Below are 71599 nucleotides of genomic sequence, written 5' to 3'. Positions count from 1 at the left end.
ACAGGCTCTTCCATGTTAAGTAAAAATAAAAGAGGAGGTAGCCCTGAATATTGCATTGTGGTGCTCTTTCTATCCCACCCACCCCAGTGCAAACTTCATTCCCACTTGGAGATCAGCAAGGTCAACCACCTGCTAGCACAGGCTGTGAAATGAAGGCAACCAAGCACCAACTGCACCTGCACTGCTATTCACATCCAGGCTGCTGGCCAGAGAAAACCACATCTGATGGCAGGTCTACAGCAGGAAAGAGTTTTCAGTGCAATGGGGGCCACAAACCTGGTTTTCCTGGCAGCACAGGGCTGCTGCATGGTGCTAAAAGGAAAACCTGTCCTCTCTTCTTGGTCCTGTAACAATATCACAGAGCACGTGCTGTGTGACATGGCCAATTATCCATTGTTTCCTCCTTTAAACATCACTCTTTATTCCTGCCAGGAAACATTTCAAGTTTGGAAAGCTAACAGGAGTTTTAAGATGGGTAAATAAATTAGAAACAGAAAAGTATTTTTCATTTTCCCATTTCTCTCTTTGTGCAACCAGCCCTAAATTTTTGTTTGCTGCACTGGGCTTTCTCTCCCCATAAGTAGCTTGCAAGATGTTCACCACGGGCTTTTGACTTTTCAGTGCCTTTTTTTTTCTTTTTCTCTGTTTTCTCATTCCTCCTTTTCAGGTATATAAACCCACATGTATAAGTCAAGGTGCCACGAAGCATTTACTCTCAACTCTTCTTCTGAATGTACAATATTGTCAGGTATGTTTTGTTTACACACACCCAAGTGTAGAAGCTCAGTGGGGCATCTCAAAACTGCAGAGAAATTTACCTACTGCTCAAGTTCTGCTTGGAAAAAATTTGCAGGAGGAAGAAGAGCTGTTCAAAGAGATGCAGACATGGTGTGAAAACCTTCAAGCCAGCTGCACTGTATAATGAGCTTAAAACAAGGAGATACTTCACCTGCAAAGTTTAACTTATACTGCTGAGAACCAGCCCTGAAAAAAATAACACCGTTCTTGTCAGCTTGATATTCCTTCTCCAGAACTGCTGATGTTACAGTGGCAGTGACGTGATCTGGGTGCTGCAGAAAGAACAAGGAAATGATAAGTGTTAGAAACCACCCTTTGGTTAAGGTATCTTGTTGGGGAAATACCAATGTTTCCCCAGGCCCCTATGGCAGGATGATGTTCTGAAACAAGTCTCTACAGCTTCAAGCATTTTGTTCTACAGTTGATGGAAGGGTACCCCACCGAGCACAGCTGCTTCTAACAACAGCAACAAAGCAGCCTGTGTGGTCAGCTCCAGCCAAATGATGTTTGTCAACTCTGGAAAATGCACCCCTTTCAAAGCCAGTCCCTTGAAAGCTTTCACAGAGTTCCAGCCCTGCTTTGAGGGACAATTAAGAAGACAATTCCACCCAGGAATTGGAGCAGCACCGCAAGGGCACCCAGCGGTGCGTGCAGAGCACAGCAGCTGCAGAACAACGCGCTCTAAATAACTCTGCAAAGATGGCTTAACAAAAGCTTTTGGCACGAACAGCAGATGAATTTCACCTCTTTCCCATACTCAATCCACTGCCCAGAATCATCGAGCCAATACCAGACAGACTCCATTTCAGAAGCAGACAGATGAGTCAGGAGACAACACAAGTGCAGGAGAGCTGATGGGCACCTGGCTGCTTGCTCTGCCCTGCGTTGGAAAAGAAATCCAGATCAAAGCAGTGCTCTTTTCCAAAGCTGTCAAATTGTGCAGTATCCCTGGTCTGATCAGAAATCTATTCATTTCTCAAAAAAGGAGACTCCCCTCTCCAGCTGGGAAGGGCAGGTTTGCCCCAGAACTGAGGTACTGGTGTTTGGATGTTTATGGGGCATAGTGAGCACCACAGAAACAACCCTGACCTTCTGGCTTGGACCTGTGCCACTGATTTTTCCCTAAAATGAATCTTCCTAAAAAACACATTTTAAGAAAATACACTTGACACAGAGATTCCCCTGCAGCCCATAGAGAAGGCCATGGTGAGGCAGCTGTGTCCCTGCAGCCTGTGGAGGTCCACGGAGCAGGGATCCACAGTGCAGCCCTTGGAGAAGCCCAAGCTGCAGCATGAGGACAGGCCCTGAGGGGAGCTGCAGTCCATGGAGAAGAACCTGTGCTAGAGCACCTTTATCCTGAAGGACTGCAGCCCATGGGAAATGGACCATGCTGAAGCATGGGAAATTTTTGAGAACCACGGAGGATTCTTACAGAGTGAGGACAATATCCATTTCCCTTCCTCTCTGCACTGCTTTGGTAGGAGGGAGTGGAAAAGCCAGGAATGAAGGAGTGAAGTTGAACCTGAGAATTCGTGGAGGAGGGCAATAGGTGATCTAATTTTCCTTTCCCACAATTTAAATCTATTTTAATTTGCAGTAAATTAACTTCCCCCACATCCAGTCTGTCTGGCCCAATGTACACCTTGCCTTTATCTCAGCTCATGAACTTTCCCATCTTATTTTCTCCCCACTGTCCTATTGAGGATAGGGAGTGAGAGAGCAAGTCTCACTTGGAGGAGGGAATATCATTACTTACCAGCAAAGTCTCTGCTCTGCACTCTATCCTAGACACAACACCTACAAAGAGAAGAAGATGAAATGGGTAGCCACCAATGATTACAACTCATGGGATTTTACTTTGCCTCCTGTTGTTCTTCACTCTCCATTTAATCTCTGAGTTTTGGACCCAGCAACACTTTTTAATCTCTCTCTCCACTTCACTGCCCCTACAACACTGCCTATCATGGATCACATATCCATAGCCAAAAGCTGCCAGCCTTTAAGCTTCCAAGGGTCTGTGACAGAGCTACTATGAGCTGCCTGAAGAATCTGAACACGATACTGAAACAGAAACTGGAAATGGTCACGTATCCAGCTCTGACGCTCTTTGTACTTTGGCAGGGACCAAGGGTATTCAGAGAAGGCCAGTGAGAGGAAATCATTACAGGAGCTGCTCCCTCACAGAGCTGTTTACAGTGCAAAGGTCCACAAAACAAAGTGTGGCAGCCCTGGACTGCCAGAACAAAGAATGAGGAAGAACTCAGGTCTCCTTGCAGCGCTGCCTGTGTGTGCACTAATACTGGCCAGCCTAGTAGAGAAATGCTCCCAATTATTCTCTCCCATTGCAGGGCATTCAATAGATCCAGCACTACCAGGAGATTTTTTGTCCCTTTTTCCCCTCTGCACAGAACTATGATGCTGCTGGTACTGGCATGGCTGAAGAATTTGAAGTTTGTGGATTTGAAGGGTGGGATTTGAGGGGGGAGGTGGGGAGAGGGGAAATGAAAGCAGGGACGTGGGGTGGGTTGATGTTTCCAGACAGCTTTTTTCCACTGCTGCCCCCTCTCTCTTCCCTCTATCCCCAGTCCAGATAAGCCCTGCTAAACCCTGCCAGCTCCCCTGCCGAGATTTGGGGCTCCCAGCCCTAATCACATGAGCTTGCAAAACTGTCCACTTGTGACCTACTTTCCTGTTCACTTCCCAGCATTTCTGCTCCATGCTTGGATTCTCCACTCACCAGCTAACCCCAACTAGAAATAAACAGAGGTGAAACTCTTAAAAAGCAGACAGAAACATTTCACCAGCAAGACAGGTAGTGTCCTTCACATTTTGCTGAAGATCTCGCTACATGGTCTTGTGCAACTGTACATTTGCTTTTTATATCTTAACAGGAATAACTTTATACAGAGAAAATTTTATACTTATATAGCACCCTTGTGCTACCTTTTCCCTTACACAAGAACTGAAGAACGATACGAACACAACTTACAGTATGACAAAGTGCAAGCAGGAAACCTTAAAGCCAAGCCCACAAGCTATGAAATCCTCCTGAATTTCCTGTGTGCCCAACCCTCCCCTCTCAGCTGCACCCTGGGAAAGCTGTCAGAGCCTGGCATGTGCCACTTCCCTGGCACAGTCACCATCCTCGGGAGCTGAGGGCATCAGCCTTGTGCTTGCCAGGCTGGGTGAGCCTGCCCAGCCCTTCCTCTGCATGGCAAAGGTGCCCTGAGTGCAGCAACTCCTCCCAAAGTGCAGCACAGCTGGCCTGAGAGAGCTCCCTGTGAGCTCCCCAGCGCACACCTGTACCTTGCTGTCTCCCTCGCAGCCTCTCCGTGGGACAGGGCGCCTCTCCTCCCGTGAGGAAGTGGGGCTGAGTGACATTTCCTCGTGGATATTGCGACAGAGGGACGCATGCGCGTCGGCCAGGCACGAGCAGGCCAGGCACAGCCCAGGGCTTTGGCAGACACAGCTGCAAAATCAACATCACTAAAACACCACAGGGTTTATCTGCTGGGTTTCTGTCACTGCTCTTACCTAAAGCCAATTCCTCCCAGCCTCCCAATGGCTGGGGGCGTTCAGGACCTTCTCCGTTCTGTAAGGAGCAGCTTCTGCTGAACATCCCTGGAAATGCAACAGCTGGCATTGCCTTGCAAAGTGATCCCCCCAAATCTCAGTGCAGAAAGGGGGCTGTGGATGGTTCATCCTGCCCTCCCCAGGGTTAGGGATGGCACTGGTGGGGGGATGGCAGCAAGTAGAGCCCCAGTGAGCCACACAAACCTGAGCACAGAGCCTGTGAGACGGGCTCACTCAGCCCTTGGAGCTCTGCACTATCCCAATTGTTTGTGTTCCTGTACCTTGGAGTCTGATCCTCCTCTCTGCACTTCCCCACACAGATCAGACAAGGCTTAGGAGCTTTCCAGTCTGACCTCCAGCCTTTCAGAAGCTGACAGCACTCCTCAGCAGAGCTCTGAGGCATAAAGCTTAACAACAGGTCAGGTGCTCTTAACTATGCAAACTTGTTAAGCCAAAAGCATTTCTTTGACTTTTTTTTTTTTTTTTTTTTTTTTTTTTTTCTCAGATTGTGTTCAGTTGAACTGCCCAGAACATTTTTCTTTCCTGGAGATCCAGTCACACCAGATCAGCCGTGGCTGAAACACATAAATCACTGAGTTTTTGGAAAGGGTGCACTCTGAGTGCATTCTACAGACATAGCATTAAAACAAACAAACAAACAAGCAAACAAACCCAACAACAACAAAACCCCTACCACACACACGAAAAAACAAACCAAAACAAAAAGTCAACACCAGGAATGTGATTATGATCTTTGTTTTGCTTCCTTCACATCTGAAGCCCTACTGAGGCCTAAGAGCTTCAGTAAACATGAGACAGCAGCTTTAGGAAAAGCATTCTGGCTTGGTAGAAAATGTTTACATATCCTTACTGGGAGCAGGACACCATCCTCTCTAAAAACAAACAACTGTCCACAAACTGGGAACTTGAGCTCACTGTAAACTGATACCTTCTGAGCATCGTATTTTTTATTTTTGTCCTTTTTAATTGCAATGTCATGCGTGGAGCTGTTGAACCTCTGATTTCTCAACCATGGTACTATATCTGTCTGCATTTCCAGTATCTGGGCATGGAACAGGTCTCAGAGCAGACATCCTATGTATAGCCCTGCAAGATCATATTCCTGCACAGTCAGCAGAGGCACCCAAGTGTGGTTTCCTTGCATATGCCAAATGATTTACCCTTTATCAAGAAACCATGGTCCAGCAGATAGTGTTATTTAGTTTCCTCCCAGGAATTTCTATTCTCTTTCTCTTCAGAGGAAACAGACAAAGAAGGGACATTTCACTCTTTGTGCCTCTGTGACACACAGCAGCTCTGTTGCAATTTCAGGCTGCTCCAAGGTTTGAGGTGGGAGTCCTGATGCTACAACACATGCACACTGTGCTCACATGGGTATTGCATCCTGGGCTGGCAGTACCTCCTGCTTTTACCTTAAGATGTGTAAAATCCCCCAAAATAGTATCTAAGTGGGTGGAGTCAGGAAATGTTGGGGTGATTGAGCTCTGGGTTCTGGAAGGTCTTCTGCAGGTTGGTTCCCCAGCCACCCACACTGGGGTGCTGTGGCAAGGTGTGCCAGGGGGTTCAGCTTCAGCAAAGCCTGGCACAGGGAGGGATTGGCTGTCTGGAAGCATTTCCAGATCTCACTTGAACCCATTCTATCATTTAAAGCCAATACCTTCTTCTGTGGGTTGTGATGGTTTTTGCTGTGAGGATTTTCCCAGTGAGATTGTATTTCCTGTTGGACAATGTCCAGCAGTTTGTAAATTAAATTCTGGGAGGGAAGTGGGGAAATAAACCCTGCAACCACACTGCTGCTGTCCCAGCTTAATTCAGCACAGGAACAGGAAGCAGTCATTACAAGAATAATAATTCTCAATTGCTTTGAAAAAACCCCAACTTTAGTTCCAAAATTTTACACATTTCAGTAGATTACATTGGATTTGCAAATAGTTTTTATTTTAAGTACATAAAAGTTTGATACAAAGGATTAAAAAATGCTCCACATTCTGCTGCTCCTCTTTCCAGCAGTCATTAGAGGAGTCTCAGCATGCTACTTTCCATTTTTTAGGAACCAATTAACAATTACATGATTGTAAATAGCTAATTGCTGTTTTATCTGGACATAACATTGCCACATTAATAATGTAAACCAAAGTAATCCAATAATGGAAACCTTTCTTGTGCCATTAGTTCAAATGAGCATTTATGGATTAAATCAGCAAGTCATGTGCAATTGCCAAGTTAAAGCTTGGATGTGAAGTCACTCATGTCTTCCTACAGCACCAAAAGAAGCACTTATTCAGAAATGTGCCCAACTCTCATCAGTGGTCCTGTCTAATTAATGGAGGAATTGTATTTCACTGGAGCTAGGCCAAATTCTGAATTTTCAACTTCACTGATGAGGAGTGGGTCTGGGAAGTTGGGGGAGGGACCAGGATCTATTCTGTCATATTCTAGTTGGTTTTTAACTCATTCTTTTTATAAAATGCGTTTGTACATTTTAAAATATACAAACAAATGTAATTTCAGAAAAGTAAAATTTAAAGTTGAAATATTATTTCAAAGCTAAAAAAACTCATTCTCCCCATAAAATAATCAAAGCAGAACATTCTGACTTTACTTTGTTCATACTTGAATTTCAAATATCTTCTCATTAGCTCAATCTGCACTTTCTGGTAAATAAAGTTTTATCCCCCTGCATTCCCCTTTCCAGTTCATCTGCCTTATCTCTAATTTGTTCTCCCCAACCCTTCCCCTTGTCCACAACAAGGCTGCTATAGTGGTTCTGTTTGAAACTTGCATTTGGCTTCCATGTATTGGATTCTAAGTTCTGCAACATGCCCACTTCTTCTACTTGCCAAGCTAGGAAAACAAAATATTGTCTCTGTACACACACACACACTCTCAATTTTACTCAGGACTGGGCTAGGCTGCAAAATTAGGATCTTGGTTTCAAAGACACTCCACAGTCAAAGAAAGCTCATTTCAGAGAACTGGTTTGCTCTTCTGGAAAAAAGAAAAGGGCAGGAACAGATCCCGATTGGCAAGCTCAGGAGCACTTGCAGCAAGGTTTTGGCTCAGAGTCATCCTCAGTTGCACTGACTAAAAAGAATAAAAGCATGGCCTGCTTTTGGTAGGATCAAAGGTGTCAAAAATGGTCTAACTGAATTTTTATTGTCTTCTGTGAGTCCTGATGGTTTTCTCAGTAAGTCTTGATTTCTTGTTGGACAACTTCCAGCAGTAACTGTAGTTTGTGTGTAAGATAATCTGAAAGGGTGGGAAAAAAGAAAGGAAGCTTAGTCCAGAGGAAATCCTGAGACATCGTGAAAAACAGAGCATCAGCACTGATAGCTGGAGCACTTTATGCTGGCAGATCACTGTATGTGTTTCCTTTCTTGCTGTATGTTTTCTTCTATTCAGTGGTTACCTCCATCCAACATCAAATCAAAAGAAAACAAGACTTGGAACGAAATGACAAAATAAACTCAAACCTGGGCTCTCATTTCTGAAAAACCCTTGTGCCACCATGCCTATATCCAAAGGAAATCTATACTAGACACTGCATGGAGTGGAGATGTTCCACAGCTACATTTGTGCCCAAACCATCCTGGCCTCTTCACCAAGCTGACAGACCCCTGGCAGAACTCCTCTCCTACCAGTCCTCTCCCCAGCCTTTCAGCAAGTAAATTTGTGCATGGGGCTACAGCATCTGCCTGTAGTCTCTCCATCCTAACTTTTCAGCTTTTTGCTCCATGTCAGACAAATTTGACCCAGAGCTGGTGATCCCAAAGATATGATAAAGTTTAGTAGGTGCCAGGGCTGGGGTGGGGAAGTGACCATCTCTGTTCCCCCTGTTTTTGTTAAAGCAAATTTGTCTGTGGAGGCTGTACCTTGGCAAAGGCATCAGATGGTGCCAGGGGTCATGATTTAGGTTTCATGAGGCCTGTTGGTCAAGGAGCAATTTGCATCAGAGACAAGCCCAGGGAACAAACAGCATCCCAACGCTTGAGTGTGTTTAGGTGCACAATCCTGAAAGTCAGGCTCATACTTACAGAAGAGGTTGCGGCAGCGGGCTGACATCTGCCTGTGAATTATGAGGTAGTAGACTGGAAAACCACTCAAAACCATGGTGCATCCAATGCTAATGCTCACAGGGTCTGAGTAGAAAGACATGGCCACTGTGAAGAGGCAGATGATGGTAAAAGAGATAGGAACAAACAGGGGAACCTGGGGAAAAAAAGCACAGAAGATATTAGGCAAAACTGGTGACAGTGGCCAGTCAGACTCTGTATGTGCCAGCACACACTGTATTCATTTCTCCATCTAAAGAAAATGAGAAGAATCATATCCTGTCCTGCAGAACGCTTCTGTACAATCAGACTGCAAACAATTGCATCAGCTTCAGTGTCCTGTGAGGTGCATGCCTCCTGTATTCATGTGCACCAAAATCTAAACCTCACTTGCAAGTGGAAGCCAAGCAGGAGGAGAAGCCACCTACACCCACAGCTCTGTGAACGTCCTGCATGCACACATACCTGCCTGCCACCTAAGGCAACTGCTGAGGGAAAATCTGAAGCCAAGAAGTGACACTTTGAATCAAACGGTTCTTTGCTTATAAAACTCGGGTTGGCCTGCCTCCAGCTCACCTGAGATTTATAGTGACTAAACCAAGACAAACCAGACTCCCTATCTGTGTAGCACCTGCAGCTTCAGCAACACCATGCTGAAAATCAAAGCAGCACTCAGCACTTCAGCCATGGCCTATTAGGTGAGCCAATTCATCTGGGTTGTTTGGAGAGCAAATAGGGAGACTGCAATAAATAATAAAACTGTGAAACACTTGCTCTGTCTCTGGATCCAAACTCAGCCAAGTGACTCCTTGCCACGGCTGATGGAATGAAGGAGCAGCTCTGACACAGGGTGACAATCTTCACCAGTAATAAAGATTGTGTTTTGAATGCTCAACATGCCAAGTTGGAAGAGATCAGCTGCTCTAGGTATGGCAGCCATCCAGCCATCAAACTTAGGTGCTCTTGTTGCCTTTCCAGCCAGAGCATCCCTGTCAGCCACTCCTACACGCACACACGCTGCACATCTGCTGCGAGGTGTGCGAGCAGACTGCTCCCTCCTCCTCTTCCCGGTGTTTTCTCACCATTTTTAACTCAAAATACTAGAGAGGGGAAGTGCCAGGGCTGTCACACGTGTGCCAGGCTTTGTTCTGCACGGGCAGCGGCCCGGGTGTGGCCACTAGAGCGCAGCACGCACCCGCGCATCCCTTCCTCCCTCACAGAGCTGATAAAAAACATGGAAAACGCAGGGAAAACCCCTCAGCTGACCAAAAGGATACTATTTCCCTCCCTCGTTTAATCAGCATTTAGGAGCCTCTAGAAGTCTGGATCTTTGTCTGAAGAAAACCAGAATCTCAGCATCTGAATCCATCAGCAGTGCCACCCACTAATAAATGTCCCCTGAGAAGCTTGGTTTGAAAGAAACATTAAAAACTTCTTCAGTTTGGTTCTGGGGGAATACACGAGTGCAGCCAACCAACAAACTGGGAAGCCTCAAGGGCTCTGCTAAATGCAAAGACTGAGAAGAAAAATTACCCCAAACTTTGCAGGAGGATGTGCCCAGCTCATGGAGAGCCCCTGCGAGCTGCAGGAGGTGTTTCTGTCCCTCCAGCTCCTCGCTGCCCAGCGGCCCTGGAGCTCCTGTCTCTTCCCCAGGAGCTGCTGGCTGGAGGCACCACGCAGGGTGACCAGATCAGGAACAATCTGTGCCTGCCTCAAGCATGGCCCCAACCTAATTATTGCCTTCTGCACATGATCCGGCAGTGGGAACGGTGCCCAAGCACAGGAAAGCTGCTCCAGCATCCCCTGCTGACACGAGGGGATCCCAGCACCCAGCAGAGTGAGAAAGACCACAAGAGGGGCCCACTGCTTTACACCAGACAATATTTCTATAGCAGCAGATGATTCCTCCCAAGTCAGGTTTGCTCCTTTTCCCCCAAGCCTGACACCTTGCTGCTCCTCAGCTAGAGCTGAGACTTACCTACCACTGAAATAACCTCCAGGCAAGAGTCCCTTCTTGTAGCCCACAAGAGATGAGCGAGAGAGCTGCTCTCTGCACATCTCCCAGTTCCAAGCCTGAAACTTTGTCCCCTGTAGCAAGCAGTCTTCTAACAGATGCATCTGGTGACTCCATGCAGAGCTGGCTTTACCACATCTGGCTGTTTGGGCACATCAATCAATTTCAGGAGCTCCCCATGGGGCTTACCAAGCATCAGGGACTGAAACCCCTTAGAGCCTAAAGGCAACCATGGCCATGTGATGGTGTGATTATTAGCAAACCAAAGAGAGGAATGAGGGCCCTGCACACTGCCAGGGGTGTGTTGTGTGTTTACCTTGAAGGGGCTGCGCAGCTCGGGGTGACGGTGCCGATGCACGATGAGCCCCAGGGTGGCCAATCCTATGAAGAGCCATCGGGAAAAGCTGAAGAAGTTCAGGAGATGGTAAATGTCTCCAATGCACACCATGGCAGTGACCAAAGGGAACTGAGCATTGTGAACATGAAATACAGTCATTAAAGCCAAGGACAACCTCCTCCAATCCCCCTGCAACTGCTTCACAGCCCCAACATTTTGGAGGTCAGAGAGCTTTACAAAACAGTGTCACAGACTGAAGACAAAATTCCTAAAGGCAATGTTCTGTAGTGCTACAGAAAAGAGTGATCATTTCAAGATCAGCAGCATCTTAGATGTTTTGTGTCCAAGCCAGGGCAATTAAAACATGCATGATCCAAAGGCCTGCACTGCTGGTACACAGGCTATCTACAATGACATCTGCTAAGTTTTTAGCAGGTCAGCCAAGCTGCAACAGGCACAACAGCACTGTTGGGATGGAGCTGGACCATTGCCATAAAAAAACCCCTGAACAAACGAAAACATGAGACCAGACCATCTCTACAAATGCTTATTCCCTGCATTTCCACCACACCTGGGAGTTTTCAATTTCTAAATAGCCAAAGCCTAGCAGAGGTGTTTTTGTAAAACAATATCAAGCAGCACCTGTGGTAGATGGTAGGAACTGTACTTTTATAAAAGGTGTCTAATGTTATAAGGCAGGGAGCTCAAGGTTTTACATTTGGATACCACTGCTGGCTCAAGGGGACTTAATACTTTGCAGCCATTTCCTGTATCCTGCCTTCTTTATTTTTCAGGGGGTAATTTAAAAAGTCTCAGCACCCTTTAAAACTCCCCAGTTTATCCAGTCCTTGCAGGAAAGCCAAGACAGCAAAAGAACAGAGCATGTCACACACAGTCAGGTCTCCTTACCATTAGCATGACAGCAGGAAGAGGGGTGTGCCTTCGAATGTGGATCATGGAGAAGAGAGGAGGCCACTGCCCTTCCCTGGAAGCCACAAACAGAGTCCTAGGAAAAGACAGGAAGCCCTGTACATTAATATCCTACATCCACATTAGAAATGAGATCAGTGTCACTGGGCTGACCTGAGGCATCAAGGCACCTGCTCCCTTCCCCACCACAAGTCTGCTGTGCAAGGCCATAGCTCTGCCTTTAGCTGCACTTTCATACAAAGTTTGGGTTGGGTTGGAACCCACCCCACTGCCATGGGCAGGGACAGCTTACACTAGACTGAGTTGCTCAGAGCTCCACTTTGGGGGCATTTGGAAGAAAACCCCAAGGCTGAGTTCCCACAGCTCTCCCAGGACCAGTTCAGTGCAGAGCCCATCATCAGAACCACTGGCAGTGTCTCCTTGGGTGCCTTAGCAGAGACCTTTGGGCAAGTCCAAAGTGACCATGAATGAGCTCAGACTGGAAAAAGGAGTAAGAAAGTCTCTTGCCATCAAAAAAGGAATTGATCTTTGCAGCGAAAAGGAAACTTCAATCCTTTATAAGAGAAACTGGTGAGTTTATGAAAGGAGATTGTCAGCTTTGAAACCTATGTTCTTATATGAGCATATGCAGAAAAATAAAGGGCAATCTCCTCAAATGACAGATGATTTCCAATCCTCTGGTCAGCTGTTGGAAAACACAGTTTGTCATACTGCCAAGAGACCAACTACAAAATGAGAGCAGAGAGTTCCTTGCTTGCATCCCTCCTTTGACTCATGAAAGAGCAATTAGGGAGAAAACAATCACATCCAATTTTATAAATTTAATATCCTCACACAAACCATGCCAGAGCATCAGCTGGGCTGAAGCAGGGCCCCAAGCAGCTGGGGCACAAGTGTACAACTGGTTTTATTGCTGTCTCTGTGGCTTTGCAGGGGTGTGGCTGGCAGGCAGCCAGGGAGGCCCCATCAGTGTTTATATGGACTTTCTGCAGTGATTATGTTAATGATGCCAGGATGAGGGAGAGAAGGTCAGCAGGGGACATGAAGAACCTCTGTGCTATCCAGAGACTTCTCATTCTCACAGAAAACCATTATCTAGAGCAGCTAATGGGAAGGATCATCCACACCTGTATTTAATACAGGACTACAGGGTAGTGGATCAGATAATCCATTAGCTTTCAGGCTATGAAACATTCCTTTCAGATCAATTGATTTTTCCCTTTGCAGTCAAAGCTGTGAAGCAATACCCACAGCAGAGAGTTTGCTCAGCTCCACAGGACCAGCACAACACACTCCTTCATAAGGTCTGCCCTCCTCTCCAGCTTCAAGGCTCCCATAGGGACACAGAATGTGGCAGACAGTGGAGCTGTCAAGTTTATTTTTCTTCAGAACAAAGCTTTTCTTATTGCTATAACAAGACTTCTTGAGCCTTGACTATTGCTATGAGAATAGCCCATCCCAATGACATTTCACTGACTTCAAAGCAAAGTCCTCAAGGGAGAGTTTGCCTAGAGAGCTTCATAACAGAGGGACCCCATGCCCTGCAGCAGCACAGCTGGGTGAACCCAGTGAAAGAAGACTCAGTCTCACTGAGCAGCTGCCAACACCAACAAAGCCTCTAGTTCACCAGAAACATTGATATTTCACTTGAAACTGGGGATTTAAACTGAAGGGTAGGGGAGAAGATAGAAATCATTCTTTGTGACCAGTCCTGGGTACCAAAATCTGAACCTGGTATGACATAGAAAAAGTACTCTTAGCCAAAAGGGACCATCCTATATTTGGTAACCTGGGAGTCAAAAGCCTCATTTTTCCCACAAGAGTGGCTAAACTGACACTGTGTGGCTGGGTAATTGCACAGGTTGGTGATGTTTCCCTCTGATTCAGTAAGCTAAAAGCATAACAGATCCTGAGGGATGTGACCTTGAAAATGTGAAGATTCCTCCATTCATGGTTCCAAAGCAGGACAGTGCAACAAGGACAGGGACCACGGAGATGAGGCTTTTGAAGGCTCGCTGCACAAAACTCTGGAGGAAGAGCAAACGTGGCTTTAGGGAACATGTGGTGATCTCTAGGGTAGGTGACATCAGGGTCAAAAACAAAAAAACTTCTTCCCTTGAAGGAGTAATATAGAAGTCATAAATCTCACATTTTCTACTGTCATCTGTAGGTTGCTTTTCATTATATTTTAGGCATGACAAGAAGAATTTACTGCTGCCCAGTAATCCAAAGCAATAAAGCATTTTATAGGAAAACCATCTCTGAAAGACTTGCCACGACCACAGCACAAGCTGGCCACACTGAGGACATAACAGCAGCAATGCCAACTCACCACAGCCACGGCAGGAGAGGCCAGAACATCTTGTGTTCCCAGGACTGTGTAATAGGAGACGTTGGTGAGCATGTACCCCACAATTACCGTGATCACAGACACGATGACAGCCAGGGGGATATTTCTGCAAGGAACAGGAACACACACACACAAAGAACAAGCTGCTATCTCGTGTTATGCACAGTATTAGTGCAGATTTTATCTGGCAGTACAACTGATTGCAGTCAGGTGAACCCACACACTCACTCCTCCTGCACTGCACTTGGGAAAGCTGCTGGAAAGCCAGGGCAGCTCCCTCCCAGCCTTACCGTTCAGGTTTGACCAACTCTTCCCGCACAAAGCTGGTCTGAAACCTGCACGATGGGAAGAGAAGGGGTGAGTCCGAGGCACGGGAGGGTCCCCGGGCGCTGCCCCCAGTGCCCTCCCACCGCACCTACCAGCCGGAGTAGGCGAACATGCCTGCATAGAAAGCCAGGGGGAGCTTGTCCAACACCAGCGACTGCCGGTCAAAAGCATCCTGGAAGTTCTCGGTGTGCCCTGCAGAGTAAACAGCACACACACAGCAGGAAAATGTCAGAGACAGGCTTCCTTCCCTCTAGGAAAACATCCCTTGTACCTCTTTGCCCAGAGCTGGGAGGAGAGTTTGTGATTTCCTTGGAGCAGGGTATTGGAATTCATTTCATTGCTTTAATTTCAGTGCTGTTGCTGATGTGTTTACTTTCCTACAGTGACATTAAAAAAAATAAAATCTATCCCTTGTGCAGCTATGGTAGGCATTTCAGGAAGAGCAACAACAATAGCTCATTGTTTCCAAGAGATCCTGCTGTGGGAAGAGGAGACCATGGAGACAAGTGGGTCCACATTGTCCTCTCCTTTCTTTAGGCCCAAAATTAAGTTGTTGCATTGACCCTGCTGTTCCATCCCAGCCCCCTCAGCAGCTGGACACACACTGCCCTTTGATGTGGTGCAGCTAACTCAGCTCTCACTGTGCTCTCTCCTGTTCCTGCTGCTGGAGCTCTGACCCCAGCCCTGGGCTGGCCAGAGCATGGGAACCAGGCTGGAGGAGGGGATGGGAGCAGGGATCTGCCAGTCTGACCCTCCACCACCCACCCACAGCAAAGGACACAGCAAATAACATCCTCAAAGTAAAAGTGTCTCAGGTATTTAACAACTCTCATAAGTTTCCTTCAAACTTGAAATAACAAAACAGAACTTAACACACACACACATACACACAAAAAAATGAAAGTCAGGATTTTGTCTAAATAAAAAAAAAAAATACAATTAGAGAAGAGAGAAATGCTGAATGGCCTCTCATTTGAACACAGTCAAAAGGAATTGCATTCCCAACATTTTCAAATCCAGGTAACCCAAGGTTTGGTTCTACAGCTATGTTCAATTTTCCATAATAAACTCCCTTTAAGAAGTGAGAAGCTTGCCTACTCGGGCTTCACCAGGCAAGCTGTGACATGGCATGGAACACATGGAGAAAATCAGGCTACTTTTATGGAAGTGCTTCTGCAAAGAGTTCAGTGATGAGATTTGGGCACTTGGGTTTGAAACACTGGCCCAAAAAGTCTCTGATATTAGCCTGAGCCAAAAAGAAGGAAATGACAGAGGAAAGGGCAGAAGTGCAATCAAAAAGAAAGCAGCATAAGGCAGAGGAATCAGGCAAAATTATTTAAAAGCACCAAACTGATTTTTAAGCACAAAACAAAAACAAAAAACAAAAAAACAAAAAAAAAAAAAATTAAAAAAAAAAAAAAAAAAAAGAAAATAAGGTAATTTGAAAATAGGTTTGAAGATAACTAACCCAAAATGTAGGAGTGGGTTTATTGTGGTACTTTTTTTATGTTCTAAAATGAAGGCTGGTAAGTGATGGTGCATGAAAAGGGTTTATTGCCTGCAATGCATTAATGAGCAATTTGCAGTCCCCTGAGAGTCACATTAAATCCAACCTGTCATACTGGAGTCTCTGGGTGAATTCTCCCTCCAGATGTCACCTGCACTTATCCTCCCCACTAGAGGATGGGAGCCAGGGCTCCAGATTGTCATTTGAAGGCATTCCTAACAATAATGGCTGGGGATTCCTAGCTGCAGGGCAGTGCTTTGGTTCAGCCAGCCAGCCCAAGGGGAGCTTTGCCTGTTCAAAGGAGCCAGCTCCAGGCATCAGAAGGAAACAGAACACAGCCCACTGCCTGTGGTGTTCTCTCTGCAGAAGAAGGTAATGGCTTGAAGAGGGAGCAGGCTTTATCCCTTAAGTGGGAATGCCTTGGGCTTTTCTATTAACTGAGGCTTGGATTAAAGCCAGTACTCTTGTATTGGTAGGGTTTTTCTCCCCCACTCTGCACGTGTGTCACAGTTTCCAATAAACCAGGCAGAAACCATCACATTGTGGGCATGGAATCCTGTACCAAGCTCATTGTAAATTCACTGAATTACCACACATCTCAGTGTGGAGGTAAAAAACATCAGCTCATGCCACAGAAGGGTTAGAGATGCTGCTACCAGGGCTCAGCTGTGACTGGCGCAGGGGTTCTGTCACACATCCTAAATGTCCATCGAATATGAAATATTTAGAGCTACACTGGAAATAGGCAAGTCTGACTCCAAAGAAAGACCAACTGCAGAGAAAGGTTCCTGTATGATCCTGGGTAGCATCATCCACTGGCACTAAGACCCACAAAATTTTGGAGAAAGCACCCAGCCAGGTGCATCAGCCCAGTGCAAGCAGCTTGTGCTGGTCTCAGCTCCCAGCTAATCCACATCTGGCACATGGACAGAGGAAGCTCCTGCCAGCTGGGAGAGCACCACACTTGTCACTTGGGACTGATAATGGGTGCACATGGAGCACCCTCCCTCAGGCATGCAGCAGCACCTACCCTGGGCCAGCAGCATCATCCCTGGCACGATGATGAGTGCCAGAGCCAGGAGTTTGACCACGGAGAGCGCCGTCTGCAGCCGTGCACTCCAGGTGACACTCCAGGAGTTGAGGGTCAGGACCATGTCTGGAGAGAAAAGCAGACTGCTGCAGCTGCAGCCTGTGCTCAACACACACAGGAAAACACACAGCAGCTCTCCCTGCCCTAGGGATGCTGGGGAAGGCTGCATCTTTGTGCCTTAGAGAGGATGACTGGGGTGAGAGGTGTCAGAAAACATTGGTGTGGTCCAGCACACAGTGTTTAAAGAGGGAGCTGACTTAAAAGGGAGCAGGAATCTGGTTCCTGCTGGGTGATCCACAGCTGCCTGGAGGAAAGGTGTGGGACATCTCAGCAGCCCATGTCACAGCATTCCCTGTGCCAGTCTGGAGCAGGCAGGACAGCTTCACGGGCTGGATGCACCAGGAAAGCAGTCCAAAACCTCAAGTCTTACACTTACAACTCATGTGGCTTTTGCACAACTACACAGAGAGATTTTCTGCTCCCACACCTGACAAAATCCCCCTAGCCAGGGCTCCAGCTGGTCAACAGGGAGGCCTATTCCCCTTCCTAGGGGATGTAATGGCCCAACACCATCACCTTGAACCAGAACATTTTGATTAACAGCAGAGCTAAGACAGAACCCTTATCCCACAGCTGTCCCAGGAAATAACACCCCATAAATGGTGCTGGTCTAGGGCAGAGAGGCCAGGATGGATAATCCCAGAAGGATAAGTACTTACAGTAGCCCAGGAGAGACACAAGCTTCACTGCAGGGACAGGGGCAGCACAGGGGGCGAAGAAAGGCTCCAGCATGTAGCGCCCAAATGCCAGGGAAACCACAGCACTGTTGGCAGGCCTGGAGGGGGAGGAAGCAGCACAAACTGCTCTGAGGATGGCTGAAAAACAACATGAGGTGAAACTGCACACAACTTGGGAAGGGGAACAAGTTTCCCTGCCTGGTTTAATCCTCACACCCATGCAGATGTTGAACTCCCATCGAGTTTCTCAGTAAATGGGTTAAAAACCACATGCTGCAAAATGATTGATTTCCAGCTTGAAAGCAAAAGTTGAGATTAATCATACTGAGCAGTGCAAGTGTAGCTCATATGTTCTGCTTCATCTAAGCTTATATGAAGGATACAGGTTATTGAGAGGTGAGGATTTCCTTTTTAATGTTAAAAAAAGAAGTAGTTCACAGTTTTATTAATTATTTAATTTGGGGCTAAGCCAGGAAATTGTCTCCACTTTCTGAATCTGGAGAAACCAAAGAAGTATCACACTGAAAACAGAAGATCTGAGATAAATCTGGCATCTATTGTCAGTGTCAAATATACCACAGCTCTTAGGGAATATGAGCTGCCAGGGGAGAAGAGAGATATTCTTCAAGTACAGAACACATTTAACATTTGTAACAATTTCCACATTGCATCTTCTTCCTTTTATCACTGAAAAACGTTTAAAAATCATTCAGCTTGTTTCTGCTCTTTTCTCTACAAACTGCCTGGACTGTTACCTGGTGCCACATCTTTTGGTATTTTGAATTATCACTGCATCCAGGAAGAGGCAAGCAAACCCAAATCTCTTACCTGATAGCAAAAAACTCTGCCCACAGGAATAAGAAGCTTGGCAGAGGCCCTAGAGTCTCCAAAATGTAGATGTAATGTCCTCCAGACTTGGTGATTCTTGTTCCAAGCTCTGCATAACTCAAGGCACCTGGAAAAGTTCAGGTAGAAATGTACCAAGTAAATAATCCCAGGGATTTTCCCTCTTCTGTGTGATTCTTCAGGGATTGAACAAATCCATTTAAAATAAGTAATGAATGACAGGAAGAAAAAGAGGTTCAACAGAACCACTTTTCCCTATTTTTGTGCACTACCAGATTTGAATTAAGTTTTGAAGTAATTGGCTTCCCTGCCAGGTGGAAAGAAATTCTCTATTTTGTGGTTAATGTTACAACATTCCCATGGAAGCTCTGAAGAAGGGTGTGTGATAGAAATGCTGCACAGAGCTACAAGAGGTTTCCTTTGAAAGAAACCTGGATTCTTGCTTCTCCTCACAGCTGGACTGGTGAATGGTGCTTACAAAGCAGCTCCAGCAGCTCAGCCACAAGCCATGGCTGATCTGCTCATTCCAATCATATTTTGGCTCCCAGGCCACATCCTTATGTCCTTATCTTGCATCTTCACATAAATCCCTTCCCTCTCTTGAATCCAGTGGTGACATGGCCATGCCTCCAAGTCCCATGGCAGTCATGCAGGATGGTGACAACCTCAATGTTTCTGCCTCCCTGCTGGAAAATTTGTGCAGAACTCCTGTTCAAATGTAGGCAGACAGCTCATCTCCTTTATTCCAGAGGGTCCCTTTAAATGCTTCAAGCATGCATATAAGTATGTTGCTGAGCTCATGCAATGGGACTTGTATGTATGCCCCACTTGAAAAAAAAAAAAAGGCATAAAAGAGAGCAGGGCTTTTAAATATACTCCAAAAAGTGTCAGAGAAATGATCAGGGGAGGTCATCAAGCTGCTAAAAGGGAAGAACAAACCAACAAATCCAGCTACAAAATGCAATCACTTGATAAAAAGATTCCCAAGGCTCTTCCAGCAGAGTGTATCAAAGGATGCTGGAGAGGGAGAAACCTTTGCAAGTGCAGAGCTTGGCTGTGTGATTACACATTACACACATTGTCTTTTACTGCTCTGCTTGGTTAAAAGAAACACCATGCTCCCATTACATTGTCAGCTTTTCTTTAAGCACAAGTGTATAATTCACCAAGCAACCACACCAAGGCTGCAATTTGAAATATTGGTACACATATGCTAAGAGCAGGAACAACTTGTTGCCTTATTAACTGAATGTCTCAATTTCTAAACTTGCATGTACATGCCACAGTGTCAAAGTGAGTTTTTTTTTCATATGGAGTATTTATCCTTTCTTGCTTTTTGTTTTATTTTGGGTTTTTTTTGTTTGTTGTTGTTATTGTTGCTATTTTTTTAGTAAGTTACAGAAGAAGAAGAATGTTAAAGTCACCCACTGTAACAAGCATTAGATTTCTCTCCTGAAATAGCAGGTTGCCCTAATAGCACCTTCAGAGAGTTTCTGAAATGGTGATTTTATACAGTTAATGAAAGAAACTAAAAGCCATGTGTTTTATCCACTGTAACTTATAAGAGCTATGTTATTTCAAAAGAACTAGAATGAAACTGTCATCAAAAAGACAACCCTTTGTGAGAAAAGACTGGTATTAAATGGCAGAAATGAAGCCAATAGCAACACACAGAAAGTGGGGCAGCATCAGACACACCCAACACCCACCCTGGGCTGGTGCATACCCTGCAGCCCCCCAGGAATTCTGCTCCAGAACTCTTTTCTCTGACAGAAAGGGGGTCCCATGTGGCATACTGGGACTCTCCCATCCTACTCTCTTCACAGTGTCTGTGAAAAGTGTCTTTTCTACCTTACAGGATTCTCCTCATTCTCTCCCAGCTTTCCTGGCACAGACCATGCTGTCTCCATGTGCAGTCACTGTCACTTCCCTGCCCTGTACATGAATTGATATTCACAGACCGTAAGTGCTGGAAGATTGTCCATTACCCCAAGAAAATAATTTGAACTAAAAGCTCCTAGTGACCATCCCCTGCCCTCTTAAACCTTGGTTGCAGTATGAACCAGGAATTTTGGGTTTATTCATCTCCCAGCTTTCTAAACACAAAACTGCCCAGGTGCTTAAGGAAAGGCTGCCAAAGCTCAGCACTCACCAAACATGGAGAGGAGCCCACAGGAGAACCAGACAACCAGGGAGAATCCCACACTGCCAGAGTTCTGCAGCACTCCCTTGGGGGAAATGAAGATGCCACTGCCCACCATGCTGCCAATGAGCAGTGAGAAAGCTCTCAGCAGAGTTATCTTTTTCCTCAGGAAGATTGCCTCTTCTTTCTTCTCTTTCCCCATAGCTTTCTTCTAATCACAGGGAAATGTCCCACATTCAGAAGCCACAGTGTCCCAAGTGTCCTCAAGGCTCACCTGTAAGACAAGGAGTTAGGGATTCAAGGATCTGCTTTTCTGGACAAATTTGGTTTTTTTCAGTGCCTGTTGAATCTGTTCTGCTCAGCTGCAGGAAGTACCAGTTAAACCACAGGTGCATAGAACACCCTTGGTATCATCCCTCTTATCAGCACAGCTCCCAAAAAACACTTTAAGTGTTTTCTGCTTCTTCTTCTTCCAGGCAGCACAGAGCTTTACATGTTGCATGCCAGCCACACCTCAGGATGATTCCCAAATTTGACTTTGAGTAATGCCAGATTTCCCAGACTGGAACTGGCCAGCCTAGGGTTAATTTCATGGGATTTAATATGGGGATACATTGATTTCAGAAAACAGATTTAAACTGGCAGAAAACAGGTTTAAAGTTGCCAACTAACAATCAATACCTTGAGAATCTTTGAGGTTAGAAAAACATTAAGCTGCATTAGTTGGTTCACAGAGAGGATTTAAGCTTTTTAAATTTCCTATCCACACTTGCTGAATGAATTAGCCCTGATTTTCTCACTAGAGCTCCATTTTATGCATTATCTCAATATAGTGTCAAGCTTTCAAAGTATTAAAGAGTCAGGAATAAGTACTGTTTACAATTGTAAGAGAGCTGAGTCATTACTAACAGATGTGCCATTTCTTCTATTAATATCAAAAATTCCTTGGTAAGAACAGCAGCAGTGAAGTTTTTCCTAGAAAAGAAGGAACTTCAGACACTTCAGGGATCATGAGTTGATCCAGATTTAGTTTTCACAAACTGCAGCACCCTCCCACTTCCCCTCCTTGTCTCTCCTGTGTCTCTCTATCACCCCTAAATCAACAGCTTCACCAAGAAACTCACCTTTTGCTTAGGCAGGTAAGGCGAATTCAGGTCAGTTACTACAGCCTAATTTGCTGTAGCAAACCTGTCTGCAGTTTTCCTAATAGCAAGGTAGAAGTTTTACACCAGTAATTAATCCCTGGTGGAGCAGGCAAGACAAGTCTGGAGCAGATAATTTGGCTCTTGCATCCCCAACAATGCTCACACACTTCAGTGCTTTTATTTTCATTATTCTAAAATTGCATTTTGGTGAATATTGGCCCCAGCCCCCTGGATGCAGTTACACTTTAGGTAAGACCCTCTTTTATGGGTTTCTTGAATAATTGAGCAATTGCAGTGGTGTGTCCACAAGGAGACAGTGGTCACCTCTAGAAGAAGAAATTGCTTTCTTGGTAGAGAGATTAAAAGGTTCCCCTAACTTTGAGGGGACAATTCTTACCAATCACCCACAATATTTTTTCTTTGCATGCCCTGTGTAAACTCAGTGAAACCAAGGTCTTTTCTCCCCCATCCCCAGCTCTTTTCCCACCTGGAAGCAGAGTCATCACTGTCTCTGCACACATATGAGAAGCACATGCAGAAAGCCCTTTCTCCTGCCAGCAGCATGAGCTGGTTTCTCTGAGATTGTGCCAAGCCTGCACAAGCCTCCTCTCAATCAAACCAGCCAAGTTTAGTTATTAAACCTCTAATGAGTCCCATAGGACTCCTTAAGGCTCAGATGGGTCACATCAGCCTCCTCTGCTCCCACAGAGCTGCTCCAAGAGTCCCAAAACCTCCCAGGGCTGCTCTGGAAGACCCCTGGGAGCCTCCCAACCCCTGAGCTGCAGCTCCTCAGACACCAATGAATTACCTGAATGCTGAATACCCATCTGGTCTGGTGTTTCTCAGCTGAAATGAGACCTGCACAGCATTCATTGGCAGGGGTGAAACACAGAGCCTCAGCAAGTGAGAGCAAATTGCAGAGAGATGCTGTGCACAGCTACGTCTAAAGCACCGTTTGGAGGTAATTAAAAGTGCACTTATCTGTTTGGCTGGGTTTTAAACAAAGCAGGTGCATTTACAGTCCATCAGACTCTCATTGCTGCTGGGATCCCGAAGCTGCAGAAGACAGCGTCTCTTTGCAGGCTCTGAAATCACACAGAGAGAGCAGGGGAGGAACAAAAAAAAAAAAAAAAAAAGGAGAGATCAAATCAAATTTACAGACAAGGTTAATGATCCAAAGTAAACACCAAACTCCGTACTTCTGTCCCCATTCTTTCTTTTTTTTTTAAAATACTACTGCCATGCAAAAGTATGTGGAGATAAAACAATCCAGTCCAGTAAATTTGAGAAACATGAAGTGAATCAGTACTTGTTCCAGAAGTGGTTGAAGGAGGAGGAAAAAGGGTGGAAATGGGGAAAAAAATATAAAGAGTAAGAGAAAGCTATTGAATAGAACTTCAAAGAGTCACCTAGCAGAGCCTACAGCCCAGAGAGCCCATTCCTGCCTGCTCAGATTTCCAGCTACATTCCAGCACCAGGCACATTAAAATTCAGGGATGTTAATCCTTGTGGCAATGCTTAAGAATATTCACAATGTGCTTAGCACAAAGGAAACAGCCAAAGCTGCTTTGACTTAAAGGATAGGCTCAAATCCTTCTTGTCCCAAAATGCAGTACCTTTACATGAGAGAGATCATCAGTCAGCAGAGCTGGAGAAAAACACTGCTCACACCTATTTCACAACACATATACTGGATCTTTTCCTTCCTTGTTCTTCATTTGTGCTGATTTTATTGTTGGTTTGGGGTTTTTTAGCTGTTAATCTTACCTCACAAGCTCTGGAGAGGGAGGAGACAGGCGTGAGGAGAGAATCATGTCTGTCACTCGCAGAGGTGAAGCCCCAGCCAAGAGCAGGACCCACTGTGCTCAGCACAGAGGCAGAGTGGATGTTACTCTGGTAAAACAGCTAGTGAGATAAACAAGCAAGCTGGAAAAAGAGAGGAGAGAGGCAGTATCATTCTCAGCTGGGAGCTGAGACCTAGAACAAGTGACCTTTCTCCTCCCATCATGCAGGGAGTGTGGCATCCCTGGGAAAGCAGACCAGGGTCCCACTTCAGTGAGCTACCCCTTAAAATCACCCCAGCTACTAGGGAATATTCCCAAATATTTACAGCTGTATTTTCCTTGCATCCTCAATCAATATCATATAGCCAAGAACAGGTTAACCCCTTCCTTTTCCTTCTGCAAGAGATCAAACTATTCCTTGCAGTCTCACTATTTTTTCTTTTTTTGGTGCCAAAAATGTCACTTCACTTCAATGTCTACCACAAGGCACAGAATCTAACTAAATAAAGTCAGCAGTGAATGGGAGCTTTTTTATTCATGCATGAAAGTAACATAAATAAGCTTTAATGAGGCTGGTGGTGGTCTGTTCTGGGAACTCAATCAGAAAATCTATTTAGGAGACCTGAGAGATGTTTGTTTATAGACCAAAATGAGCACAAGAAACAGGCTGAAAGGACAAGACATGCAGCTCAACTTCTTTTCAGCATTCTACAGCTGGTTTGCCACCCTGGATAAGAAACCAAAATGGACAGTAGTTATTAAATCAGGCTCAGGCTTGCAGCCCCAGATGTAGTAATAAATCCATGCAGTTGCCTTAGGTGTAAATGTAAAAATAATTTCCATTGGCTTCTCTTTCTACAGAGTTTCACAAATATCATCTTGTGAACTGGCTATCAAAAGACTACTATCTCCTAACACTTCTGTCTTAATGAATTTTTATTTTTTTTTTGCCTTGACAGCAAAATTGCTCTTGGCTCAGGTCACAGCACTTCTGTCATCTCATTTGGGCATTTTGAGTTGTCCTTCACACAGGGGTGATTTCTTGGAAAACAGACTGATGGTATGGTGAGACTGGACCTCTTGATGATATGAGGATGACCTTTTAATTGAAAAAAGTCTTGAATCCACACTTTGGCTAAAAATTGGACCAAACCAAGACTGAGGTTTTCAAGCAGCTAAATTCCTGTTGGCCTGAGAGTTCTTTCCTAGCAGGATTTATATTCTACACCAACTTTAAAATTCTTCATTATGACCAGTCTGCCAAAGCAGACATTACAAATGGAGATGGTTTATAATCATAGTGCTGATTTATTTCCAGGATGCACAGATCATAAAACATCATCTCACTTTTCTGGGCTTTCTCTCTTAACTCCCCATTCAGCTGCCACAAGGAACTTGCTCTTCTGTGTATCCAGAACTGATTTCCCATTAATGTTGTTGTGCAGGAACATTTCATGAGTATTTCTTCCTCACATGTTGCCAGTGAGATGGAAAATACAAATCTGGAGAGATGCACAGCTCCTTAAAAAGGACCCCAATCTCCTTCTACAGCATCAGCTATTAAAGACTGCCAGAAAAGTGCATCCTTGAATGATGAACTAAGGTGATTCCTCTTTCTTACCAGCAGGAGCAGGGAATACCCAAGGCCTTTGCCTCCCAGCCCATCAGATCCAAAGGAGCAGCAACACCCAGAGCACCAGGCACTGGAACACATGAACCCTAGGAAAGCAAAGAAACAAAACACTTAACAAGAGACTCTCTCACACAGTTGTGTGTCCTGAGGCAAACATCTTGGCTCACATTATCTCTAGTGGGGCACAGTGCAGGGAAGTGTCCTCAGGGCTTTGTTCTTTTTGTGGACAGTCCTCCAAGTAGCAAGCTGTTTTCACTCTCCAGATCAGCCCTCCTCCCTGGAACAAGACAATTTGTCCTATTCAAAACTGTTTTCTTAGCTGCCTAAGACAGAACTCAAACAAAAATAAATCTAAACATTTCTAGCAGAAGACACCCAACAGAGAAGTCTAATGCTGTAGAAAAGTACAGCCAAACTTTCCCCAAATGAGAATTCTTCTCAAGGACTTCAAATTAAAAAAAAAAAAAAAAAAATCCATATAGAGAAACATTCCAATTTATGGAGTTTGGTTTGTGGCACTGCATCAGTGCTGAGGTCTGGGGTTTTGTCTGCCTTTGACCTGGAGCTGGGCAGTGCCAGTGCTCAACAGCTCTTGCTCCTGCAGGGAAAATCCCTCCATCATCCAGGCTTTCATTTTACTTGGCTGAGGGCTATAAAGGACACTGCTTCCTAGCCACTGCTTAGTGACTTAGAAAAAAAAACAAATTTGAGAGACTCAGGCTGCTCTGTGGGAGCTTTTACTCATCCCTGGGGCTGTTGCTCTGCAGGGCTGCTATGGTGGGGTCTCTATCAAGGCCAGTATTCCCATCAGCAGTGGCACCATCATCCAGAACCTGGTGGTGCTTTGGAGCTGCAGACTAATCCCTAAGCTTCCCTATAAATATTCTGCAAGCAGAAGACACATTTCCTGAATGGGGGAAATGCCAAAATTGCCATGCCCATCACCAGCTTTCCTCAAAGAGACGTCATTTCTCACTAATACCAGCTATTTTATCTTGTTATAGAGACAGCTCTCTCCTGATGAAACTCCAGGAGAAAGAAGAAGCCCTCTGCTGCTTTTGTTGCTGTCAGATGGTGGGCCCCATGGATGGGGGTTCCAGATCTACCCTGCTTTAACCATCTGGAATGGAATCCCTTGAGAGCTGACTGATGTAATAAAATTCCTCTTTCCATATTGCTTCATATATTACATTAGCTTCCCCCTTAATCTCACTGCAGTTCTGATGATTTATCACCTCAGCCCTCCAGATCCCCTCAGACTCGACCTCAGTGCCTGGGTTTGCTCCTTCTCTTCCCACCTTCAAGGAATTCAAAAGAAAATTTAGCCATGAAAAAACAGCAACGCTTTACACCTGCATTAGTCACTCACTGTCACTGCTGCTCATGGTCTAATCCACAGTTAAACCTCAGTGTTTTATGCTAAATCACCCACTCTGGCACCTGACTCACACACAGCCCAGCCTCTGCCTTGAGCATACCTCAGGGTGGGGGGAATCTCTCCTTTTGGCCTTTCTGCTCAGCTGTTACCCATTTAATAAAATATAAGCCAAATACACAATTCTGCTGGAAGGAGCATGTTTCCGTGTTAGGCCTTTTTGGCTCTTTATCCAGCAATTTTCAGGCAATGGGGATTTGTGTTTTACTACACAAAGTTTCAGGATAACTCCTTACCACTTTCCAGGCATCTGATGGAAGGAAGGGGAACAAGAAGGGTTTTCTCTGACCTCTGCCTCACCCCCCAGGAGGCAGCACAGGAACACAGGTCCTGCTCTGTCCTGGGCAACAGGGAGCAGTGACTTGTAAAAAAACACCACTTATCTTTTTATATCATATGGCACCACATCATCCCAGGCAGTGCAGCCCCATCCCAGGGCCAGAGGGATGGCACCAGAAACTAATCAAACACCTAACTCATGTTTTTGCAGGTAACATACAGGCCACCCCCAATTTTCACTTGTTTTTAGTGAGAATCAGATTCTAGGAACAAGCATGTCAACAAAACCAGGTCAACATGCTCACTGGGAAGGTTAAGTCAACAACAAGAGCATGTTTATTCAATTTTAATGTAAGTACAGTAATGGAAGCATCTGCTGGGAAGGATCTCTGGGTGCCTCTGTCTCCCATAAGAAGCAGAATTGTTGCCAACACTGGCTCAGATCATCCTTTGAAAGTCTTAAACCCTTCCAGAGTCCCTGACCTCTCCTGGTACCCTGTTCCAGTGCTGCTCCACTGCCCTGTGGAGAAGCTTCTCCCAAAGGTCAGAGCATCCCAAAACTGCTTGTGGCTTTCTCCAACTCCAGGGACCTCCAGAACAGGAGCTGGCCTCACACATCAGCTCACAGCAGCCTTTGGTGATGGTCCTGGCCATCCCTCCCTCTCCACCAGCCCCCAGACATTCCCTTCTCTTTTCATTTCCCCAAGTGTGTGGACTCAACACTGCTCCAAGTGTGATTGCCTAAGCACAGAGAGCTACAGGAAATAAAAGGCACCAAGTGGATGCTCCCCTCCAATCTGGAGGCTCCAGCATGTCTCTGATGTCCCCTGAGCCCCACACTGAAATGACCTCTGGCCTTGGAAACTCTATTTTTGGTGCTTTTTTCCCCCCCTCCCTCTCCTTTTTCCATCCTGGACTTTGGAGCTCCCTATGATCTTGCCCGTGTGATTGCATCATTCCAGGCAGGTAAGGTCAGCATGAATAGAAGGAAGGACAAACAGCACTTCACACAGCATGCCAGCAGCTGGGAGAACCTGCAGCCAGCAGAGGTTACAGACCCAGTCAGCTCCAATAAAGACCTGCATCAGTGGAGGGGCAGCAACCACAATTGGGATTATTCATGCTGAAGCAGAGGTCACTGCATCTGCTGCTCCAGAGGCAAATCTGAGCCCTGCAGGGTGTCTCAGGAGATTTCCTTTGTGCACAGCACTGAGCCAGGGCAGCCCAGCAAGGCCCTGCTGCATGCTGCACAAGGGAAGAAATAAAATGTGTTTTCTTTCCCTTGTCACTGCAGCTCAGCACAGATATGTGCACAGAGAGAGGAAGGGAGGGCTTTCCCTTGCAGGACTCAGCTGTAGCCCTGTGGGGCACTTGGATTTGGGGTCTTGTGGGGCAAGAAGACCTGAGGAAGGTTGCTCTTTGCCTGAGCTGCCCGTGGGACACCCTCTCCATGGCATCAGTGCTTTGTGAGAGATGCCTCATGCAAGTGAGAACATTGCAAAATTCAGGACATCTGTACAAATTTCAGATTGATGCAGCTGCTGAAATGTAATTATGAGAAGTATTAGCAATTGAATTGAGAAGGCATTACAAAACATCTAAGGAGAAAGAAAATAAAGTAGCATGCTGTGATTGATGTAAGCATGTAACAGCCTCCACATGTCACTGGGAGCAGCACAGTCTGCACCAGCTGAGGCACTCCTTCCAGAGATGGAAAACACTTCCAAGGGAGCAGCTACACAGCTGGGGCCATGTCCTTGCTCCCTGTCACAGTGCTGGTGAACCATGAGGGCCTCTATTGCCACACAAAGATGGGTTCTCAGGAGCAGAAGACCTCTGGACACAGTTTGGGCTTCTGCACTTGCCAAAGCTTGGGACTGAAATAATCAGCTGGGATGAGTTAACTAGATGTCAGGAATACTCCTCAGCCCTGGTCAGAACTGGACCTCTGGGCCACTAAGAGTGATTTGCTTTCAATCAGCAGATGCTGAGCATCCCCAGACTTCACCACCACTCCCAGGAGCTGCCAGTCCCTGCCAGCCACTTTTCACCTGGCCCTTTGCTGCTGAGCTCTGGAGAGATTCAAGGCCAAACAAAGAGGGAGGTGATGGTCACTGTTGCTCCCTGGACTCACCAACATGGCCAGGGTTGTCAAATAATCACCCTCTCCTTTCCCAGTGTCTCTTTGGATGTCTCCAACAGGCACCCTAATACCAGTTTGGTCAAACAAGCTGGGGAAAAGTTATTACTCCAGATGAAACAGCTCAGATCCAAGCCCCAGGTCAATGGGTCATGCATTATGCAATTGTACTCACATGCAAAACACATCTGGCCTCTTGCTGTGCTTTCATAAAGCACATCCAGAAAGATGATGCAACATATCCTGCATATGAGTGAGACAAAACAGTAGGAGCAGTATTAAGAGATTATCTCACATGCATCCAACTGTTTCTACTTAACAGGTGGCTCCTCAGCAGCAGGTACAGAGGATACCAAATGACTAAATTCTGGCAATCCCTGTAACTCCCCCATCCCTCCCCAGTCACCTACTGCTCTTTTAGGTGAAAGAAAAGATTTTTTGGGTTTTTCCCCTCTTTCTCCTCTACTCTCTTTTTGTTTTACCCTGAGAAATGTAATTTTAAAAAGGCACCAGCAGAATGCTACAGACATGTAGGTGATGGAGAAGCAAGCCAGAGACCCTGGCAGAGACAGAGGCAGAGACCCTGCTGCTGGCACTGAGCCCTGCAGCTGCACAGGGCTGGCACACACCACTGGGACAATCCTGGGGCTGCAGCTCGTGCCCAGCCCATGGCATCACTGCAGCCTTGCATCCTCTCAGCAGGAAAAGCTGAAAAGTAGGACAAACCACAGGAAACATGGCCCTTTCTGGGACAGAAAGGACTTGTTGTACAGCACACACCGTTGGAACATGGAGGAGGGGTGTAGATTTGGCACTTGAGTGCAAACACTGTGTCCCTGCTATGCCACATCACTGGCTGCCTCAGCCTGAAATATTTTGGTTATTCATCTAAGAGCACGTGTTCTGAAATATGTAATTGTCAGGCTTTTCTGGAAGCTCTTCAACTGCAGAATGCCTTGGTCCTTCCTCCCAGCCAGCCTCCACCTGCAGGCAAAGACAGCCTTGTCACTAAATGCCTCATTTTCAGCTGCCACCAACTTCTTATCTCTGCAAAACAAGCAGCCAGGGCCATTTTATTTCCTGCTCTGCTGTGGCTTCTTCAGAGCAAGAAGTTGTTGAGCATGAAGGCAGCACAGACCTTGGCCAAGCTCTGTGCATGCCACAGCAATGATTATGGAAAATGTGAACATTCTCTTTCCTTATTCTGCTTTGGGGGGAGCTGTCTTACAAAGGACTGAGGGCAAGCACAAATACAATGCCATCCCCACCCACCCAGGTGTTGGTGGCTCCTGAAAAGCTCAGAGACACCTTTCTTTTGGTAGATAGCAGGGGAGACAGGTAAAGCTGCTTCTGAGGGAGACATTCCCTCTCAAGTGTCTCCAACTAGCAAAGAGAGTGGAGACACAAGTAAGACCAGCAGCTCTGGAAAGGGAATTAACAGGGGCAACCACAGGAAGACAGGGGAATTGGAGATTAAAACACCAGATTGAAAAAGAACAGTAAATCCCTATTGGGGAATATAACTGGGGGGTAGAGCAGGAACAGAATGCAGCTCAGTAATGAAGCAGATGGCATTTTCTTTGGGATCTGCAAATCCATTTGGGCTTTCTAACAGACAAAGATGCCATACTATCCAGAAATCAGCTTGATACATGACCCACCTCCCCCTCTGCTTTGAGTGGCAATAGGTGCTGGAGGAGCAGCCCTGGTAGAGCCCTCCTGGTCCAGCAGCACAGGCTGAGCCAGTCTGCTCTCCCAGCAGAGTCCCTGCAGCATCCCTGCTCTGCTTGGGCCACAAAGACAAGGTGACAGCTGGCTCAGTGCCACAGGCAGGGCCCCAGAGGGGCTCTCTAGAACCATTAAAGGCTCAGGACTAAAACACCCTGTTGCTGCCAGATCCTTGGAGTACTAAGACTGTGGCTCTGACTCCATGTGGTTTGCACCTGTAAGGGCTGCAGGCAGCAGTGCAGAGCATTCCAGGATATGACACCCTTGGAGCAGGGGTGTTCCTACCAGCCACCAGCACTCTGTTCTGGCAGTGCAGAGCCATTCTGGCTAAACGCTCCCAGGGAAGGAGAGGGAGGAAAACCAGCGAGCTGCAGATGCTCACATCTAGCCCCCACCCCTCAGTTCCCTGTATTTCATTAGGTAAATAATACTCAGGGTCAATAGCATCAGCCTCTTTCCTGGAAATGAAATAGCTACAGCCAACTCTCAGATTGCAGGCTGGGGATCCAGGGGTGCAGCACAGCTCCCTGCTCTGCAGTCAGCTTCTTTTGGTGTCTTTAGCACAGCATTGCTTCCATCTCTCCTTTGCTGTGCTTTGGGTAACACTTGTATGAAAGATGGGGCAAGAGCTCCCACCCACACCTTTGGTTTCCTCCTGGAAGCCCTGGCAGAAGTGCTCAGGAATAAATGGGTATCACCCAGCCCTTTGAAACACACCCTTCCCTTCAGCTGATGTGGGCTCTCTTTGACCAGCAGCCTGCTCACAGCATGGGTAGGGGGACAGATCTCACCCAACACCATTTTACAGTGTTCTGATGCACCAGTTGAGCCTGTGCCACACACAACAATTGTAGACTGGCTTGTGTTGCCACTGTGCTTGCAAATGCACAAATGCACTCACCTCTCCTTGGCTGCACATCCCTTATGTGGTATCATCAGTTCTTCATGGACCATCAGATTTAGCTCTTGCATTTTCCTCTCATGGAGGAGTTTTCATCATGCTTTGGGCTCAAGCTCTCTGGTTGTTCACAGCCCACCTCTGTCCCTTTGTTCCAGGCTGTTTGCTTACAGAGGGTGCTGTGTTTCTGGCTGGAGCTGGCACTGCACACAGTGTTAAAAAAACCACCATCTCTAAATCTGCAAAGTCAGGGCATTTTCTGAAAAGGACCACCAAATAGGCAGGTATTGTTTAAAATGCATCTTGGTCCTTCAGTCACTAAGGTGCTCTGCTTTATCAGCCTTGATTGCAAAGGACTGAGTAGCAGCCCCTGTGCTTTGTGCTTTTTTATGTTCCTGCCTTTTATGCAAAGATGCTCCAAAGCACCTCTCTGTCCCAACTCAAAAAAACAACCAACCAACCAACCAACCTAAAAAAATTGTGCCCCAGTCATGGAAACACCAGGCAAATCCCCATGAGCTGATTTTTTCAGGGTGGTTCCTTACTGCTAATACTACTGATAGAAAGACAATATTTAACAGAGAATACACTTCTGTTTCTGGAAATAAACCTGAAGGCCACACTGGACATGCCCTCACATCCCCAACATAACAAACTTACCACATGGCCCCAAAGACAGCCACAGCTGGATCACAGAAAGCTGCCTGGGGTTATCTGCAGGCACTGCAAAACCCAAGGGACAAGTGGCCATTTTAAGCCCAAGTTACTTTGAAATAAAAATAGAATTGTTTACCTTTCCACCCCCCCCCCCTACAGAAGGAAAGCAGTATCCAAACCTAATCTCCTTTCACACACAAAATAGATGCAAGGAATTTACATTTTTCCCTGCAGAAGAACTCTGTGGGAATGACATCCCATGCACATCTCCTGAGTTCATGTGAACTGGAGGTAAATTGAGCACCAGCTGAGAGATGCAATAAAAAGATTGCCTTTATTCTATTGCAGGAATATCCCTTTGAGTGTGACCCTGCCATTTTAGCCATGATTGCTCTGGGTGTATCATGCCTTACATCTCCCACTGCACACCCCTGAGAGCAGAGGAAGTGCTGCTAACTGGGGTGAGTGCAGCCCTTTGTTTTTACCGGATATTTCCAGAATCACATCTGGGACCACCTCAAGGGGCTGCTGGCAAAAATCCAGAGGCTCCATAGAAGAAGCAGCAGATTGTGGATTTTGATGCCTTGGGCAGGATGTCTGTTTCCACAATGGCTGGGGAAGGAAGCAATGTAAAGGGAGATGCTCTGATAAGAGCATGGCTATGATAAAAAGACTCTGTTCAGTGCTAATTCCTTTCACAAGAAGAAAGGTACCCACAGTCACTGGGTTATACAGTCTCTTGCCTCAGTGAAAAGGGAGCTACTTAGTCCTGAGGCAATATTGAATACTAGATTTTAAAATAAGTAGAAAAATAGAGAGCAGAGCAGATGTGACAGGTTCTTCTCATTCATTCTGCAGTTATGCAGAAAGTTGTTAAAGTAATTTCTTCATCAATTTCAATGCTGGTGGCTCTGTCCTGCTTTGTCATGGACACAGAAAAATTAGCAGCTGCAAGGTGCAACTCTGTGCTTGGTGAAATCAAGCAGCATTTCCACAATACAAAAATACCAGGCTTTAACTTACAAATTTGTTCTGCTGCCCCTGGATAACTGGGAACATTCACATTAGTGAACAGACTGGCATTACTGACTTGCCTATAAAGAGCTTTATTAAAACTCTAAAAAGCTTTGTACAATAGGAACACTCCCTTCTTCTGGCTGCCAGCTGCCCTTTATGCCACCTCCCCTTATTTTTTTACCAAGGGGAAAATGACAGATTTTGGATGTAAAGTTTGAGGGCAGGATTCTCTGCATAAACAAAGTATGATGGATTATCACATTCTCTTACTTCCCAGCATCTGCCCATGGCACATTGTCCCACCTGCCCTCAGGTTTGGCTCATTTTACCTTTTCCAGGAGTAGTTTTGTTTTGTGCATTCCTATGTCAAATGCCAGCACTGACAGCATCAAGGGGATGGCTGCCCCTGCACTGCTTGGACTTGCAGTTCCCTCTTTGGAGAAATTCTGGCAGGCTCAGAGGCAGGATGCTAAGGCTGCAGGCTGTGTCATGGGCTCCTCCTGGTGGTCAGGAATACTGGATTAACTTCCCTGTGTTAAGAGCTCAAGGATAAAAATGAATGAAAACACAGCTTCCTACTATTCTTGTCTCCTGTGCTCAAGAAATGCATACAGTGGAAACGTGAAACATATTCTGGGAGTGATGTAAAGGCTTTCATTCCTCACTGCCTGCACATGTGGCTGAAGGGAATGAACACATCCTTACCCCTCATATTTGGGGCATTTTTCATCAAAACCACAAGTTTCACATTTTGTTCTGAGCAGAATTAATTTCATTTGCTGTGCTTTCCAGGCTTGTACGACCCACAGCCAAGGACATACATCCTTCCTAAATTTTTATGTCTGCTGGAGCATTTTCCATGCTGAGTCTGCAGGACAGCAAGAGGGAAAGAGGAAGGAGTTATCCCTACCATCTTTTGAGACTGGAATGGACAGAATGGGAAGTTCTATTCTACTCAAATAGCATGGGTAAAAATATTACTGACAGCTGAATTACAACTAATCCTGGCTCAAGGTGTTAACTAAATCTCTTTGTTAGGCACTGCACAAGCATCCAGCATCCAAGAGCTGCCATCCCAGAAAGGATACATCACAAAGGACAGGCAGTAACACCCAAGTGAAACAAGAGGGAGGAAAGAAAATAATAGAAGAGTTTTTGCAAAGACTGTCACTAGCAAGGAGGTCTCCACTCCCTTTCTGGCTGGCCATTAGAATATGGAACACCTTCTGATTCCTTTATAAAGATATTTAAATATATGAATACACTTATAAATTAATTTATATTAATTTACTATACACACTCTACCAGCCAGGAAGTAGAAACACAACCTTGGCACCACATCTGCCTTTGCTCAGAGCCTTGCCATCAAAAACCAACTTGACCTACTGGGAAATTTCAGAAGGAGGCATCAGGCAGTTTCTTCAGGTTGTGCTGGTAGAAACTGATGTTAATCCTGACCATTACACACCCAAGTACACACTCAAGATGCCTCACATCAGAGCTATTAAACCCAGCATCTTGCACTAGAAATGTTCCTTTTAGAAATGTCCAGGAACTTTCTGACTTGGCACAGAATTGTTCAACAGCTGACCTAAGGAACATCACAGGGGTCATTCTACCCTACAATCTTAAGCATCCCTTCCTTTTTTTTTTCCTTTGATGCTTCTACATGAACACTTTCCCTTATTCCATATAGACTATTTACCTCAGAAGTCAATCCCTACCTGTGGGGAAAGCATGGATTAAATGTGCTGCATAACAAGGACACAAATATGCATCTTTTCTTCTGCACACCTCAAAGACACCCTGCAAAATAAAAATGATGCAGGATCTGTTGGAAAGTGATCTAAAAGTCCCTTGCCATAACATCTCCAAGAGAGGAAAAGCCTCTTTCCCTAAATTTTACTGTTACACTTTTTAAATGTCCCAGGTATTGATGTTATATGATTTGATGGTGTTGATTTGAAAATTCTTTGGGCTGTTGAGTTTTACTAGCTGATCACAGGTATGCCAACCTTTGGGCTCACACCATGTCATTAATTAGCACCTTAAAATATCAATAGATTTAAGGAGACAGGAAAATCAGCTAGCAAGAGCTGCACTCAGAAACATCCCCAAAGATTTGGAGAACTTGGAAAATGTAGGAAGGGAGGCCAGAGATGTCTTAGTTTACATATGAGAATCACATCAGTGAAAAGGACTCAGTACTTGACTGCAGAAACACTGCAAAGCATAGCCAAAAAAATTAAGTGGAGAAAAAGTAAAAATCAATATAGATCACTAAAATGCTCATTGAGATTCTGTAGCTTCCAGCTACAAAAACTAATAATACATAGAAATAACCCATTTAAGATTTATCAAGTTTTTGATTTTTAACTTGTATCAAACTTGGTTGCAACAGTATGCAAGTCAAAACATGAGAAATTAAATAGGAAAAAAGAATTGAAGTCAGTAAATAACATCCAGTTCAGATCCTTTGCAAAACCAGCCAGAATCTGGATCCATTACAGCCCAATCTTCTTGGCAGAGGATAAATTCAAGCAGAAGGAAACGGAGTTTTTAAACAAATCTCCAAGAGATGCTTAGTTTAGATGTTTTTATACAAAAGCAAAATGTGTCCACTAACAGGCTTCTGGAACATGGGACAAAACTACACTCCACTCAAAGTAACAAATGAGGAATGAAACAAATGAAAATGGCAAGGGTTTAGAAAGAACTTTTCCAAAGTTGCACAATGGAGAGGTTCAGTTGATATTATACCAGTAGTGTAAGTGAAAAACTGGTTTGGAAAAGTGAGGAAAGGGAGACTTCAGTAGCACTACAAAATGCTCAAAACCCAAGCTGACCTCAGGGGTTGTATTTACAAAGAAAGTTCACACCATTCCAGGTACCAAGTTGGATAACTCCAGGTTGTTTTTTGTCATGTTTATCACAGCAATGTGCTTACATCCTGCAGACCTGGCATGTCCTTCAGGGATGTCCTTTAGGGTCCCACCCTTTCCAGGGGCTGGCAGGGCTGGAATATTCTGCTGACTTGCTGATTCCTCTGACCCCTTCCCTCACCAGTATACCCCTGAGGCCCTCATCACATTAGCAACACAAAAGTTTAGATTCAGCAACACAATCCAAACCATTCCTCTTCAAAGAATTCCTGCATAGGAGAAAGCAACTCCCAGGCAGCAGAGAGGGCCAGTTTGCCTCCTCCCCACAGCAGGCTAGGACAAAGCAAGATCCCTTTTTTTCCAGAAGGGCACTGGGAGTTCTGAATCATCCTGAATCTTGACCAAGGATCCCAAAAGAGCAAACTGCAGCATCACCTGAACATCTTCAGAAGAACAGCTCCATGTTTAAAGATATGTCACAATATCATCAATATGAGGCATTAATACTAGTCTCATCAGAATTATCATATCCATGTTCAGTATATGAATTGGTTAGAAAAAAGGGTAGACAAAGTGTGCAAATCTAAGCAGATTCTTCTCTAAAAAAAACCCCAAAACAGTAGTGCTTCTAGCCAGACACCAACCTTATTTTGGCCCTGTTACTTGCAGTGATTTCTATCACCTTAGAGTATTTCAGGTATTAAGCCTATTCAGTTCAACCCCTTCATGCAGGTGAGAGCGAAAGATCTAGTATTCCCAAAGCTATTTAATAAAAAATTCATTTTATGTATATGGTCTCCTTTCCATTCTCTACCACTTTGTAGATTTTGATCTGATTAATCAACATGACATCTTGAAGATATCAAGTTATACCACAACCTGTGCTCTAGTGCTTCAGCTGATGACTGGAGGTATGGACTCCACAAAATGTTTAACACATCAGGGATTTCTTTTTTGTATTGTTCCCAGTCTTTTAGTAATTTTCTGTGAACCACAACAGTGAGGCACAGAATAGTAACTCAGCTTTTTCTTCAAGCTATGAACTGTAAAATATAGTGAGAGTTCAAATCACTGCAGAAAAAAAAATACAGAAATGGCTCAATGTCCCAACCAAGGGGAAAAGGATTTAAATATTTTAAGAGTACTGACAGCACTATTTTGGTGTCTATTGAAATGTGTAAAAAGAGGATTAATGAAGATATTCCTTTAACCATAGCTAATATTACTGGAGTTTGGGAGCTGACATTTCATACCATTCAAAATTCTTTGAGATTAGAGGCAACAGAAAAATCAATGACAACATTACTGAAAACAGTCTGTAAGCTGTCAGGGCACAGCAGTGGCCCTGTATTGTGAGTTTATAAGGTTTGTATGGAGGAAATGTCTCACATCAGAACCATGGGGGATATGCAGGATTTCCCACTCTCCAAATACTTCAGTAGTTTCCATAGAGATCACTTCTGCTTACAAACCTCATTCCCAAGGGAACTGGGATGTATAACACAAAGTATCTTCCATGTTCTAAAACTGAAACTTCCTAAAGTGAAATCCTCTTAATAGTGAAGAAAATGCATTAACAGAACCAGTGTCTAAAACAAGTGTCTGTAGCACCAGAAGAGGTGTTTTTGAGTTTTCCCAAAGCATCTCACCAATTCCTCTTTTCTGTCCTGCTGCAAAAGCCTGGGGAAAAAGGCATCCTTCACATGCCATATCCCATTTAATGCTTGGTCTGCCTCCCAAGATTACAGCTCAGCATCACTTGTGGTGCTTAATGACAGGCACAGCTGTCCAGCAGTCTTTGCAACACCATCAACTCAGTGTGCAGTACTGCACTTCACAGCTCACAGATTTTTCTTCTCCCCACTCCCAGCAGACCTGGGCTGAGTATGAAGAGACTTGGAAGCAAAATGGTTCCTCTCAAGGAGGAATCTCATCTGAAGAACCAGTTCTGACATTACTTTTAGGACAGCTGGCAAATACACTGTGATTGCTCTCCTTCAAGAGGTGCAATGTTTTAACACATGGGAACAGCTCTGTTCAGCGACCATATCATGATGGAATTTAAACCAGAACAAAAGCCAACCTGTATCTTTATGACTTGCCACCAAGGTGTATGATTCATGGGCAAGTGATTTTTCCAGACAGGTGTCACATTCTCCACGTATGGATGGGAACTTTACTCACACTCATCACAGAAAAAACTTCTTACAAGGAATAAACTTTGGGGCAAAGCATCACAAACAAGCAGACTCTTTGTATACTGTTTGTTTTTTTTAGTTGACTTATATGTTCCAAAGTAGAGTATTTTTCCAAGACCAAAGCAAATACAGCAGAAGCAGTACAGATAAGTAAATCTACTAAGCCAAACACAATTCTTTGAAAATTTGCAGTAGTTATTCTAAAGACTGAATATAATTGGCTTTTGAGAAATCAGACCTTAGTCTAGACAAAGCAAACTGTGCTATTAGCCAGCTGTTAGGTGGAATACTATGAGCTCTGGCAATGACAGATTTTATTCACTGCCTTGATCACCAGCTGTTTTTTCTGCAGGTAAAAATTAGTCAGTACCACTGTAGAAACCAAGGTGTTTAACAATGCTGGCTGTATCAGAAGGAGTAACAATAACATTCTGTTTTTACAGTTTCAGTCCTCATTAACTTTTGGCTTGAGACAGCTAAAATTACTTACCAGCACTAAAAGTGTAATTTCAAGGGCTCCCAGGACAAATACTTCTACACAAAGAAAAAACTAAGTTTGAAGTAGAAACTAACACTCAGCATGATTGACTTCACCATATTCATGCTATTAGTCAGGTTTCCATCATCAATCCAAAGTTCCACCTAACCAAAATGAACTAGAAAATTTGGTTGAACATGTTAATTAATGAGCTGCCACCACAAAAGCTTCACAACTTAAGCAAGCCAGGACAAACCCTCTGGAGAGGGCTGAACTTCACTAAATGGACAGAAATTAAAAACCAGTCTGTAGGCACTTTGCAAGTGGGTACTTTACCTCAAACACAGCAGAACAGTGTTGATTAAAAACCAAACTTTAGTCTTCAGGTACCAAGAAAGGTATCTTGTTCATTCCCTGACTTTAGAAATTCAACTCTTTTGCTGGATTTGGTAGCCTTGAAATCTTTAAAATCCATCTGTCCCTCAGGTAAGAACAATCCAGGTAAGTATTTCTCCATCCTCTGCAAATAGAAAAGCAGAAGACCAGAAACTCTGACTTTTAATGAAAATATGGCTCCAGCTGCTGAAGGCTATCCAGTAGCATTTAAAGCAGCACTTGAGATATTTCACATTTTCCAGTGTATTATCCTGTTACCCACTAAACAGCTGAGACAAAAAAATCTCTGAAGTTTAACTGGCAAAAAGCCAAAAGGGCAAATAGTGAAGTTGCTTGTGTAGGTTTTTGTATGGGTATGAAACTTGTATTTGTGGCCCACAGAGGAGCTCTCAAGTCTATCACTTTAAGACCAAAACATTCCTATGAGCAGTGAGTTGAGTGTGACAGATCCAGATGAGTGTTTGATGGAAATGCATAGCTTGTAGCATTGCTCTTCAATCACAGTGATTAAGACCTTGTCAAAATATGCAGTTGCTCTGACAGACAAACTGCTCTTCCAGATCTTTGGCAAATCTTGGGCTAACCAAATTTAAAATCTGTTTTAACACATTAACTGAGAAGATGTAAAGGCATGTCAAAATAACATGGGAACAGATATCTGGACATATAAATATTTCATCATCAACCCCTGTACTTGATTCGTGACTTTTCCCTCCACTCAAATGAAATTTGTTTTTGAAACAGCACAGAAGTTTCTGCCTCCCAAATTTGCAACACTATCATGTTTTAAACTTTGGGCCACAAAACTTCCAGTTTGCCATGGGTTTTTAACTGTTTCATTAAACAGGACATGGTTTGACGAGGTCAGCATTCTTGTTCTTTTTCTGCAAAGCACCTGGCACAATGAAGTCAATGAACAGATCTCCTAGTCATTACAGCCAACCACAAATTCTCTGTGAACCAGAAGCCAGGCTAAGAAGCAAACCTGAGCAGGATGCTGATCTCAAACCCTTCTGCCACCTGATTGTTCCAATGCCACTGGTGCACCATTTACCTCAGGCTCCCATGAATGACCCTCATTTGACACCCTTCTGACAGATCTACATCTGATAATATGATCAATCACAAACACTTCCATCTCCTTTTTATATTAGGATTCAAAAAGAATATACACATCTTCACAAAATGCATTTAGTTTCCATATAATATACTTGGATTGAAATGAAATTTGCACTTGGAAAAAATTTAAAAAAAAAAAGTATGAGAATATTCCCTCACATTTCTCCACAAAATTTCTTCTTTAAAATGTGACAAGCAAAGGGCACAGAGACTGGACCTAGAAAAGCATTTTTCTCCTGATGACATTCTGTACATTTTACTGTATTTACACTGAAGCAAATGAGCAGAAGTCTGAAGAAATTAAACACTTTCAAGTGCTAAAATCAAAACATAAGCATACAATTTTTTAATTTCAGTATTTTGAAGTACAGAAAGTGAAACTATGAATATCAAATACAAATTTAAACAAAGCCACTTGTCCTCCCCTAGAATAATCAATGTGAACTACTTATAGAAACTTACAAATTTAAAGTAAAATCAAAACAAAATAAATACTGTACATACACTTTCCCTGCCTGCAGGCAAAAGAGGATGGGAAATACTGTTATGAATTGAAAAAAATGCTCTTAAAGCTGCAGCATCCCATTTCCCAGCCAAATACTTAACACAGTAGTGCGTTTCTGTAAAAAGGAAGACACACATACACCGACCCCTACTGAGCAGACAAGCTAATATTTTCAGAAACATTAAGAAGGAAAGATAGAAATTAGACTATGAGAGTAGAAAAAGGAGGAAAAGACAAATGGGCCAGCAAAACATTACTACAAAACTAGTAAATATAGCCAAGAACTAGCCCCGTGGTTTGTTTTTTTTTTTTTTTTTTTTTTTCAAATTCCATGTTTGTTTGGTTTTTTAAAAAAAAAAAAATCACCAAAGCATTGGCAGCAATAGACATTTCCCAGCAGAAGTGACAATACATATCAATATAATCTCTTAAAGTGATCCCTTTCATTCCCTTCCCACAGCATGAAACTCTTATGGCTTAATTTATATTAAAAGTAGAAAAAGTCCTTTTTTTTCCAAACAGAAATGCAGCCTATGAAGAACATGCATCTCCTTATCAGTGCTACTTTCATTTCCCATCCACTGCATGACTTATCATTCATACTCTCCCACAAAGAGGGTTACCAGGGTGGCTTTTTAGTTGGGTTTATTTTTTGGAAAAATGGATGTTGCAGCTTTTCATCTTGTTTAAGGATAAATAGTAAGGCCCTTGGTTCCATTTGTATTTCTTCTGTCAAAGAGTAGCACTGGGCTCACTCAGCCCCAGAACTACCAACAGCTTTTAATGGTCTGGAAGTATTTATGTGAATGACACTCTGGAAAGACACAAGGCTTGGGGGTGGTGGTGGGAGTGTGAAGGGACAGGTGGGCATGTGGAGCCTAAAGAGTCACTGGGTCATTCTAGTCTCAGTCCTGCTTAGTCTCCACAGCTGCCAAAAAGGGGGTAAGCAAGATTCTCACCAGCTCTGGCTTTGAAATCCTGCAAACATTTTTAACACTTAACTTCTATGGTCTTGTGAGTAGCTTAAGCCTTAGAGCAAAGCCCAGAGAAAGCTGAAGCTGTAAAATGTGGTCATGACACTGTGCTCTCTTACATCTCTACCAAAGGTAACACAAGCACTTCAACTACCAAAAATTTTTAAAAAATAAAATCAAAACCCCCAAACCCCCCATGTGATCAGAAAACAATTTTAACTCTCAACATCTAACCCTTCCAAAATTTTCTTTAAGAATGAATTCATGTAGAGTATTACAGGTTGCATAGGTAATCTACCTCAGAGGTCAACAAAGGCTACCCTGTAGCCAGGGTTTATTAGCAAGTATAGTAGGAGAAGAAAAGGGAAAGTTGCTGGAAGAGTCTTTGATATAGTTTCTAGGTGGTCTTTCCATTTTCATGTTTGATTCTTTTTTTTTTTTTTGCAATTGTAGGAACATGAGAACTTGAGAGTGGGAAAACCCCTACAATATTTCATTTCCTATTGTTCTGCCTACAAAAAATTTAAAAAATAAAATTGAGTTTTATGCCAAATGCGAGTTCTCTGACTTTTCAAAAAACATTATCCTTGAAAACAGGTGAAACCATAGCAGGTGTAATTTGCTGTTGTCCAGCCAGTGCTCCCTACTCCCTCCCTCTTCCACCCCAAGTGAGACAGCAAGGAAAAAAATTGGGCTTTTTCTCTCCACTACAACAACACAAGGTTCAGTCCATCTACAGAAAGATTGGTGCAGAAGTGATTTCAGCTAGAACACAACAAATATATCTCTACATACAAGTACACAAAACAAGTGAGGTCACCACATCCTCTTCATGAGCTACCAGGAGTTTTCTTTTTTCCTCCTTTGTTGTTTTTCTTTTTTTTTTTTTTAATACTGCTCAACACAGCAATTTCTTTTGAATTACTTGTTCTGAGTTGGAACATCAGATTAACTTCTGCTGGAAGCATGGATATTTGAAGAAAATGGGAATGAACCTCTGCCTGTTGACAGCCTGTGAAGAGACTATTACATAAATTCATGACAGTGGAGAGCCACTTGGAAAATAAAAGGTAGAAAAATTAGAGTAAAAGAAAGGATAAAACCAAGAGGAAATAATATATATGGGTCCAGCCATATCTATGTTTCAACAGTAAGATAAATAGCACGGATGAAAAGAGACTTTGTATAAACCAATCACATGTACAAGAAAGCATACTCTGTATTTTAAAATTCCTTACTCCAGATTCTATTCTGGCATACTTTTACTTCAGACAAAAATCTGTCTTTAAGGAGAGAGACTCATTCTTTATTCTGCTCTGAATCTAACTGCTGCCCTAAACTGGAATTTTACATCATTAGAAATTGTACAGTCAGCAGGAAGGAAACAGTTTGGTTCAATATGCTAAAGCTAAAACAGTTTCCAAAATCTGGCATTAAATCATTTGCTCAAGTTTAAACTAAGAGAAAATTTATATGGGTATATAATTTTAACTAATATTGACAACATAGTTTATTTATTTGACTTACTTTGGTGAGAACATATGAGAAAATAGTTAAAATATTCTCTTTTAACTATTTCCATCTAGAAAACGTAGCACCTGAGAACAGCAAGTCCTTATAGTCATTTTCAGCACCTGTAGAATACTTCTTAGCTTATCTTCTGCTTTTAAGAAATCCTTGACTACCTCCATTTCCAACATTCTAAAGGTTGATAACCTGTGTTAAATTAAAAAAAAAATTAAGACGACTAAAAGCTTGGTTTCGTGAAACATTAATTAATTAGCAAACAAAAAAAAAGTTTAAAAATTGGCCCATACAAGTCACAGAACAAGTTAAGTCATCATAATGTAAAAGTGGTGCTGCAAAAATCATGCCTCAACTTTCAAGCTCCAGATAAAGTAAAGCTATGAAAGCTACCTGACTTTTTTGCAGTGGCACTATATTTTGATGTTTCTCCATTTAGAAACAGGATAACATAGTGCTAATTCATTCTGACCCTGCAGTAATAAAGAACATCAGAACCATTTCCAAAAAATTCTAAAGGCATTCATAATCTAGCCTAAATAAAAATAACTCTGCACAAGTATTCTAGAAAATAAAACTGACTTTGCTTTTAAACCATAAGAGAAAATTATTCCAGTATAGGATATGGAGGAAGGAAAAATTTGTGTCGAAAATTGAAATCAATTTGATTACTTGGACAGCTATGCAGGAATATTTTTACTCTTACCCATCAAAAAAAAAAACCAAAATCAAAACCCCAACCAACCAATAATATTGTTGTCATCAGCATATTAATGTTTACATTTTGGCTGGACCCTGCAAAATGCCCTTTTTCCAGAATCAAGTAAAAGTATTCCCCTCTCCGCCTTCATCCCCGTCCCTCTAAAGTTAAATATTTCATTTTATATTACAGAAAAATACAAATTTTAAATCAAAATTATTTACAATAATTCAGAATTGGCATTTGCTATCAGCTCTGTATGAAGCCTGACACAAATGATCATTCTGATACCAGTAAGCTACTTAAATGCTTATAATATATGGACCAGTTAAGACTTTGAATTTGCTGTCTCGCCCAGCTCTGAAAGCAACATGTTCTCCTGCTTTCATGACTCTTCAGTAAAATGTGTTTAACATACAATAACAACACTTTAATGCTTCTTCCATGCTACATTAAGTAAAATGCCAAATCTTATGACTGCAATGTGTATCTTATGAGTTATTTGAGAGCTACTGTTCTGAAGAAACATTTATCTCAACTGATGTCCTCGTTCCTCCAAAAGATCTATAGGGTCTTCCTCCTTTGTACCCACTCTTAAATAACTTGAACAAATACAATTTCAGGGAATCTTTTTACAGAAGAAAATCATCACAGACAGATCATCAGGAGGAAAATATGTACTCAGATTTGGAGGAAAGAGGTGCAGTTCAAAACAAGTTAGCTACTGGACTGACATAAGAAAATTCTTCTGTCTTTAGGAGTCTCTTCTAGTCCATTAAATAAATAAATCTGATATTAAAAAGGACAGGTCAAAAAATAATCAAGCTGGCAGAGAATATGCAACTTGCAAGTCAACAGAAGCCCAGCCAATAGCTTACAAAAAGCAGGAAAAAAATAAGATTCCTTATGCCTTAATTTAAAAAATAATTAATAATGCATCTCACCCCTATTTAAGACTATAACCTGAATATCAAATTTAGGAGTCCAGACTAATCACAATTAATGTGGCTCTCCACTGCACCAAACACACATTATCAAAACAATTTAAAACTTTCACATTATTAAATCTAAATTAATAACCCCCCACAGAAAAAAGTCTTCCAAATAAATAGCTTCTTAAATGAATTTTAAAGTTGTGAAAAATCTATCAGAAATAAATTATTGATAAACCACCTTCATCATCTTCCCCTCATTAATTTAGGTCAGAAACTACCAGCAACAAATTATATTCAAGCCCTGATGAGAGACTATTTCTCACAGTCCATGTCTCTCTGAAGATTTCCCCGTTCCCGAATGGTTATTGCTGAGCAGGTGTGGCACAGTGAAAATGCAGCATTGGGTTGGTTTTTTTTGTGTGTTTTTGTTTTTTTTTTTCTTTTTCCTTTTTTTTTTTTCCTTTTTCTTTCTTTTGTTCATCAGGCAGTGTTTTCTATGGTACATGCAAGTCTGCTTCAAGCAGAGGAATAACAGCAGCTCCAGGCTCTGTTGCCCTCAATACTGGTCTGTGTAGGAAAGAGCAGTAGTAGGAGTAGCAGCTACATTAAACAAAGAAGCGTGCATGGCCATTCCGGTTCAGCTTCAGGATCTTCCCAAGGCGCTGTTTCGCAGTTGCCATTCCTTTCTTTGGACGTTTGCCTGAAAAACACAAGCAAGGACTTCAGGCAGGAGATTCAAAATGAATTTTCATCATTGTACAACAATGGTGAAACCCAGAGCTCGAGATGAAGCAGGCAAAGTTTGCACCGGAATCAAAAAAGTTCCCTCTGTTTGTTTGAAAAGCAAAGAGGGAACCAGAAGAGTAAATAAAACACCCAGGAACTGTTTTTCTAAATTCTGGCTAGAATCATCATAAATAAAATATGTGTATTATTTAGAAATATTTCCAGTCTATGAAGGGCAGTGGGTTTAATAAGGAGAACTTAAACTGAGCTTCCTGAATTTTACTCAAGTTATTCCTTTGAGTAAATTACAGAAAATAAACCAGAAACTAAAACCTATATAGTATGCTCATCAGACTATTTCTGAAGTGTTAGAGTTTCTAAACTTTCATTTTTAATAAGCATATCTGAATCATGCCAGTTAGATCTCTCTTAACTCCACCTCCCATATTCTGTGCCAAAATCTGAGTGCCCACAGCAAGCTCAATTTGGATTCTTCCTCAAGGTTTAATCCTGTCCTTTACTCTGAGTGTTTGGCAAGGGGATGGAGATAAGCATTACCTTTTGTTGCCTGGTTGCTGATGGGGGGTGGGTTTGATGCTGGCCTCTTTGTTGGGTGCAGTGGTACAGACAGGGATGTTTCACCATAGGGCCTGTCAGGGCTAAGGCTGCCATCACTCAGCTGACATTCTGCTTGCACCAGGCTGGAGTCTCGTGTGTATTTGCCATGCTGAAAACTCAAGCTGTTGCTGTGGACTATGCTTCTGTTTTCCTGAACCTTAAGACTTGCTTCTGATGCACCCTCCTTCTTGATATATTTTTGAGTTTTATTTGCATCCTATGGAAATGAGAAAATAAGATGCACAAGTTAGTAGCTTCTGGCTACAGGTTCCAACTTTTCCAATTATACAACTATGTCTTTGAAACAGGTATTACAGTTCCACCAGAATCTGGCCATTTCATGAGTCCATCATTTCTTTTAGATTACATACCTCTTATAGATAACACAACATAGTCTCTGCAATCTTTTCCATATGCACCTAAGAGCAATGCTACAATTTAAGTACACATACTAATATAGTCAATTCCTCTACTTTTTGCTGTCAGTTTGCAGTGAAGAAAGGAAACACAGCTGTTCTTGATTAAACCAGCCACTATAACAAGCCATACCATCATCACTGACGCCTTTAATAGGTAATTTGTTTTCAATATTCAGCTGATGAAAGAATAAATGCTAAATTGGGAATTACAAACTGTAAAGGAGTATACCATGTAGTCAGATATTCTTAGAAAGCAAACACTATAAAGCATGCAGTTAAAAACAGTGCTATTTAATGGCTAGAATTTTGTAACTTCAGTTGTTCTAGTTAATTAATTTTTCTAATAGAGACAAGTTCAGAAATACTAAGAAAATATAGCATCAAGGTAAAGTATGAGCTTTTCTACACTGTGAAAAACTAGAGTGTTAAGACACAAAACCTTTAATTCCTTGCTGCATTCCATCTGGACAGCTATTGAAAGCTATCAGTTTCAGCAGTACCAATTTCCTAAGCAACTATCTATACTATACATATTATCAACATGTTCCACTTGCTCTGATGTTCTGGTTGGGAATAACAATGAATAAACAACAAAGGCTTCCCCAACTAAAATGAATATAAATTCACACATACTTAATGCAGCATTTTAGTTTTTTTTTTTTTCCCAAGATATTGACCTGAACACCTTAATATTAGGCACTGTGAGAGAAAAGGATTTGAAAGGAAAAAACCCAAAACAACAACAGTGAAAAAATGCATGACAAAAATAACCCAGTTACCAGAACCAGAAGCATCTGACAGATACACAGTGTGTAAAGACCTGTTCACCATGCCTCCTGTACTAACAATTTTATAATGTCTCCTCCTATAAAAATGTGCTCAGTATGTTCTAAGTATTGCTTTACCTGAGGGGCAATCCTTGAAGCTTCATTCAGGTGTCTAGTCCATGCTGAAGTTCCCAAGTCTCCTTCCTCCTCCTTCACAGACCTACCTAAAGAGAAGTTCGACAAGATAAAATTTTAATACTTTCAAATCTAGCCACAAGTTTCCCATTCTTGTAAGGATGCCACAAAACTTTTAGAAGGAAATATTTAGAAAGGGTATTCTGATGAGAAGCTAAATTTGCTCCAGTTTTCACACAAAACCAACAGCAAAGCAAAACCACAGAATACACCTCTTTCAATGTCAGTCTGATTTACTTAAAATCTACTCATCTAACAACCACAAATCTAAAAATGTAACTTGAAGTGACTATTCTGACACTATTCCAAAAGCAGGGAGCAGCAGTGTCCTTAGCTCAGATACCTACCACATTCTATGGCTCTGTGGCTCTGAGATGGCTGTCTGTCTTTATGCCGACTCCTGGGGTAGCTTCTGTGTTCCTGAAGAGAGGTTCTTTTATTTGTGCAGTCTGTGCTTTGAGTATGACCTGGTAAACATGTAGTATAGTGCAATCCTGCCATAGAAAGCATGCCCTGAATAGCTTCTTCTTCTGTACTTGTCGAGGTAGGACATTCCCTAGGAAAACCAAGGGAGTAGTAAGCAGCTCAAAACAGAACACTTTGAAGGACTGATTTTTACATTGCTATAAAATAGAACCACAAATACATGCTAGAAGGTCTAACAGTTTATAAAAAATGCCAAGAATGTGCTTACTTTTTACTGGGAGTTTCATTTCTAGATGGCTTCTGGGTATTTTGACAAAGGTCTCTTGTGACCTTAGAGTCCTCTTTGAAGTTTGATGTTACTTCCTGCTTCTCTTCATCACCTGAGCTTTCTGACTCCTCTATGGAGGAATCCTTCTGCTGAAACAAGAGGACACATGCAAAATGGTCACCAGACTTCCCAAGTGAAGACTCTAACTTAATTTATGCTAAGTGAAGAATACAAAAGCTTTAGGGTCCAAGTTTTTTATACTTTTAGTATACAAAATGCAGTTTATCTGAGTATAGTGGCTGAGATGCTACACATGCAAATTTTGTAATACTGCTAAGTACATATTCCACAACACAGAAATACATTCCAATCCAATTCCAAAATCTATTTTTTATAAAGCACCACACATATTACACCATACACAAATCACTGCATTCTCTTTAATGAGAGCATTAATTATTCTTAACTTCAATTTTCAAAGTACAGGGAAAAAATACACAAGTATGGCTTGAAGCAGCAGAGAGAATTGATGCCTACCATATATAACAGGACACACTGTGCCCCAGAAAACTGCTTCTGGCTCCTGCTCTCACAAATATAACTTTCAACAGCACCATCTCTGATGAGTGACAGATGCTCTCAGGTAAATCCAGAAGACAGCATGAACAGAGAGACAACAGCTGTTGCCTCTCTTACAGAGGCACAGCCTCATTTCATGAATGAAAGAGCTTTTCAGCTCCTGCTGAGATTACAGCTTGTATGGGCAGGAGCTTCTCAAAGGTGGAGCAGCCATATGTGACTCAATATGCCTTTACTGGAAGCAAGGGCTACAGTACATATGTTCCATCTTGGTAATTCAGACTAATCTATTTTCAACAAGTACAGAGAATATCACAACTGTTTTTTCATGCCATGGAATATATGTGACACTCAGCAGAGGTTTTGAAAACAGGAGATCAGAACATGGAGGAGTCATAATCCATAAAGACTGACACCATTATCCCCATCATCAAAAACAGAACTGGAATGAATTAAGTGCAGTTTATCACCAATAGGTATTTTTATACAATAGTTTCATTCACATGAGCAGCTTCCTAACCTTTGACCCTTAGAAAGTGACACAACTGGACAAATAAATTATATATGATTCAGTGTTAATAATAAAGGTATTATTTTGTTAAGATCCTCTTCAGTACAATATAAAAACATTTAAAGGATTTACAGGTGCTAGTGAGAGAATTAATTTGGCATGTGTCATTACAAAGACAAATTTCAACATGCAGAAAAGTTATTCCTTTAGAAACTAGTAGAAACTAAAAAGCAGGAGAACATGTAAAGAACTAAGAAAGTAAGTATAGCATAAATCTAAAACATTCACTCATTTAAAAAGGCATACAAAACTGGCTACATTGTCCTGTGAAGATGAAATATATCACTTCTGAGTAAATACTGATTCTGTGTCTTAGGAAAGGAAACCTTCTGAGCCAAAGTTGCTGGCAATTTAGGAAACCAGAAGAAACCACACCATCAATGTTCCTATCACTTACTCCAACATCTAGATTAGGTAATGATGAAAGACAGAAAGTATAAAAAAAAATATCTTGACCACCATGGGAAAAGTAGGAATTTGAAGACTTCTTGTAAAGTCATATAATAGGCTGACAGCTGAAAGGCAGACCAAGGCATTACCTTCCAGAAGCATGAAACAAAAATGTGAGGTAATCACTTCACCTTACTGCTAACCAACAAAAATTTAAATTACTAAGTACAAATCCGATTTGCAAATGGAAAAATAATTGAAGTATTTATAGACACATAACTTCTAGAATTTAGTAATGTGTGTATCTTAAAAATATATTATAAATATCTATACATATGTGTACAACGCATATCATTCATTTAATTCTGAAGAAATCACAACAATCAAGACCTTCAAATGGAGGATTCCCAATTATTTCCAATAGTCTAAAATCCCTGAATAGGATTTAGCCACTTTAGGTTGTTTATAAAATATGAATATCTGTAAGACTGTTTCCTATTAACCATGCTCTAAAATGAAACTTTGTGCTAGATACTCTTAATTCAAATGATGAAATTTTAACTTTTTATTAGAGAACTAGGATCTGACTTTTCTCAGACTTTGCTTGATCCAGAGCATGGCCCATCCTCTGCCAATCCTATCTCAATGACAAAGAAGATAAAACTTGGCAAGATAGCATATCTTATCTTTTTTCCCAACATTGGAATAAATGAAGAATGAAGCAGCACATTGTTAGAGATATTAATCTGAACAAGAATTGAATACTTTGTCATTGCTGCTTTAACACAAACTTTGACCAGATAAATCTGAAGTACATGAGCAACATTATATTTAATTGCTTCATTAATTTCTAAGATTTTTTTTCTAGATGTACCTGTGTAGTGCAATCAGGCTCAGATTCTTCTGAATCAGAAATATCAGAGTACTCTGAGGATCCATTCCTGAGTTCTGATTTCACACTTTCAAAGAACACTGCAGAGAGATGAATTAAAATGTAAGACACAACATTTACTACACTAATACTTAACAATTATTTCTGAAGCAAAATCCAAGAAAAACACATTTTGTATTTAACAATCTGTAAACAAAGGCAAATACACACACTGCTCTGGTTCACAAGTTTGTCTACTGCTGACCAAGAGACTCCTCAAGCAATTGAGCACATGAAGACAGGAAGAGAAATCAGGTGCAGCAGTTTATATTTCTTCCTTCCCATAGAGCACCCACTCCAGAGAGGTATCTTGGGCAGTTTCTGCTTTTTATATGAAACCACATAAAAGAACACAATTCTTCCTAACTATATGCAAGAATAAAGGATGCACCTGTAACTATGTATACACTGCAGTTCTAGTTGAGGTTTGCTCCTATTGAGGACAGTGGCAAAGATCACAATTAGGCATCAAATATATCTCAAGGGTTATTTTTGATTTCTAAACCCTGCACAGTGATAATTACTTTCAGAGACAGAAAAAAACCAACATAAGACTTGTCATCTGAAAGTGAGTAAATTGAACAGCTGGGACCAAAAGCTGAGAAGACTAACTAAACTTAAGATAGTATTAGAGAGAACCATGAGGAATATCCAAGCACATTAAATAAGCAACATCTCTCCATAGGAAATGAAGTTACATAAAGTAATGTATAACATGTAACAATAAAATTACAATTTTTAATTACTGATCAAAACAAGCCAAGGGATTTCTGACAGTAACTCATGCCTTTGGCTCATTTCAAAAAGGCAAATAAGATTCTAGGATAAGCAACAGCATGAACAACACAGAAAACATAATTTCAGAGATCAAAAGAATTTTCCTTTAGACTATTATCTTTTCCAAGAAAATATATGGCTCTGCTATATATGGCCTCTAGAGACAAGGAGGAATATTCCCAAAATTGGGTGAATGACAGTAGTCATTATCCATGAGATCAGGCTAAAGAATTGAATTAAGAAAAACTTCACTTTCCCTTCATCCACACAAAGTATCCCACTCAATTAAGGACAGCACTTGATCTTTGTCCCTCTGCTAACACTGGGTCACCATTTAAAACCAGGATCTTGGCATGACACACAAAGCTAGATAGAGCTTGATCTGCTTAAAGGGATCTGTCTGTGGGCATTCCTCTTGGCTCAATCCCAGGAAGAACAATGGAACTTGGCAGCTGTTACAGGAACAGGTAGTCCTATGTGGACAATGCCTTCCCCTCTCTCTCTATGGTCTCAGTTGAGGTAAAATAATCACACACAGGTAAGAGGGAAGACACTCAATATTCAATTAAAAATATCAGCACTAGTCCTGAGTGCACAAGTTTGGAAGAACAATCTCAACATTCACTTCTAGTTCTAAGTACATTTAATATATTTAGATACTGCCATATTCATTCTGTATCAAATAAGAGCAGTAATTTTGAAGAAAAGTTACAGCTTCTCTGTATGATTTAATCTTTGATTCAAGTGCAAAATTTAATTTACTTAGTTTAATTTTGGAAGTGGAAAACCACTACAGTAAGCCTTCCCTCAACAAGCTGCTTGCCCTGTTGCAAGAATACCAAGAGAGACTTCTTTAATGTGCAGGTTTTTTAATACTGTCTACTGTGAGATCTGGAAGCACAGTCAACAGAGATTATAGTTTGCTTTGTTAATGAAAATAATTAAATATTTTATTCAAGCTGACAGCAAAGTCAAATGCTATGCACTGTTGTGCAAGAAACTCAGGGAACTCTAAGTCTCCAAAGAAGTCTTATCTTATAAGTGCTGACTTCAGTTTGCTAGTACACACCTTCTGAGCCCTTTCAAGCTCTACTGTGAAAGATGTGACACAGAATTAAGCAGAGAGCTGAACAGCTATGTCAAGGACTAATCTATCTGCACACAGGGCTATTAAAAATAGGCATTGGCAACAGGCATTCAGTATTGATACTTTACTAACACACTGTGATCATCACTGCTGAACACTGGACAGGAGGGCTTGAGGCTACCAGAAAACCAATAAAAATTAACTCCTAGTGAAGCCTGGTTTAAAGGAAAGTGGGGTTAAGATGTTCTGCAGAGTACTTAGGCTCTTTCCTAACCTTGCAGATTACAAAGGTTGAATGTGTAAGATTTTATTCATGTTAAATTACGTCTTATCACTTGTATGGAATAAATTAGTAAAACACACAAAAGTATGATCAGCTATGAAATTGCCAAATTGAACAGGAAAAGTAACATAAGACAGGTTTAAAATTGTATTAAGATCTTTCATTCTCTACAGTGAAATGATGTGATAAGCTTTTCACAATGAGGTATATTTTAGTTTCAAAAACAATCAGCATTCTTACATTATGAATCAGACCGAGTAATAAATACTCACTAAGAATGTCAATTAATTCTCCACTGTGAAAAATGCTGTCCATAGCATTCAAGACAGCACTAACATAAAAAAGTGAGTTTTACTTTTCATCTCTATCCTGTTATCTTCTTCATTAGACAGATAATATTTAAGAAATGTTTTGTGTAACTTCTAATACTGCTTCTCTGATTTATTTCTTTATCCTCTTTATACTTAGTTAGTCTGACTGAAATATTACAAACAGCAGTTAGACCCTCATTGAGACAATCAATGTTCAGCTGTTAGGATCTGGAGACAATCTTACTGTTCAGTGGTTTCTGGGCATCAGCATTCCCTTCTCCTTCAAATCCTGAGGGCTGGTCTTCTACCTTAACAGCTGTCTTTTTTGACCTTGTCCTGTCATCTTCATCTTCACTGTCTGCTGTGTAAAGACTTCGATCTGTAAATGGACGTCTCTCATCTCTTCTCATAAGAAGAAAAATAAGAAGTCAGTTTTTACTCTTAAAAACCTGAAGCAACTGTTTTCCTTTCATTATTCACAACCACTCTCAAGATATAACAGTAATATTCTCTTATGCTCATCTCTTCATTCTAAATTGTAGGTATTCCCATTTTCTTCCTATACAACTGTAATTTCCATAAAGTTAATTAGTTTAGCACCCAAGTACTTTTAATAAGAAGCACTCTTACAGATGGATAGAAACCAACTTTTTCTACTTTGAAGCATTCCCCTCAGCACAGACCCCACTGAGCAAGTGAATGAAAGGCTGTAACAAAGAACATGCAAAGTATCCCTTCCTCTTCACTCCCTAACTGTGGCTCCACTAGGGGACAGCAGACACAGACATTGCTTCTGTATTCCTAACCTAATTCTTACTGGGAAGAACTTAAGAGTTCTACAAATAAAAATATTAACAATTAGCATACTCTAGACCATAATGACCAGGAAAAAGTATCCAGAAGCAATCCTTTATACCTAATTATTCTTCCATTTGACAGCAGAAGGCGAAGATCATTGTCTTTTGTTCTCCACTCAGGTACTGTAGAAGAGGGCTGAAAGGGTTTGTTAAACCTCCCATTCAGTTTTGAGCTTGTGATATCCTAAAGAAGTAAAAAAAAACAATTTTGCTTGTTATTTATTACTCTGAACTCCAATGTTTTTTCTGGACTCCATAAAAGATTAATTTCATTACCAGGATGGTTACCACCTGGATAACCAACTGAAAAAAGGTCAAACAAAACATGTTTGGACGCAAAGAAGTTCAGGAGCAACCTTCCTTGAATCATCTCTACTCTCCTCTAGCACTAGAAATAAATACAACTTTCCTGTAACATTCCTTTTAGGTTTCCTTTGGAGAAATACCAATAGGCTCAGGCAAACCAGAAGCTGGGCTTGGAACTGCTACACCTACTCCTGGATTGGCTATGTGCTCCCTGCTATTAGTATCTCAGAACTGATTCAAAAGAGAGCAAAACATCAATAATGGAAAGCAACCTGCCTTAGCTCAAAGCAATTTACATTTGACATATACTCTGAAACAATCTATCCATACCTCATATGACAAAGAGTTCTAGTCTGTATTCTTAGGCATCTTAAAACCATTTTCTTTTCAACAGATATCAGACAACTGCTCTGGTTTTGTTTTTCCTTGCACACAGCTTAAATACTTGCCTCTTCCCAAGGTGACATCTCCAGCCTTTTCAGCACCTCCCTGGTGTGGAGTTCCAGGATGTCCAGATTAGAAGGAGTTTTGGTAGCATGGTCTCTCAGCTTCCTCACCCTTCGTCTGGAGTGATGAGGGGAAGCTGTTTCATGTGAAGATCGTGAACTTGGAGACACACCAAGAATTCCCTGAGTTTTAACTAATTTGCTGTTTTCCTCCTGTAATTAAAAGCACTTTTCAGAATGGTCTCAGAGGAATACACCCACATATTTAAGTGCTGCTTCTAATTCATCTAATTAAATGTAAATTATGTAAGGAAAACTGTTAAGACCTTTCAGAGAAATAACTACATGTTTCATTTGGATTTGATGTACAAAGTTGAGTTCTACTGCACCTCTTCCTCATTTAAGGCTTTTATGCTATTCCACTAGAGTAGTGCCACCAAAACACATGGTTTTATTAAGGAAGGCAGCACAGGGTAGACATGCATTGTACACAACAGATCACATCCCTCAGATCCATTCTCTTCACATGGAAATGTGAGAATTTTAAAAGAATCAATAATCACTAAAGGATAAAGCAGCAAAACAAAAAACAAAACTAAAAAAAAGGAAATCCTCCCCTACTGACTATATAACATACAGCCACAAAACAGAAGAGTGAGCAAAAGAGATGACAACTGGACCAGAACTAACAAGTAGATAGGATAATGGAATATGCACAGAACACCAAATTAAAGTCTTTAACAACACATTAACAATAATTATTTTAAGTAGTTATAAGTAACTACAGTTTAGAAATACTAATACTAATTTAGAAATACTAATACTAATACCTACGAATGATTTCACCATTAAAATCTAAAAATTAACAAAAAACACATAGAGCACTCACTATCCATTTTCTTTTCTGAAATACCCATAGCTTAGTATTCCAAACAGTTTTCCTCTTCATGTTGTATTATTAAATGAGTGGTAAACAAATTAAAAGGTGAATGTGGTCAATCAGAAGCATAACTGTGATGGAGTTCCCTGATCCAAAGATTTATTTTCTGAAGGCTTATGTAGGGTTGGCCTCTGTTCTTACCTCTACAGAACGAATCACTTTAGAGAGCTCTTTGATGAGATGCCCAGGCCTAATGTTGTCTGGAATTTCAAAGGCATGTTCTGTTACAAGCTGTATGCAAAGGGAGAAGAAAAGATACTTAGGTTTGGGTTTTTATCCCAGATAAAAGCAGAAATAATATGAATAAACAAAACTACAAGGGGAAAAAAAAGTAAAATAAAAACCAGATTAATTTCTGTAATAATGACCACAAACTGCCAGAACTATACAGATATACAAACACAGTAGCTTCCAGTCCAAGTTTTAGTAGCCAGCAGATATCCCTCAATGTCTCCAAGAATCCAAAGAAGAGTTAACACAAAGCCATACTGATAAACACTTCATTTCTTTTACCTTCAGTACAGTAATTACCTTTTTTCCCTTTACCATGGTCAGTATAGAGCAATACTTCTGACATTCATTATAGTCATGACTTAAACACTCTAAGACTAAAGGTGTCTGTTCATCCTGACAGAAATTTAATCTCAAGAGCAAATCAAGAATAATCATGAGTAACCAAGATGCAGATTTTTAGACATCTTCCTGACATCCAATTCTTTAAAATTACCTTCTTAGCTTATTTAAAACCTAGCAGGTTGGAAAATCCAATTCAGAAAAAAAACTTATTACTTATAAAAAATGTAGAAAGTCATAAAAGTTTATGTTCCCTTTGATCCTCTGAAACCGTATCAGAGACATATTTCATATATATACACACACAAAAAAAGTCCAAAAGTTAGATCTAGGAAAACATATTTTGTATGTAGTTTAAATGTTCCTCAGAACCCTTCTAGTTAGAATTAAACAGATAAAACATGACTTAACACACAGGCTAGAATGACTGACATTAATTCCTGTAATCAACTATTTAAATGGAAAAACATCCCAAACACTTTCAGCTACCTTCAGCAGCAAAATGATTGCCAGAAGCAATTCAATACTAAATGTGCATTTCATTGAACCTGGCTTCCTCTCAGTCATTAAAACAAACTCTTTCTCCCCTTCCCAAAAAAACCCAACACCAATATATAATCATGATATTATTATTCAATTCAGTGCCCCTAACTCCACAGGGAAAATTAAATCAGCTGATATTATTTACCATTGTTCATTCTTTGAATGTATCACACCTCTACACATTCACCCTGGAGAAAACAGCAGTTCTGTCACTAAACTGTAAAATCTTTCCACCAAGTTTTTGATCATTTCAGGACTATTCAATCCTTCCTAATTCCCTCTCTCAAAAGAAGATGAGTTTGAACTTCTCTAGAAAATGGCACAAATAATCCTCTAAGATAATTCACCTATGTTGAAAAGACATACTCCAAGACACAAATGTGAAAGCTCATGAGAGGGGATTTGCCATTTTTCAGGAACTGTCTGAAATCCTCAGCATGTGCAGATCAAACAGCAACGTACAAAGCTCCTCCTGTCCAAACTCCAAACATATCACACACATGGGCTGCTGCATAGCAAGACTGGCTCCAGGATGAAGCAGTAGCCACAAAAGAAGGATGCAAGGTATGAAACATGATAGCTGGTGGACAGCAGACAACACTGTGGCTAAATCACTGATGCTCTGCACTTCCCTCCCAATGGGTGTTTCTGTTCACTCAGTGGTTTGGGAATACTCACAAGTCTCATTAATAAGCATTCAGAATGCAGCAAGTGCAATTGATTTTTCTTTCACAGAGAAGTAGAAAATGTATCACATTCCACATGAATCAAAATACTTAATGGCCTACTAGACAGTACACAAATGCTACAATACTACACCAGAGCAATCTAGAAAAAAGGAATTCCAATCCAACTTCAAAATAAGATTTATATAGGTTATGTTTGATCTCAGCTCAGTAGCCTGATCACTTGGCTTGCTTATTATCCATGACACAGATGCAGAGATGGCTGAGATTCATATGTGGTTTAACAGCTTAGGTCCTATAAACACAACAACATTGCTAACAAGTGTTCATCCAGAACAGCAGAGACCAAGAGACACTGGAGAACCAACTCAGAGGGCCAGCAGAGCTTCATCTGGGATCAGGAATGCTACACAGGCTGGACCCCAGCACATTCCACACAAAAACCACTTCTGCATTTGCACCTCATATTCACTTCCATGCAGCTCATACTGTTGGATGCAGCATTGTGCAATTATCACATAGTTGCATAGTAAGTTCTCCTACAAGTAGAATTTGTGGGCAGAAAGAGCAGAGAAATCTCAAAGAGCCAGTTCAAGTCTGGCTTGCAACAAGGCAGCATCACAGGCAGCAACAAACTAGAATTAATAGCCTCAGTCAGAACCAAAGTGCCTGTCAGTGAACAGCACTTCCCAGGTGCATTGGTTCCAAAGGCACTTATTAGCACAGGCACATGAGAAAACACAAGGAGGTAGATCAGACCCAGCTCTGTGCCAAAACAGGCTTTCCTGGAGAGAAGAGCACCAGCAAAGCCAGCACTGATGGCACACTTACAATTTTACAAGGGTCAATCAATGTTGAGCAAGGACAGTGTTCAGCTGAAGTTAATATTTCTCTATCTAAACCAACTCTTCAGCAGGTGCAGCTGAAATGTGCTTTCCACACTACTGACATGAATGGAAAATGCTAAAGACCATGGCATTCCATCCCTCCACTGCCTCAGACTAGGATTAACTGGCTACATAAAGCTTAGAAAAAGCCCCACTTTATCACATCCTCTGACATTCTTATCCCATCCTGAGGTAAAGCAAGATTCTACTTCAATTAGCTACAATACTTGAACTTATTAAATGGTCTAATAGACTTTATTAGCTTCATGGAATATAAAATTGTCATGATGATTCTTCCCCAAATCAGTAGTGTATACTTTCAATGGACTTTTTCAGTACTCATTAACTGATAAAAATAATCTTAAACTTTAAAAAGGCATAGACCTTCACCTAGTTTTAAATTAGAACAGAGCTCACCAAAATAGCAAACAAAATCACTTATACTTACTTCCTTTTTCATCCATAATTTTAAAGCAGTAAGTAAAGCCTTCACTCCTTGCACTAAATAGCCTGGAGGCTGGAAACCATCTTCCCTCAGTTCTAAAAAGGATACAGAAACCAATTTAGAAACACATCAAGAGAGAAAACAACAGAATGATACCTACCCTTCAGCCAATAAAGTTGCCATTATGTAACAGCACAGTAAAAGAAAAATTGTGCAAGCAAATGAAATGTGCATCCTGCATTTATGTGCATACTTAACAACAAGAATGACCACAAAAAACCAAATCCAACCCTGAAGTGATTCTACATAAAACCTTTTTTAAACTTACTCTTGTATGAATTAGGGTTGGTTTACAATACACTAAAGGTCATTTAGGGAAAAAGAACCCAGATCTAAAACACAGAACAAAAAATTACATATTTGAAGAAAGCAATCACTTTTATTTCATTGAGAAATATTTTAGTCAAAGGGGACAGCAGGATGTGGGATGTATCTCTAAATTAGAATTTGCATTGCTTATCTCCATACATATGCAAATGGCTCACACTAGCATACTTCCACTTCCCAAACATTTTTTGTCATCCTTCCAATTATCACAGTTCTCTCTCACATGGTTACATCATTTTTACTCCCAAAAATCAAAGGGACAAGGAGTGGAAACCACTCTGCTTCAGAAGCTTCTCTTCTTAGGGAAGTTGGTGTTCCCAAATGATTGCAATTCAATTCTTTTTCATTCCCTCTTTTCCTTCATGGGGGTAAAGAAAGCAGGGAAAAGACAAATCCTCCATAAACAGCCAAATGTAGATTAAAACCTCTCTCATGCTCCTGACAAATATTTCCACTTGTCAACAGCAAATGGATCAACCATTTGGCTCATCTTATAATACAACACCATCCTTATGGATAATGTATTAGGAAGCTGGCAGAAAAAGGAAGGTTCTGTGAGTAAACAACTGTTCTTTCAAAGAAGAGTTGCTCCTACTTGCTAAAGGGTATGAGAGGTACTGGCAACAGAAATCTTCCTGCCCATTAGCTGACTCAGTTGATAAAATTTTAAGAATACAATGGAGTACCACAGGCTGAATTTTTTAGATGCAATAGAAACAATTGGCATGAACTGAAAGTAATTCTAACTAATGAGTACAGCATGCATTAACAACAGCACACATTGCTATTTTGAAACCCCAAGAATTAAGAAAAATACTTAGGTGAACACAATAATCCTTATCATGAAACACTTTCTGCCAACGAAAAGCAAAAATCAAGACATTTGCAACCCTGTTACCATTTTATAAAAAGAAGCAGAAGGACATGCTGTGTTGATTTTGCTTACTGACCTGAATTTCATAAAAAGTATTGCTAACAGTTGGACACCACCACTACCCCACAAAACTGAACTGGCATCATCCTTTATTCATTAAACAATGGATTCTGACTAACAAACACCTAATCCATATGAGTCTTGATGCCAAAATCCAATATAAACTTCAATCTAGCCATGGAAACATCAATTTTTATTTTTTATTATGTTTATAGGTCATAGCATTGTTCAGTGCCAAAACATCTGCTAAACCAAGAATTAAACATAACATGAGAATAAGCTTCACAGCCCTTCCCTAAGCCACAAGAGGCTCCTAGCCTATGGATCAAGGATAAAAAGGGGAGAGGGAAGAGTGGGGTGAACAGACAGCTTAGAGTCAGCTAGATCTTACAGAAACATACATGTTCACTGCTTTTCCAGCAGGAACACAGTTCCTATGGCTTCTGATGAGTTTGTAAACATTAAATATGCATGAATGAGACAAACCAAAGCAAGCTTTCAAGATAAAAATACTCTTTCTGGAAGGAAAAATTTTCTGCAAGTCTGTTCTGTTTGTTAAGATTTCTGAGTTTCTCTAGGGTCACGCTGAGACTTTAAATGCTCATTTAGGAAACAAGGCTGTTCAATGCTCTGATTTGTTGAAAGGAGAAGAGATGATTTTTAATAACTTGTAACTGCTTCCACATTAGAAAAAATTGTGTGGGATTCTGCTCTCTTCCAAAACAGAAGTTGAATTCAGCAGCCTCCTCTGAAGGTTGACTTCTGTTCTTCTAAATACATTATATTATTAACAGAGCAGGCAGAGGGCAAGACACATGAATAAAAGAAAGGGAAGCTAGATAGGCTCTCTCTCAAACACAAATATACACAGGTACAAATATAGCAATTAAGGAATGGATGAGGAAGTTTGGAGAAGAACAGCAACTGTTAAGAACTGGAGGCTGTTGAGACACCTCTTGGATAAGCACTGATATAAGTGATTTAACACAGCCCATACCATATGAAAGATGCATCAGCTATAAAAGCCCTCACAGATATCCTTCCTTTCACAACCAGGAGCAGAGGAAAACAGGCACTGTGATTGGAAAGGTCAAAGAAAATTGCAGAAGTGCAAGAAAACTTCTTTGTTTGGCTGTGAAGCCACCAAGAAGCAACCCATAGATATAAGTTAGTGGGATCATTTCATTGAACTTCATTGCTCAAAGTAAAGGCTATCAAAGGATATTCAAAGATCTTAAATTATAAGAATGAAGCATGGAAGTAAAAACTAATGCTATGGTCCATTATCACTTAAGAGAAAAAGAATTATAAAAAAGGAGATACATATACATCTCTTAATACAAAACAAGCATTACCTTTCAATGTTTCCAGTAAGTTTTTGGCCACAAACCAACAGATGGCTTCAAAGAAGGGAAATTTGAAAAGATCCGGGGTTTTTAGTCTCTTCTCCATTTCATAACACCTGAATAAATGCAATATTACAAAACATGAATGTTTTAATTATCAAATTCATAATTCAACTATGTAATCATTCAAATTGACACAATGTCCAAAATAAAATGAAATAAAATAACCATGGCCATGATAAATAAAAGAAGTCAAGTACCACATAGTTAAACCCCAACAAGACCACAGACAAGATTGAACTCTGGTCTCATTCAGGCTCTGACCTTATCAGGTTTGACTGCGGCACTTCTAAGAATAAAGTTGGACTTCATAAAACTAGGATACAAACCCAATGTGTGATCTTTTAACAGATGGAATTTTATCGGGATTCCACTGTAATAAATAAAAACAATATGTTTAGAAGACAGCTCTACATCTTGGACAAAAACTAAATACAGCTGCCCTTAGAGCAATGCTGACTTGAGGATGCTCATTTCAACTCAGTGTCGCACACCTGGGCTTGCTTAGTCTTGTTTTACTCACTTATACTAATCTCCAAAGCAGAATTTTTTTTTCTCCTTTTAGTCACTTAAATTCTTGCACAGCCTTCATTTTGCTTTTGAAACAAACTTTGCAGAAGTAAAGTAAGAGAACGTGCTTGATACATTCTAACTGCAAATGCCACTATTGTCTGTTAGTTAGAGCCTGTACCAATTTGATCCTGGTTAAGCACATGAAGAAAAATCTCTTTGAAAAGAATATCCTATTTACTGGGGAACAAGTACAGCAAGAGCTGAGACTAACCTGAGCTGCATGCCAATGTTGAGGTTGTGCAAAAAGTTTCCTCCAAAAGCCATACAATCCTGAGATGTGAGCACAGCGTGAATCCAGCCTGAAATGACACATTGTGAAACTTAATACGTAGGTATGAATTATTCTAACACTGTTTTTAAATATAAGCATATAAATAAAAATGCTGCTCCTGAAAGGAAAAAAAAAGACAAACAGATTTGTATTCTGTGCTAGGAACAAGTAATCTAAATGTTAACAATATGTAAACTGCAGTTTTTCAGATATCTAGTAGAACTGAAGTTTTCTGAAATAATTAAGCTTAAAACATTTATCACTGGGAGGGGGCAGTAAGGATGCAAAGCCAAATTTTTAAGTAAAAATTCCTAAAGTTTTCACTCCAATCCACAAATATAAACAACTCCAGAGGGGAAAAATACACTGAATAAAAGCTCAAGTCATTAAAATAAAATTTTATGTCTTTCAATATTTACATGTTGCTTACAGTAACAGGGTTGTTTGCACAACATAAAGTCATTTAGCAAAATTGAAGTTGCTCAAATAGGAATTCCAAAGTGGTCCCATAAATTATTCTAAAAACAGTCAGTCATTCTAAGACAAGTGAAATTATGAACAGTTTAAAACCCAGTCTAGACACACTATAAAGTTTGTCACATAATTGAAATATTGTCCTTATGAAATCCACTATTCAACATAGTAAAGCATAACCTACATTATGCTATCTATCTAGTTAATTACTACTGGATAATTTCAACTAAGTACACAAAAGAACACAGTACATGAGCTTCCTGATTAGAAATAGTTATTTGTGAAATTTATCCTGTGGAGTTTTAATGTAAGTAAACTAAAAGCAGACTTTCTCTGTCAAGATCTTTTTTCTGATTTTGCATGTCTACAGGTGATCTCTGACACAAGATTAGTTGGCCAGACATTTGCAGGCTACTTCATGGTTTCACTGAGTGTAGGCAAGACAAAAACAGGATGCTTCTCAATTTGAGAAAAGATCAAAACAAATCACAAATAACATTAAATCCATCCTCTAATTCAGCTAATAATGAGCAGTTTTATGACATACTTGCATCAACTTATGATTTTAATTTTTCTTGCATTCCTGCTTGCCATTTTTATACTGTACTTTTGATCAAGGTCTACATAACAAGGAATGAAAATCTGGTGTAGACCAAACTGAATATCTTGAATAATATTTAAATAACTCTAAAGAGCCTCCCTGTAGATGTTATTCACCTACATGCAAGATTAATTTTCCATCAGAAAGCCACTCTGAACATATTTCCAAGATTATAAAATAATTATGACATCCACTACCATCAGTGCAAGCAGAAACAGCAATTGGTTTTCACCAGAGATCAGGGGTTTTTTTTTTACAGTCTTTACTCAGTCTTACAGAATTTCCCATTTTTGAAACACTTGTCTTTAAACCTAGTTTAATTTACAGGTTCTTCTGCTGTACTCCATCATATGTATATGAATAAGTATGTGTATATAAACATACATGTATGTAGGCACAGTAGAAAAGTATCTTTGACACATTGAAATACATTTACACAGGAGAAATTATCTTCTGATGATACTTTTCTTCAAGGCCACATTACAGTGATAGCTCAGATTCAGCTGATTACTCAGAAAGCAGTAACTACTTTCTGTGAGTCACAAAGCTCTACACTCTGTAATTCTGCTTTCTCTGTTCATAGATCTATGAACCCACATACATGGACAATTAATTCTATCTCTTGATGCAAATATATGGTTTTAAAAGCTCTGGCTGCTCAGGAATGCCAAGAGCACACAGAGGGCCTCATCAGGTAGTACTTTCTACAAGCTGTGAACTAGAACAGTGAACACTGTACAGAACTGAGCTATGAGAAAAAAGAAGTAGTCTAGAAAGTGCAGGATGGAATAACATACTGATCATAATCTTCAAGGCTTCTTCCAGAAGTGGAATTGTAAACCATTTTCCTGCTCCATGTATTTAAAGCTTTCTTTCCCCCCCAGAAAAACAGAACATAGCACCCAGTACAAATTTTTAATAATAAAAACGATTTATAGGGAGAGGGTGGATAAGGAAAAATACCAAAACCTGGCAGTCACTTTATTGGCAAAATATGGTTTGATTTATGAAAGACTTGTAAGTTTATGGTATTTGGGAGTTTGGGTAGGGTGAAGCATTTTGTTTGAAGCATTTTTCTGTGCTCTTTTCTTTTATTAAAGTTGAACTGTGTTGAAATTTCTCACAACAAAAGCAAACAAAAAAACTCACCCAACCTGTATTCTTAATACTCTAGTCTACAGCATAAGTAGTTTATGTGCTGTTTTTGTAATAATTAGGTCTAGTAGGCCTTGCAATACTAAAATATGTAAAAATAGGATTGTATTATAAAATTAGGGTAAGAATTCAGTCTGGATACTTACCAAATAGTGAACACTCTGTGCTCTATTAACTGGAACTATTTCCTATTGAAACTACTCATTTGAATAATCAAATTCAACTTTAATTTGCTGCCTTCTAATTGGGTAACAAATACCCTTTCATTCCTTGATAATTGTTGTGATTGTCAGCCAACCTTAAAAGCTAATTACTTGTTTTGAAAATCTAAATTTCTACTTTTTTATTATTCTCTTATCCATAACTTTAGAGGATGCCAAATGTTGATAATGCAATTATTTTACAATATTCAGAATTCCTGGTGATTAAACATGCTAAGTCCTAATAGCAAGAGTAAAATCTTACCTGTTGGAACAAATAAAGTGTGTCCTTGCTTCACAACACACTTGTAACACTTGTCAACCTTGTCCCCAAAATACACTTCACTCTGGGTGACAGATGAACTCCAGGACTCGTAGAGAGCCAAATTTTCATCAGTGGGCTTGATCAAATAGAATATCTTCTCACCCTATTAGACAAATACACCAAGTAAATAAATTAATGTTTTCCTAGAGGTACACTACAACCTCTGAGTCACTCCTAATGAAGTAACAGATTGACCTAAATGTAAAGTACACCATCCTCCCACTATAGTGTGTTCAGGCTTCCTAAACCAGTGTCTCACAAATGCAATCTACCAAGAGCTTAATAAAACATATTAATCAGGTGGTATCTTGTGATTTAAGGGAAGCAAACAAACCAACCAGAACTTTTCACTGGAGTACAAAAAAATCCAGTTTTTATAAACAATTCATGCATATGCACACACCTACCAAAGGAGAAAATGGAAGATGAAATCACTTTGCCTGTTCTATGGTCAAATTTGTGAGAATAAAAAATTGAGTATGCCAGTGATTATCATTCAATTATTTTTTTCCCTACTAAAACCTCACTGTATCACCCACAAGTCTACTAAAGTGATCAGTCAACCAATTACAGCCTACAAGTCATCAACAGTGTGCTAAAATAAAAGCATAAAAATGTAACACCAGGGATCAGTAATTCACTTTCAAGCTCCTCCCTTGGTGTTGCAAGGAGAAGATTTTGGGAAGGTGATAATGCCACAACAGAAGGCTGCACACTGAATAATTGTTGTTTCACACAGTCATAGACACCCAGGGGGTGGTCAGACATTGGAACAGCTCCCCAGGGCAGTGGTGACAGCACCAAGCCTGGCAGAGCTCAGGAAGTGTTTGGACAATGCTGTCAGGTACATGGGGTGACTCTTGGGGTGTCCTGTGCAGGGCAGGAGCTGGACTCAATGATCCTGATGGGTTCCTTCCAACAGAGGCTGCTCTGTGATTCTGGAAATCAAGCAGCATTCATACCCAGAGAACGTGGTACCAAACTGATGTTCCTCCAAAATCAATATGAAAATCAGTATAGCTGTCCTGGACACCCATCAAGCAATACTTCTGAACAAAAGGCTTAGGGAAGACAGAATCATCTGGCCAGTAATTTTCCACCCACGAAAGCTTTCTGGCAATGTCTGGTACTTCCACTAATTCAGACATCCTTTAAAAAAAACAAACAAACAAAAAAGAACTGTTAATATAAGCAGGAGTAAGCACACCTCATTTTAAATGACAGCTTCCTACAAAGGCATTACTTATGAACTAATAAATATGTTTTATACCCACATTACATGACAGTGGCTGTCCACATAAAATACACCTCCTCCTGTCTTTCCCACTGCAGGCATTATATTCCTACACATACTGCTCAGCTCAGTGAAAACCACTTCCTACATTCAAGGAATTGAAGTCAATACTCACTTTGTGTCCGAGAATTCCAGGCTGATCACATTCAATACTTTGGGTCGGTCAGGATTTGTGAAGTACTTAATGTAATTATGGAGCTTCATTTTACTGTCTGCTTGTCTGGCTACATCTATGACATCTATCACTTTGTCACCACCTGTGAAAAACAGGATGACTTGCTTAAGGCTATCACAGCTAGAAGACATTTCAGGGATTTAAGAGAAAATTAACTTTTTTCCAGTCTACCAAAACACTTCTGCAGAAAAATTCCACTACTATCATTATTCTCTTGGAAGAGAGACAGATCAGTATAAACCAACTTTTTATTAGGTTTAACTTTAATTACTATAATCAGCTAAGGACAGAACTGAAAACACTCTAAAAATAAATGCTCTTTCCTGTGGTTAACCAGAAAGAAAGAGTAGTATAGAATGGCTGCATCTGATTAAAAAAAAAAAACAACAAAAACAACAATTTGGTTTATGGCTGCAATTGCAAAGAGTAGCATGGACAAAGTTATCAAGGCATGTCTCTTACTCACTTTTCCTATCAATCATCACCAAAGCCCCACTTTCCTTACCTACATGCACAACTTGCAAGCACAAAGTAATTTCACTCAATAATTATCATGGTTGTGCTTCATTTTTGATGACAATAAAGAGGGAGTTACACACCATGTGTTCTGAAGTGATACATTTAGAAAACTAGACAAGCCAGGAGAAAGGACTAACATCACCACTGTAACAGAAATTGGTTTATGTTCTTTTAGTTACACAATGGCCAAGTCTGACACTTAATTTTGGAATGCTGGAAACATGCCTAGATGTACATTATAAACATATTCACTTTAAAACTGCAGGCTTGTATCATCTTGATAAATTCCAGCTGAAATAGTACTTATTCAGTTTTCTTATTTTTAATTTCAATAATAGGAAGGCAAATCTGTGGCATTCCAATTTTTTGCCTGAACTAGAAAACTTGGCAGGTCAAAATGTATGTACAAGGATGAGACAATCAAGTTTCTATCTGAAACCAAGGAGGCAGCAATCCAGAAGAAAAGATTCAGAAATATCACCATGATAATTAATCTTTAAGGCAGAACACATGCTACTATTTATCATCACATTGGTGACAACACTGCATATTCTGGTGCCTCTAAAATATTGATGGACAGAAAACCTGCTTTAAGCATACATCATTACCTTAGGTGATCATGAGAACACACTCAGAGTTCTCAGCTGTACCATGTGTTACAAGAAATGTCCTGCTGCAATTGGCTCAGTCTCTCTCTGTACTGCACACTTACATGAGGCTGGCACAATTACAGACTGATAAGAGATCTGATAAGAGAGCTGATAAGAAAGAAGTGGTTCTTGGGAAGCCTCTCCTGGCAAAGTATACCAAGGGAGGAAATTTTTCAATAAGATGTAATTCAGAAAGGCCAATTTACTGAGTCCAAAACATTAAGTTTTGTCATAGCCTAACCAATGATTAAATTTATTAATCCTAAGAGTGATTGATTCAATTCCCATTATCCACTGTTTACATGTAGCAGAAAAAAATACCCAGTATTCCACATATAGCATGCACTGGAATTAACAGATGTGAAAGTTGAGACATAAGGCTGTAGTTCTACCACACATCTATCAAACAGACATAAACACACACACAAAAAAAAAGAGAGAGGAAGAAAAAACACTCCAAACTATTGCTTTGATTTTACTCACTGTTAGTGTTGAATTTAGAATAAATATTTAGCACTCTGGAAGCTCTTATAATCATGCAAATATTTATTTTAATTTACAGACAGGATCATTTTAATAAATACTCCAAACTGACTCTTACCTACATAGCGTTCCACATCTAAAACAGAGAAAGTTGGTGGAGGAAGTCTGAGTCCCAGACCATCTAATTTAGGAACCATAATGGGAACATCAAACCCATGTTTCTCCAGGTATCTTTGTGTTAACTGGCTTCCATGCATTTTCAAAATTACTTCATCAGCACTGGTGGAAAGAAAGGATGGAGTATTAACAGAAAAACATCCTCCAAGCACTACTGAAATAAAAGAAGTCTCAGCTTAGGGGAGGACAGATGGGAATGGCTACACCTAAATCCAAAGGAAACACACAGTACTGTTTTATTACCCATTTAACTAAAAGAACAAGAAAACAACTTCAACAAGCAAAGAAATTTCTACTGTAATGCAGTATCTGGAAACTCACAGTCCTTCTGTATGACTGATGAGAGTAACTTAAAAGGATGGGGAATTCTCAGAGAAGGCATTAAAGTACATTTTGCTAACAACAACCACCAGCTGCTGTAAAGAATTTTAAGTCATTATGTTTCAATGAGATAGCCAACCAAGCTCAGGATCAAAGTATAATCATGTTTCTCCACATTCTTCTAAAGCATGCAAGAATGAGTAGAAAACCAGGGCCTGTGAATGTGTTTTTACTTGGAATGAAACAAAGAACAATTCCTAAACTAAAGGAATAAACAGACAATATTCTGACAGTAAGAGCGCAAACACCAAACAAACAAAACCAAAACCAAACAAACAAAAAAACAAACCCACCCCAAAACTCAAAACCTCTCAGACCACCCTGCAGCAGACCCAACATACAACCCATCCCAATGCAAAACTGAACAGGTGAAGCTACTGCAGGAAAAGGCAAATGTATCCATCTGAAACAGGGATGTGCTGGGAAGAATTCTGAAGGAGAAGGAAGTCATCCTCAACCTTCACTATGTGAAGCAGAGAAATGTCAGTCACTTCCTCTAAAGCACACTCAGATGACTTTTCACTGTTTTTTCCCCCAAAACATGCAAGGAAGGTTCTGTACCTGGGGAAAGAGCGAGCCCGCAGCTGTTTAACAAAGGTCCGTGTTCCAGCCTGCACTGGTTTGGAGCCATCATCTGGCTCTGTGTAGTCATGTCTGTGCCAGTTTCTCCTCTTCTTCACTACAAGTTTCAGAAGGATTAAATGTTGAATTAGTTCAATCAGACAGCTCAGATTAGCAGTCATCCCATCAGTGAGACAGACACGCCTCAATCACATTACTGTGATTAACAAACCTTATTTTTTTATCAGTTGACACTCCAGTTTCAACAAATTAAATCTGCAATACACACCAACTCTCTGTACTTTTATAATTCCTTCTGTATGAGAATCTCAGTGCACACTACACACAATTTAAGACTCCATATCCAGTCCAACACAAGTAAACAAGTGCAGCCTGAGAGCTGTATAAACCCAAAAAGTCAGCTACAAAACCAATAATGGAACTTTAATTTCTTAAAGCTCAAGACTTGTTGAACAAACAAAAGAATCACACCCCTTGAATAGCCAAAAACTTCATTTTACATACTCACACAAGGTTAACAAGACTTAATCCCACTGTGCTATCACACCCCATAAGCACACCCATATCCACTACTGCTATTCACTACCATTTCTATTGCTTATTAAACTGTCTCCATTACAATTTTCTGTGCAAACTGTTTAGGGCTGGTGTGATCTTTACAATTCATGTAACAAAAGAACTGCACTCCAAAACATATAACTTCTTAACAGTTTGAAGCTTTAATGCACTGCAGTAGCATATTAATATAAAACAAAGGATAAATTTATAAAGTTCTATTACAATTTTGGAAATCTGAAACTGATATCTCAATAGTAGCAAAACTGCATTTCTAAGCGCTCCTTATACTGAAAGGGCCAAGGAAATTGAAACACTGGATATTCTCATAAAAACTTGCTGTGGTGATCTTCCCATGACAAATGACAGATACCCAAATGAAAAAAAAAAAAAATTATGTTTTAAAAAAGTGTATGTATTTCACAGAATCACAGAATGCTTTGGGGTGGAAGGGACACTAAAGATCATCTAGTTACATCCTGGCATGAACAGGGACAACTTCCACTATCCCAGACTGCTCAAAGCCCCATTCGACCTGGCCTCCACTGTCCTATCACTGAAGACATCAGTAAAAAGTCATCTTATTTCTTATAAGCCCCCTTTATATATTGGAAAGTTGCTTTGTAAAACACTGTAAGCTGTATGTAGCCTCCCCATTTAATTTTTTTGACCTTGGGTGAGGTAGAGGACAAAGTGAGTTATGATGTTGTGGTTAACTTAACTGCCTGTCTTCAAATTTTCATAATTTCACAACAAATCATTTCATAATGGATATTTCATTGATTCTGCTTCCTCAATCACTCATTTTTCATCTTCCTTTATGAAGAACACAAGCCTTGAACGGAAGCCCTTGGTTGTATCATCTGTTTGTTAGTAAACTGCTCTTTGGAGCACTTCCCCTCTATACAAATAAACATATTTCTCATCCTCAAGCTCTCAACAGGCTAGAAGCCCTTTTAAATCATCAAGAGATGTCTCTGTGAAAGGGACCACCATCTCACCATTTGGGAAACAAACTCTAAGAGTGCTGAACTTCCTACTTTTATCACTTACTGTACTAAGAAACACACTAAGGGTCCAGTAATTTTAAGGCTGGATTTCAGTTTTTCCTAAAAAAGCCAAACTCTGCCTCACAGCTAGACAGCTGCTACTAGAAGAGTGTCCCAAGAAGATTTATTGACACCATATCTATAATTTAAACACTAATATTAAACAAAAATTTATTTGCATATGCTGAGGAAACTCAGAAGAGGAAAAAGCTAATGTTATTTGTC

At 41.1% G+C, this 71599-nt stretch overlaps 3 protein-coding genes across 12 annotated transcripts in view; all 3 read right to left on the bottom strand.

Moving 5' to 3' along the window:
- Positions 1-4203, bottom strand: part of LOC130265950 (protein mono-ADP-ribosyltransferase PARP12-like) — a 7985-nt gene extending 3782 nt beyond the window's left edge. For 2 of the 6 annotated variants that reach the window (XM_056515294.1, XM_056515305.1), the window contains exons 1-4: positions 4105-4202; positions 2555-2595; positions 1543-1678; positions 950-1070 (exon numbers count right to left, since the gene is read on the bottom strand). In XM_056515294.1, coding sequence (XP_056371269.1) covers positions 950-1070; positions 1543-1602 — 181 coding nt within the window. In that variant the 5' untranslated portion in view covers positions 1603-1678; positions 2555-2595; positions 4105-4202. Of the gene's footprint in view, positions 1-949; positions 1071-1542; positions 1679-2554; positions 2596-4098 lie in introns of all 6 variants that reach the window. The other 4 variants (XM_056515298.1, XM_056515309.1, XM_056515320.1 and 1 more) reach the window with 3 other exon arrangements.
- A 3154-nt stretch (positions 4204-7357) lies between these two features.
- Positions 7358-23748, bottom strand: LOC130265916 (cystine/glutamate transporter-like). Of its 5 annotated transcripts, XM_056515276.1 has the most exons (15): positions 23638-23748; positions 22679-22955; positions 21850-21928; positions 20735-20999; positions 18565-18691; positions 17719-17834; positions 16940-17065; positions 14495-14594; positions 14366-14410; positions 14058-14181; positions 13649-13752; positions 11705-11801; positions 10775-10924; positions 8427-8601; positions 7358-7641 (listed from the first exon to the last, which is right to left on the bottom strand). In XM_056515276.1, the coding sequence occupies exons 4-15, from the start codon at positions 20925-20927 to the stop codon at positions 7577-7579; spliced, it is 1422 nt and encodes a 473-aa protein (XP_056371251.1). In that variant the 5' UTR covers positions 20928-20999; positions 21850-21928; positions 22679-22955; positions 23638-23748; the 3' UTR covers positions 7358-7576. The 5 variants fall into 5 exon arrangements, with proteins under 5 accessions (XP_056371251.1, XP_056371247.1, XP_056371236.1 ...); XM_056515272.1 differs by having other exon boundaries at positions 21850-22955; XM_056515261.1 differs by lacking the exon at positions 21850-21928.
- Positions 23749-40585: 16837 nt separating this feature from the next.
- On the bottom strand, positions 40586-69931 carry KDM7A (lysine demethylase 7A). Its single transcript, XM_056511823.1, has 18 exons — positions 69750-69931; positions 68749-68909; positions 66919-67060; positions 66472-66658; positions 65450-65612; positions 62695-62782; positions 61860-61966; positions 59187-59278; positions 56191-56280; positions 55113-55322; positions 54417-54541; positions 53745-53902; positions 50986-51083; positions 48572-48720; positions 48225-48433; positions 47821-47906; positions 46437-46713; positions 40586-45852 (listed from the first exon to the last, which is right to left on the bottom strand). Exons 1-18 carry the CDS (start codon positions 69929-69931, stop codon positions 45758-45760), a joined length of 2619 nt encoding a protein of 872 aa, XP_056367798.1. The 3' UTR covers positions 40586-45757.
- Positions 69932-71599: the final 1668 nt, after the last annotated feature.

The sequence above is a fragment of the Oenanthe melanoleuca genome, chromosome 1A (assembly GCF_029582105.1).
Source record: "Oenanthe melanoleuca isolate GR-GAL-2019-014 chromosome 1A, OMel1.0, whole genome shotgun sequence".
NCBI classification, from domain to species: domain Eukaryota; kingdom Metazoa; phylum Chordata; class Aves; order Passeriformes; family Muscicapidae; genus Oenanthe; species Oenanthe melanoleuca.
This window is presented reverse-complemented; position numbering and strand designations above follow the sequence as displayed.

Bases quoted from the DNA above. Each gene is read 5' to 3' on its own strand.
- LOC130265916 (XM_056515267.1), bottom strand. From the start codon at position 20,927: ATGGGGAAAGAGAAGAAAGAAGAGGCAATCTTCCTGAGGAAAAAGATA. The intron at 17,066-17,718 runs GTAAGTACTTAT...TTTTCTCTCCAG, and splicing joins TGTGTCTCTCCTGGGCTACT to ACATGGTCCTGACCCTCAAC. The intron at 14,595-16,939 runs GTAGGTGCTGCT...TTTACTCTGCAG, and splicing joins GATGATGCTGCTGGCCCAGG to GGCACACCGAGAACTTCCAG.
- KDM7A (XM_056511823.1), bottom strand. From the start codon at position 69,931: ATGACTGCTAATCTGAGCTGTCTGATTGAACTAATTCAACATTTAATC. The intron at 67,061-68,748 runs GTAAGAGTCAGT...TGTTTTTCACAG, and splicing joins AGATGTGGAACGCTATGTAG to GTGGTGACAAAGTGATAGAT. The intron at 48,434-48,571 runs GTAAGCACATTC...TGGTTTTCCTAG, and splicing joins AATGAAACTCCCAGTAAAAA to GGAATGTCCTACCTCGACAA.